Raw genomic sequence first — 72,089 nt, 5'->3', positions numbered from 1 at the left:
TGAGACCAAGACAAAATAACACCTCTCTGCCAATCCACGTGAGAATTATGCTGTGTGAACCACCCATGCCCCAAAATTATGGGTGACAAAGCGGCATGAAACCGGTATAGCACAATCTTCTCACGCTGATTGCCAGAGATTAAGAGGCTTACAGGAGTAGTGCATTGAGTAAACTGTGCCATCTGCTGACCACGGAGAGACCAGACCTCCAGAGTAGTCTTGAGAGGAACAGTGGAAAGCCCCCAGGAGAGAGCTACATCGTGGTCAATGAAGTTGCCCTCTGCCCCCGTGTCGAGAAGAGCGGAGGTGGCAAAATCCTGCCCGGCGAAGGATATGGTGACTGGCATTCCATTGCAGGTGGAAGGGGAGAATTTAGGAGTGGTAGCGCCCACCAGAACTCCCGTAGTCACTGATGGACGAGGGTCCTTTAACGGGCACTTCATTGCCATATGACCTGGCTTGCCACAGTAAAGGCAGAGAGCATTGCGAAGCCGGTGTTCCTTCTCCTTGGCAGATAGACGGAAACTACCCATCTGCATAGGTTCGGGTTCAGACCAAGAAGGGCTGGGAGAAGGCTGTGGCCGGCGAGGAGATACAGATCTTCTGGGCTGACGAAGAGCTCGACATGGGAACGTAAGGATCTGCGGGCTTTGATTCGGTGGGCCAGATTGATAATCGCCTCCAGAGATTAAGGTAATTCATGTGAAGAAATCTCATCCTGAATACCGTTGATAAGTCCATCCACAAAGCGCGCCTGAAGGGCTTCTTCATTCCACCGACAGGTGGCAGCAAGTGTCTTGAAATCAATAGCGTAGTCTGTTACAGACAACCCAGACTGGGAAAAACGAGTCAGGCGGGCAGCGGCGACATCGCTGCGGGCACTACGGTCAAATAATCTCTTCATCTCACCTCGGAAAAGTCAAATCATCCAGCACTGATAGTGAATTTATGACAGAACTGAAAAGGGTGATGGAGGACATACATTCTGCTGAACAGCGGCAGGAGAGTCATTTTGAGAGGATCCTTAAGGTATTTATCTGAATTTAGCATGATCTGTGTCTTGTATATTCAATATCTTCCCTAAACAGTGGCACACACACACACACACACACACACACACACACATTTACTACAGAGTAGTTTCTATTGCATTCCTCTGCTTACCTTCTTCATTTATGTGATGTACACACCCCAATCCTCCCCTGCACAATATATTAAAGGCTTATGTTATGATACAGGCACAACTAGATGCTGAGGAGAAACGGTTCCGGGAAATGCAAGCACAGCAACAGGCCACAACCCAGATGTTCTTCCAGTTAATGGGCAATATTGCAAGTGTTTTGAATCCAGTTCAGCCCCAAACCTCATCAGTATCACCCTGGACCACCACACCTCTACCAACAGCACCACCCAGGGCCTGGTCCGTGCCTCATCAGTATCAGCAGCCACAACCTAGTGTCCAGCCACCTGCAATTCCTTCATATCCACATCACCGAGGGGATGAACATACCAGCACTGCCTCATTCCTACATGACCTAAATAGTCAAGGGGACTATAGCAGCCTCTAGGGTGTCTGGGCAAAAAGTCATTCGCATTGTTTAAATGGCATCATACTGCAATTTACATTTGTTCAGGATTTTGTTAAGGCCTTGTTCTTGGCCTATGTGTGAGCAGAATAGCCTATGCAGATTTTGTTGATGTTTACATTTATTTATTTTACATTTATTTGTTACATTTTTACATTTACAGAGATTTATAATATTCAAGAAACTCTGTACAAATGTTTATTTTTGATTATACAGACTCTTATTTTTTCAGAAGAAAACATTTACGAAATCTATCACACTGTAAAACCTTATAAGTTAAATGAATAGTCGACTCATTTTCAATATTAAAATATGTTATTACCTTTACTAAGAATTGTTGATACATCCCTCTGTCATCTGTGTGCGTGCACGTAAGCACTGGAGCGCGCTGCGACACTTCGATAGCATTTAGCTTAGCCCCATTCATTCAATGGCACCACCCAGAGAAAGTTAGAAGTGACCAAACACACCAACGCCTTTCCCATTTAAGACGAGCAGTTATACGAGCAAGCCCGGTGGTACAAAATAAAACGTAGCCCTTTTCTAAGGGGATTCAAAAGAGGAACTATACTCCACGGCGCAACAGCACTCTTGGGAGCACTTCGACTTGGCGCAGTAACACCCTCCCTCTCCCATTATCAGTGAGAGAAGGGGAGTGGACTTTTCAGGCGAGTTGAAGTACTCCCAAAAGTGCTATAAACTAAAACTGGTTGCAAAGCTGGAGAGTTTTTGACTGAGTTAATAATTTAGCACGAGTATGGCTATATTACCCAACATCAGTTCCCATTGTCTTTTATCAAATGCGAGTCCAGGAATCGTAAATTCAATATGATACAAAAATTAAGAGTTTTTTTTACCGTATTCATCGGATCTTGCTCTTCCAACAAACTCCGCGTGACAAGTGGGTGACATTAGAACAGCGCGAGAGCGATTTGAAATCAAACTCCTCCGTATGATTTCCCGAATATTTCTCGCAGTACTTTGATGTCATGTGCGTTTCGGTTCTTGCATCGCTGCGTGAAGTTGAGCACACCTAAAAACTCGAGACAGCTACCTGTATGAACTCCCGGCAGAGAACGTCCCTGCCTTTGCTTCATCCATTGTTTTTATATGGGAAGAATGTTTTATTTTCAGCGTGAGAAATACGAGGTGTGGCGTGTGAACTGGCTGAAATGCGTTGAGAGCCCTGTTTGCATCTAACGTTCTAGAGATGTTAATACACACAGACAGCAATTAACAAAAGCTGTGCATGCTCTCCTCACGTTGTTCTTGTAAAATAATAATAATAATAAGTAAGGTTAACAAGCATACCGCTTCGGTTCAATGCCGGCTCGGGGGGGATCCTTGCTGTACTGCGCACAGTGTCGTGCATGTGTGGGCGCGCCGCTGGCGCTGTGAGCTAGTAGTGATCGTCCCTAAAGAGATTGTCCAATGAAAGGTCAATACGTCATCATGTGCCTAATTTTATTTACGGCTAAATTATTTTTCTAATTAATTTTACTACTAGTTAGATTGGGCAGGACTTCACAAAAGGGCATTTAATTACAAAAAAATGCCTTGACAAAAAGGGCACTTTGGTCATCCAGGGGTAAAGGGGCAGGTGCTTGGGCACCCCCCCCCTGCACGTGCCTGCATTTATACACAAATCCGGAAACCTCACTAATGTGTAGAAAATACATTCAAATAAAAACGGGGTTTTATTTTATTTAAATCCTTCCTAAACAAGGAATGAATAAAAATAAAAGAATAGAGTTTGATTTTAAAGAAACGTGTATTATATATTATAATAAATGTAGAGTTGATTTGCACAAACAGATAAGTTCCATATGAAATTCTAAAATGATCATTTTTATTAAGCTCCTGTTTATGTTCAGTAATTGCACTTTAATGATAATGAAAATAACCTATTCATATAAAAACATGATAACAAACAGACACACGTTGTTTTTTGTTTAAAGGCAGATGCTGAAAAGTTTGTGTTGTGAACATGAAAATAAATACAGAGTTAACCGTCAGAAAAACATCTGTGTGTGTGTGTTTGAGATTTTTTCTCAAATGACACATTATGTGATGTTAATGTACCCATTGCAGGACTGAGATAGGCTGCTTTACTTGTATATAAGCACAACAATGAGACTTTTAAGGAGAGGTTTGTGAAAACCCTCCAAGTAGTCTGAAATTCAGTGCTTTTGCGCTTACTTCTCTATCAGATCGGAAGTAACGAGTAACTAACTACTTGAGTACTTTTTTCCATCTAATACTTTTTTACTCTTACTCAAGTAAATAATTAGATTTGATACTTTTACTTTTACTTGAGTACATTTTTGTATAAGTACTTGTACTTTTACTTGAGTACAGATTTTGGGTACTCTACCCACCTCTGCGAGTAGGCTTCGTTTCACTTTAGGCGTGTTCTCATGAAAGCAACAATATAAAAGCTTTACGTTAAGTGCAGACCGTTCTAAAACCCTAAAAGACAACATTGAATGTGGCTTAATGCATCAACACAGTAATATTAAAACACCATATTTCAGCAAACCTTTTATTAATAAAAACATTCTGTGTACAGGCAAGCAGAAGATCCCAGAATAAGATCAAAAACCGCTAAAGGGCACGTTTGTTTCCTTTAATGAAAATGAGCACATTCTGGGCTTTTCTGCTTGACCGTTACATGCTTATTAAAAATATTGTGTGTAGTGAATTTATATACCTCTCTTAATGCAATAAACAATGCCCCCATTGTAACATTTGTTGAATGAATTAGACACTAAAGAGAAACCACTAATTTTGTCCCTTAAGAAAATTAACCTTGGTTTTACTACAGTTAAAACCAAAAAAACATGGTTACTGCAGTAAAACCATGGTTACCACAAAATAACCATGGTTTTGACAACAAACCATAATTCACCATGGTTACTGTAGTAAAACCATGGTTTTCCTGATAGCAATCGATACACCAAAAAACCATGGGTACTGCACTTTTACCACAAAAAACCGTGGTTAATTTTCCCAAGGGGTGGCAGCATTTGATGATGTGGGGTGCTTTATTAGATCAGAATTACAGACGTGAAGAGGCTCTTTCTTACTCTGCATAAGTTGCACATTACATAAACATTCTTGCGTTTCACCTCAACGATGGAAAAGTAGTGCATATTATACTTTGTGTTTGCGACTGCTACCTTTGAGTTTTTTGTACTTGTCATCGCGCTGTAGTTGCGGGTGTGGGACTCGGACAGACAGCAGCGCGAGGACCAGGCTGCCTGTGAGTGTCTAGCAGCATCAGCAGCTGCTCGTTGAGAAGAGAGAGCGATACATGCCCTCCCGTCAGTCTCCAACCACGCCAGAAAAGATCGCTAGATTTGTCGCTAAAGGGGTTTAGAAAGTTGCTAAACCTAGTGACAAAGTCACCAAGTGGGCAACACTGCACTGAACTTCTCGGACTGTGCTTGTGTTTGCGCATCAACTCTGCCTGCCTCTGGTTGGCTAACGATGGAAAGTAAGCCAATCATCGTTATGTGGTTGTCCCACCCCCTCTAACACACACACACACCAATCATCATCAGTTATGTGTTTCTCAGCCCCCAACACACTAGAGAAAAACTTTGCCTGTCTGGATGAGAGAACCTACTCTGATGAAAATCGCTTTAGTGAGATTAATTATAGCAGCATTTATTGTCAATAACGGTAATGGCATTAAAACGGGGGAAACAGTAATTTATTTGATTACTCGTTACTGAAAAAAATAACGCCGTTAGTAACGCTGTTTATTTATAACGCCGTTAGTACCATCACTGGTTAAGAATAAGCATAAACTGAATGACTTCATTCTCTAAATTTTAGGACTTTATTCTCGTTAAATAACGCCTTTATTCTCGTTAAATAACACCTTTATTCTCGAAATTATATATATTCTGACTTTTTTCTCATTAAATGATCCTCGTCGGAGCAAAAAAAATGGTTGGGGGGATTAAACTACCATCCGGGCAGAGACTACCCCCACTGAGGGCATACATGGACGACGTCACCAGCCTCCTTCAGACAGCAGCATGCACAGCAAGATTGCTGGAAAGAATGGATGAGTTGATGTCGTGGGCACGAATGAAGATCAAGCCATCAAAGTCACGGAGCCTGTCTCTCAGAAGAGGAGTCAAACGACAGCACCATTTTCGCCGTAGGGGGAGAGAAAATCCCACTCATCTCTGAGCAACCCATAAAAAGCCTGGGGAGGCAGTATACAGCAGAGCTTACTGACAGACAGATGGGAAGAACCGTGACCAAACAGCTCTCAGAAGGATTGGAAAAAATCAGCCAAAGCCAGCTACCGGGAAAGTACAAGGTCTGGTGCTACCAGCACACACTCTACAGGAGGGTGATGTGGCCACTGAAAATGAGTGAAATCCCCTCATCCACCATAAGCAAAATGGATGGAAAAGCCAATGTAGCCATCCGAAAGTGGTTGGGGCTTCCACGGTGCCTCTCAGAAACAGGTCTCTTCGGAAGGAATATCCTGCAGCTGCCATTACAATCAATCAGTCTGGGCTACAAACAGGAGAAGACCAGGCTGGTTCTCGAGTTGAGAGAGTCCGCTGATCAGGCTGTAAGAAACGCAAACCCGAAGGTTCGGACAGGCCGAAGGTGGAACGCCCAATCTGAGGTTGATCAAGCTGTCAGTCGTCTACAACACCAAGAGATTGTTGGCAGAGTCCAGATGGGAAGAGCAGGGTTAGGGTGGGGAGAAGCGCCACGGCTCTGGTCCAAGGCCAACCGCAAAAAGAGGAAAGAGATGGTGGTGGCAGAGGTGACAAAAATGGAGAAGGAGCGCTACAAGATCAAGGCCGTGTCGCAGGGCCAACAGGGAAGGTGGACAACCTGGGAGGGAATTGTCACCCGAAACATCACCTGGGCAGACCTGTGGAAAATCCCACAGGCGAGACTCAGTTTCCTCATCCGCGCAACCTACGACATGCTTCCCTGTCCTCGAAACCTCCACCAGTGGTTTAGGAGCGAGGAAAGCTGTACACTCTGCAATACCCCTTCCGCAAGCCTCCAACACATCTTGTCAGGCTGTAAGATTGCGCTCTCCCAGGGACGCTATAGATGGCGCCACGACCAGGTCCTGAGAAAGCTAGCCGAGGTGATAGAGGGGCGGCGACAGGGCAGCAAAGGGGTACAACCAGCAGAGAACCACAACCACATCACTTTTGTCACGGAAGAAGGGGGAAGAAGAATCCTTAGGCCAAAAGAAATAGTTAGGCCATTTTCCTCTGACCAGGAGTGGAATATGAGAGTGGATCTCGACAGGCAGCTCCGTTTCCCGGTCGAGATTACTGCTACATCTCTCCGCCCCGACATAGTGGTGTGGTCTACCAAGGCAAAAGCCGTGCTCATCATTGAGCTCACAGTACCAGCAGAGGAGGGTATGGAAGCCGCCTATGAGCGTAAGAAGGCCAAGTACTCAGAGTTGACTGCTGAGTGCCGGGAGGGTGGCTGGAAAACCTCCATCTATCCAGTGGAGGTTGGATGCCGAGGCTACGTGGGGCTGTCAACTACACGCCTTCTGAGGGATGTAGGAGTGACCGGAGGGAACCTAAAGAAGGCAACCAAAGAGTTAGCGGAGGAGGCAGAGAAGGGGAACCCCGATAACAGCCGCAGAGGGTGATACCAGTCAGTTGCAGGGGGTGACAGGGAGACGTCCCTGCCACTGCTCCGCCACCAGGAGACGTTCCAGGATTAAAGGGGCGAAACGTCGATGAGTGGTGGTTCCTGGCTGATGACCCTGCAGCTGACCCATGGGCACCGGAGGAGGTGCGACCGGCAGCAATGCCTGGCAGGTGTTCCATCTACCTGTACATTTCACTGACTTTATTCTCGCATTTTAATGACTTTAATCTCGAGATGGTTTTATTTTTTATTTTAGCTTGGCCCTTATCCTCCTTCGTACTGTCAAAGTGATTTGCAGCCGTGTGTTATTAGTTTTGAGTAGTAGTTATATGAAAAGAACAAACCTTGGAATGTCGCCACTAGCAGATCAGAATCAAGTATTGTAGAGAGCTGTCTAATACATGCTGAAAACTATATTGCTCATTGTTTGTTCATGTTGGTTAATGGGTTTAAGGTTACTAATGTTTACTAATAAAATGGTAAGACTTTACAATAAAGCTGTATGTTTAAAAAATGCAGAAATATTTAATTTACTTGACTTTGGACACGATTTTATAGGTTTTCTTCTGATAATCCTGTTAAATATATGTATTCTAACATGATCTCATGAGAATACGTGTGTATTTTACAGTTTGGTTGTACCATACGTCCATTTACTTAACTTTAAACACACTAAAGGGTATAATATCGACGTGTTGACAACACTAATATTTAAATTAATATTATTATTTACAGACATACAAATTTGTACAAAACCGTGGGCAAATTTACTACCCTTTTCGTAAACATCCACTAAATTCAACGGCTATAAAAATGTATCAGATGAATATTTTTTCCACATTTTTTTTACATAAATCTGTTAATCAACATCAGTACTGCTCAAAACTACCAAATCTTCACAAAATTTCCATGATTTTAACTCTTTAATTGCCAAGTTTATAAGTGGTGTCACTGATTTGGGGAAAAACACACACAAAATGACAGATTTTCAATTTAAAAAGTAATTGTAACCTGGATTTTTTTTAACCTTTTTCACAGTCTTGGGCATGTCAAAGATTGGTAAAAACATTGGCTTTGAAGCATTTTTAGTTTTTCTGTAGCATCAGTTTTTATTTTTTTCTCCCTCCTTTTTTGTTAGTGGCTGTTTTTGCCTTATTGACTTCCATAATAACCACATTTTTTGATTGCAGAGCTATGACACCTTTTATCATGCATTTTTTATGTTGGTGTTTTTTCCTTTTGCTAAGAGGTCAAATTTGTAATTTTTACTGTTGATCACCATGTGGCACTTGACACATTAACCCTTGATTAGCCCTGTGCAAAAACAGAGCTTAATTTCTGGCTTGTACGTTGTGTTTTATGGAGTATAACTCCATAATAAAAGCATATTTATGTGTGTGTGTGTGTGTGTGTGTGTGTGTGTGTGCCTGGTAATTATCACATTGTGGGGACCATTTGTCCCCACAAAGAAAGGAATACCAGTATTTTTGTGACTTTGTGGGGACATTTTGATGTCCCCATGAGGAAACAAGCTTATAAATCAAACAAAATTATGTTTCTTGAAAATGTGAAGTAGTAGAAGGGTTTCTGTGATGGTTGGGGTTAGGGAATGGGGTAGGTAAGGGGAATAGAATATACAGTTTGTATGGTATAAAATGCATTACGTCTATGGAATGTCCCCACAAAACATGGAAACCAGAATGTGTGTGTGTGCGCGTGTGAGAGAAATTCCCTGCTGAAAAAAACAGCATACCAGCAAGACCAGCATATGTTGAGAGACAAACAAAAAGAAAACAAATAATGCTTGCCTATGCAATTATATCTTTGTGTAGGCCAGTTGACATTAACAGTGTAAACAATTCAAAAAGGAGTTAAATAGGAGAGGAGAGTGCTGCGAGTCTGACAGGAGGATGGCTGGACCAATCGCGTGCCCCGGGGTTTCCCATTGACAAATGGTCAGCATTTATGAAGATTTCTGATTGGCTCTAAAACAATGTGTAACACCATATTTGGAGAGATAGTGACGTTTCAGGAGGTGACAAGAGGATTTGAGAAAAGCAATGTTCATTTCCAGCTAATTTAGTAAAACTGTTTCAACTTGAATAGTCATTTAAACACCTTTACTCAATTATTTGGACTACGAAACTTTGGGAGATAATTTTTTAATGTCTGTTCTTTGAAATTAGCTAAAAATATTTTTTTTGATAATTTCATTATTTTTCCACAAACATTGCGACTTCCGACTCATTTCGCCAGAGCGGGTCACATATATACATATAAGTACATCAATTATTCTGGTCCCACTTTAGGGTCCAAATCTTTCTATTAACTAACTATTAACTACTTTTGCCGGAAAATACTCCAACTACTGCTTATTAATACTAAAGTAGTTGTTTATTTTAAGTATTGGTAGAAATGGGGAGGGTTAAGGATGTAGAAAAAGGTTTTGCAGAATTAGGCATTAATATGTGCTATAAGTAGGCATTCAGTGTTAGTGTAAGTCTAGTTAAGCAACAACTGAGACTTAGCCTGACAGTTAGCCTGCTCCGGACCAGGCTAGTTTCCAAGCATAAGTTTCCATAGTAACCGGGGTTGAACTAGTTCAAGTTTGTTTTATGAAACAAAATCCACCGGTAATAAGCCAGACTTAACAAAATAAGCTTGGCTAATTCTGTAATCTAGTTTTATGAGACAGCCCTCAGGCCAAGAACTTGACAAAAATAAAAATGCAATAACAAACATAGAACAAGTATAAACAGTTTTATCTGATTTAAATCTGATTGGCTGATAGCCATGATATATCCTACTAGTCTCGTAACAGTAACCGCTTCACCATTTCATATCGTTTATGTATCATTCCTCTACTGGTAATTTTAGAATATACCAGCCGTATGGTCACTCACATATCTGTGAGTCTGAAAAAAACTGCCAACAGAGCGGATAGTCACACGCTCACACATTCAGTTGCACAAACGCTGTTTTTTCTGTGTCTCAATCAGTTCCCTGCTTCCTAGGTCGTGAATCAGAGGATGAATTGATCATCCCTATGCCCTATTTCCTTCGAAGATCACAGCTATTGATGTGTTAACTTTTGAGGGAGTTGAGATTTTGCCTCAATGCGTGGTCGATTAAAATGCACTTGGATAGTGCAAAGAAAACAATTCTCTCTTTATCTGGAGCGAGCGTCCCCACATCGAAGTGCCCTTAAATAGGGAGCAAAAACGCATCTGGACATTGGAATTAAGCCAGTATACAGGGACTCAGGTACTGGTAAGGGCACTGCATGGCTCACTACATCGGAACATCTGAAAAATCATCTCTTTTATGATTTTTTTAAAAAAAACTGGTTAAGTAGAAAACACTTAATTATAATTTTTCATGTAGCACTGACAAGAACAAAGTCAAGTAAAAAAGTGCTTGAGTACAGCGTTAAGATTTAAACGAAAGCTGATCGTGCTGGAACTCACGCGTCCGGATTTTTCAAAGCAAATGTTCAAATAGGGGCTATCTTTACTAATCGATTGAACATTTAAATATTATACATATATATTATCGCCTGAACGAATCTTAAAACTACATTTTGTGACCCAGAAAAATTACTCTCTTACTTTGTGTGATGTTTTATTTCCTGGTGTGGAAACTGCATTTTATATGCTAACATAAGGATTAATAATAAGAAGAACAAACGTGTATGCCTGTAAACAAAAACTTTTATTTTGGGGCTGAATGGCACTTAAAAAAGGCACAAGTCTTACAAAAACTCTTGCAAGAACCTCAATTTGGGCCTATTGACTTCAAACGTGAAACATAACTTCTTTAGACTCGTGGATTTGGCATCATTGCATTTCTAGGTTTCACACACATTAAAAAAGTAATAATACAAAATAATAAAAAAATATATTACAATGTACTTCAGCCTATCGAACTTTTTAAATTTTAACTTAAAATAATTGTGAAACCTGGAAAATGAAGCTCAAAGTGTCCTCTTTCTAATGATACCATAGTTATGCTCATACTCTAAATAGTTTAGTAAAAACAACCCTTTAGTGAAAGTAAGTCTTTTCATGGTTTGGGCCAGAGTGACAATGCTTTTCAACAGGTTAAAACAAGGGAAAACAATTTTTCATTTTGTTCATTAAGAATTCACAAGTGGTAATCACAGCCATGATGATATAGAGCGATATTGCTTAAATATGAACAAGGAATATTAATACATACAAAATACAGTACATACAAACTCCAGCCCAAGGATAGCAGTAACACTCTTCTAGTATAAATGTAAAGTCTCATAACAAAAAGATAAAGCTGTAGATATTATTTTTGACTATAGGGCACAGAGTGAGCAAAAGCCTTTCTGCTGAGTTCTGAACAAAACCTACTATAGATACACTGAAGAGGAAACACAGAAAGCGGGAATCTATTTGAGGAAGTTACACAAATACCATCAGTGTCTTCTTTACTTTACAGTTAATCTCTCTCAATTAATACATTTTACCAAAAATCTGAAGACATTCTTTTGTCATAAATGTATTATAGTAAATTGACAGGGTTTAGTACTTGTGCATGTATGTAAGCAGAACATATGAAATGAGCAACCACAACGCCATTGTTACAAATACAAATTGTGTGTATTCGCTGTGGGTTTTTTTTGTAAAGGAAATTATATTCTTATCTGATGGGATGTGACACGTCAACTTTTAAACTGTGGAGAACACAGAGGTCTTAAGCTCTTGGTTTCATTTAGCATGTTTAAGTTTAAAACCAAATGTTTAAACACGAGGACTGTAGACTGTAACATATCAGATTGTAAATTGTTACGTAATTAATTTCATGGCTACGTCTATAAGATGGGCTTCTGGAAAAATAAATTTGTTTGACTTTTTTACCACCTTTTAAATTTTGTTTTACATAAAACATATCAAACTTTTTATACATAGTTTTTAAAGGTTTCACTAATGTGAAGGTGTAGCTGGACTGAAGGGTTTATATTCTTCATCTGGGTCTTTAGAGGGTTTATTTATTTCTTATAAAGTTATGAAGAGTTTTTTTTTGCTGTGTTTCTCTTCACCACACCCTCCCTTTCACTTCTTCTTTTAAACACCTTCACACATCCTGTTTATACACACATTCCTCCACATGTTTCACACTTATATCAGGGTCCTTAAAGTGTAAGAATATGCAGTTAAAAACAGACAATAAAAAAAGAAATGTTATCGACTTCAAATACATTTATTCCATAATATATATAATATAAATAAATTCTATATCTTTACATATTACTAAATTATTTTTACTTGTGAAGAACCATTTAATCACATTTAGTTTCACTGAAAGACTTGTAGACAACTACAACAAAAAACAGAAACATTCACTGATCCTTCAGAAGGCAAAATACATCAACTCTTTAACAGAATGATCAGTAGAAAAGTATAAAATCGTGTCAATTAGTGATTTTCCTATTTATATGTTTTGATTTGTATAGTCACACCGTGTACAAATAACAAGGTCATATGAGACACAGCCATCTGTTAACAGTATACATACTGGGAACTATATTCTCAGAAGACGAAGTGTCACAAGCCAGGGGCTGGCTGCTAGTTGTTAAGCCACGCCCCTTCTCAACTTCCACCTCGAGGAGGTCCCCAAAACCAACCCAATGACCAGACAACAATGAGGACAGGTAAGTATAAAAAAAATTCTTTATTTATTTAAATATTTAAAATGTATTGGGACTTGGGGAAAGGGAAATTAAAACTAATGTCAGGCTCTGCCCTCCAGGGAGCCACGGCCGAAGTACCCCACGGTTTAGTTTAGTTTGGGTCGTGTCAGCTCACCTTACTTTGGCGTGGTTAGCTTTTCCATCGAGTTTAGTATCATTTCGCAGTGGGAGGGATTATAGGCGTGTCGTTATATTTGCGCTGCCTGCTGTGACATCATACAAGTGAGAGCGTCGTTGTATATTCCAATACAGTTATTTATTTCTCAGTCCACCACAAAATTAAAAATTTACCACCACAAACAGATGTTTGCACATCGCGTTTATCACTATACCTCTGTCTCACATGACAGTTTCTGTACAAACACCCACGGCATGGTTGCATTTAAGCATATATAATCCTGACGTGCTCGTCGCAAATGTTCCGCCACAAATTGCAAGTCTGGAAAAACTGTTATGGTGTCACTGATTCTAAACCTGTGGATGTTTTTCATCGCTAAATGGGAGTTCGGGAACTTATAGCAGAGCAGATGACAACATGTTTGCTCGAGACAGCGCAAGCTAGCATTGAGGTAAAGCTAATATTTTACATTAAAGCGATGACGTGACGATTTTATCAGACCAATCAGTGATCTACAGTGTTTTCGCGTCACGTTTGGTATCAGCTCGGGTCACTTGGAACCCCAACCGAGGTGGTACGAAAAAAAAGTATTGGGTACTACGTACTGCACCCAATGGAAAAGCTCCCAAAAGTAAGATGACCCGACCCAAAATAAACCAAACCCTGGGGTGCTATGCAATGGAAAAGCGCCATTAGTGTTTCCGTCTTGGTAATTGTTTGCTAATTGAGCCTAAGCTGTGCTGACTTGAGTGAACAGTATTGAATGCTTGTAGTGCTTTCCATATGACCAGATAGTGTAAGCACTGAGAAATGTAGTGATGTGTGTAGAGTTTTGAAGTAACAGTTCACCAAATCTGACTCATGTGTTAAAGCAGGAGAGTAGTGTTTATAGTTCAGCAAAATTATTGTGCTTCTTGAAAAATGGCGTTATGGTTTTGAAACTTTAGTTCAAAAGCCTGGTTATAGCCTAGTGTTTTAGCAATCGAGAAAAACTGTAAAGAATTTGTTAAAGGTCCCGTTCTTTCTGTGTTTTTGAAGATTTGATTGTGTTTACAGTGCCAAATATAACGTCTTCATGTTTCACGTATAAAAAATGCGGTATTTTTCACACAATTTATTTATCTGTCTAGCGCTGTTTTCACTGTCCTCAAGACAGGCTGATGTCTTCCTTGTTCTATGAAGTCACTCCTTCAGAAATACGTATCGATTTTGATTGTGTAGTTTGTTTAGTGTGTTGAGATTTGATAGCAGCTTAGCTTGCCGTTAGCTTAGCCGGCAACTGACGTATTCCTGTGGGTGGAGTTTAGTCAAAAAACTAGTGACGTCATTAAAGCAGGAAAGTAGAGGGCTGTAGTCCAAACCAGCTGTTCACTGTAAGCTTTGAAAGGGGAATTCTGTTAAAGAAAATATATCGTCTGGCAGTGAACTTTGAGCTTTATCATTTTACAGATATTATTTATGCTATTATAGCAACATTACACACTAACTAGGGTTTAAAAAATGGGATCAGAAAGAACGTGACCTTTAAGAGATTTATTAATTAGACACACACTTTTTAGTCTAATTAATATTTCTCATGATTGCATTAATAAAAGTACATTTCTGTATATTCTTTGTAGAAAAGGTTAAAGGTTGTATTCATGCAACTGAACAAATGACCTTGTGTATCGTATCTCCGTGAAAGCCAGTCATTGTTTTCAGTTTGATCTCAGGTAAAGTTGGATGAAGTGGTGTCTGGTCTCTTAGGTTGTTGTTTGCACACTGTTGAATAAATTGTATGGTCTGTTACAGCTGTGACTTCAGGCTGAAGGTGTTGCCCCACTGTGTGGTAGATTGTGGTTGTTTGTTTATCTTCTTTTGTCTCTTGTGTCTGGTGAAGAATCTGATAAAAGAATTTCATATTTATTAAATGCTTTCCTGAAATACTGACAGTGGCGGCTGGTGACTTCTCTTCTGAGGGGCACGAATTTAAAATATGTTTTCATTGTGTCATGTGAACCATGTGCATCATGCTTCTTGTCAAAATAAGTGCCTGCTAGACACACGATGAAAGGGTTTATGATAAAAGAGACACTCATGTTTACAAAATACACGCAAGACACTTACTTAACACTAAACTCTGATTACACAAGAAATTAAGCGAGTATCTGGCAAACACCAGCGTCTCTTTTATCACAAACCTCTTCGAAGCGTCTACAGCAGACAAGTATTTTGACATCACGCGTGATGCACATACGTTTACATGACACGCAGAACACATATTTCGAATTGACAAGCCACACAGGACGGGCTAAATACATTGTGACAAGCTTTGCATCGTGCACCCTTGAAAAAAAAGTCACCGGCCGCCACTGTTAGCCGATCATTTATTCTTATGCTGGGGACACACTTAACAACTTGCTAAAAACATTGTAAGATTGGAGTCAAAGTAAAGAACGATTCATAAATGATTTTTATCTGGGATTGTAAACACAGACTGAGCAAAACCAGAAAAGTTTTAGATCAACTTAAAATGATCTTTGATAATCTACACCAGGGCTATTCAATTCCGGTGCTGGAGGGCCAATGTCCTACAGGGTTTAGCTCTAACTCTAAACCAACACACTTGAATAAGCTACAGGATTATTAATGGCAGGCAGGTGTGTTCGATTAGGGTTGGAACAAAACTCTGTAGGACACCGGCTCTCCAGAACTGGAACTGAATAGCCCTGATCTACACTGATAATTTATCAAATACTGTCCTTTAAATGTTTAAAACTTCACTGGAATTTGAAGGGCGGTTTCCCAGACAGGGATTAGACTAGTCCTGGACTAAAATAAATATAAGAACTGTCCAAACTGAAAACAGCTTACACTGACATTCCTTAAAATACATCACTGTCCTTTGTTTTGCCTCAAAATTACACAAGTAATGTTTTTAGTAAGGCATGTTTGTTAAAACTAGCTATATTTCCGAATTAAACTAAGGCCTATCCTGGTTTAAGATAATCTCTGGAAACCACCCCTAAGAGTATTTTTAGGGCCAATCCCATTTCTCTGTCTTACCCCTTCCCCTACCACTTCGTCTTACCCCTAGCCCTTGTCCCTCAAAACCAAGTGTTAAGCGCTAGGGGTGAAAACATACCCCTATGAAATGAGACACCGCTTAATATTTACGGTTACGTCATCAGTGAATCAGCCGCCGAGTTTCTTCTGGCGTCCCTGTGTGATACAGGACGGTATACGTAAAGCACGTACCGATGTCTCCAAAGCAAGTAGTGTTATGCACTGATATCAAATGAAATTCGCTGCTAACGTTAATGGAATTTAGTTAAAACTGTAGACAAGCATGCAGTCCATTTATGGCTAGTTAGAGAAATACGGGAATGTTGTGCAAATCAGCAAATACGGGAATGTTGTGCAAATCAGCAACGTAATGTTAGCGTAGCAAACTAGCGAAATTTTAAAACATTTAAATTAAGAACATAATTCAAATATATATGAACAGGACTGTGTAGAGCACAAAACAAGACGTTAGTAATTTTTAAATTAATTATTAAGCCGAAAATACTTACATTTATGGGACTCTCTGGACGCTCTGGCCATTTTTGCCGGTTGCACAGTGTATTCTGGGTACCCCTTGGTTTCAAGTAAGCTCGCGGAAATTCTTGGTTTTAAGGGGTATCTACCACTTGCCCTTAGCCCTACCCCTTGATCAAAACGAGAATTGGGATAGCCCTTACTCTCACGTGAACGTGCAAAACTAAGGGGTAGGGGTAAGGGGAAGGGGTAAGACAGAGAAATGGGATTGGCCCTTAATCTTAATGAGCAAAAGTTTACAAAGAATTATTCTTACCTGATCTGGAACATCATATGGATTAAACTCACTTCTAATCGTTTCCATTGGTTGGCTCTGAAAAAAAGAGCAGTTCCCTTTCAATACGGTTCACTTCGCATTGCGTCAGTTGCTGACGCTATGGGGGAAACTCCTGTTTACTCCGCGATTGAAGCCTATTGGTTAACGTCTGTACAAAGTACAGACCAATGACGTTTGAACGTCAAGCGTCAAGAGCTCATTAATTTTCTCCTTCAGCGCGAACCTCTCGCTGCTCCGAAGAAGAAGAAGCCTTACCTCACCGTCGACAAAAGCCCTGCAGCGGAGTCCAGGCCTAGCGTCTTCCCCTGCCGTTTTCCAACTGAGAACCGAAGATAGCAAAATCCAGGTCTAGCGTCTTCCCCTGCCGCCTTCCAGCCGAGAACCGAAGATAGCCTTCGCTTGCCGTGGTACGAGCCCTGTGCAGCGGACACTTGCCTGACGAGGTCTCCCCTGCGGCCGCCCGGTAAGATCAATATTTTTAATATAAAGCTATAAGCTAAAAGAGCAGGCGCTGTTGTAATAGCGTCCAGCACAGCGGCTTGAGTGAGCCTCTCTGCTATGAATTTCCTGAGCGTGTCACCGGTCTGGCACCTCCCACGCCAGGACCATGCTTATATTCTTCGGTTGTCCTATCCATGTTTCGTGCTCCCCCTGCTGTTCCTCTCTCGCCGGGATGAACACACGGCGAGCCATAATGCATAGACAAGCACACACGGACAAACCCCCTTTGTGTTCTGTCACAACGCAACTGTTCATGCTTTACACTCACGGAGTCCTCGAGTGATACCGTTCATACGACGCATGGCTGTTCTATCTGTGTTGCTGCTCCCCTCTGCCGTTCCTCTCTTGTTGAGATGAACAAGCGGGGGAATCGTAGAACTAAATAGATGCATACGACAAGCAAACACAGGCGGGTCTGCCCCTGTTCCCTGTCATAGCACAGCCACTCGTGCTTTACGCTCGCGGAGTCCCTCGCTCCTTTCCCCGCAGTGGTGAGGTCTCTTAGCGGCTTCTTAGAGTTAGCACGCGGTCTTACAGCTCGCTGCCTCTAAATGCAGCTGTCTAGCAGAGGTGTAAAAAGTACTTAAAAATGTTACTCAAGTGAAAGTACAAGTACTGGGTGTAAATTTTACTCAATTAAAAGTAAAAGTATCTGGCCAGAATCATACTTGAGTAGAAGTAAAAAAGTACCACATTAAAATTGTACTTGAGTATTAAAAATGTAAAAGTAACAGGAAGAATGAAAACTAGAGATTCATGTTTAAGCTTTTAATCTCAAAAAATATGAAGTGAATGAACCACATGCAAGGTTTTATCCTTTGCAACTGTTTGTATTTAACTCATTCACCGCCAGCCTTTTTGAGAAAAGTTGCCCACCTGCATTTTTGTGATTTTAACAAAATTTTCACAAAATTCCTTGCAGGAAAAATTATTTTCTATAAATATATAAACATACAAATTATATCAAATTAAAGAACACACCCTCTGCTTTCAAACAAGCAATAAACAAACAAACAAACAAACAAAATGGGGAAAAAACGTTTCATTATATATTTACTTTTTCTACTTAATTTAACCACTGAAATATGGATATTTCTCTTCAAAAATACAACATTTTGAGCAAAAAGCTTAAAAAATGTGTTTTTGTAAAGGAATTTATGTTAGAGATCAGACTCAGAATGACTATCAAACATAAAGAGAGTTAAAATAAAACGTTATATTTTTTTAACTTCCGTTTTTGATAAGTTCGTTTTGGCGCCATCTGGTGGATAAAAGCGGTATTACACTTTCACTTTGAAATTCGTCCAGAAAGGCATACTTATTAGTTAAATATAAACTCATAAATGACGAGATAACTCGTCAATGGCGGTGAATGAGTTAATTGTATTTCATTATCAAACTATAAGACTAAAACCTAATTTCCAACATGATCTCACAAAGTTCTGTGGTATAGAATTTTTTGCTCATTCATCCGTGTCATTGTCACGGATCTCCGCATATTTCCGTTGCTGTACCATGGACTTTCTTTTCTGTGTCAGTTTCACGTATTGGTTACTCAATAGTTTTTCCTTTTTTTAAACCATTTTTGGAAACGGAAAAGAAAGTCCGTAGTACAGACTACAGACAGAATGCGGAGATCTGTGACAATGACACAAATAAATGAGCAAAACATTCTGTGACTATAACACGGAAATTCGTGAGACCAGGTTGCTAATTTCAGTATGCAACATGCTACTCAAAATTGTTTAAACCTCGAAATTTAACTTTCAAGCTCTATCAAGCCTCTCACAGGCAGCCGATGCAGGAAGAGGTGTATTAGACCTTGTGCACATTGTCAGTTCAAATCCAATTTTGGTGCATATCCGATAGGAATCCAATCACATTTAGAACGTGTGAACGGCTAAAAACAACATGAAATCTGTTTTATTTCTAATCCGTTTCAGGCTACATCCAGAGGTGGTTTGAAATCCTTTTCAAATCGCATTTCCAGAAATCCATTTCAGTCTGACCGCCCTGATCGCACTTGTGTAGCTTTTTGGTAACGTCATGCTGTCACGCCACCTAAAACACGTTAGACGTCGAGGCAGATTGTTGTGCCAGCGAGACGTCATTGCCATAGAAACCAGTGGCGGAGTGGCAATCGGGAGAGCCGGGACTTTTCCCGGTGGGACGGTAGTGTTTTGAGGCTGCAAGAGCCGGTCTGATAATAGCCGTGCTTTCAGTCTTTAGTCATGCACTCCCGCCACACTAAAAACTATTTATCATATATTTAATATCCTGCAGCGCTCAAAATGTACCGTATCTGGCCGCACCGTTCTCTCTATCAAGCCCGTCTCCCCTGGAGTTCTAGTCGAACGTGCCGCTTATCAGTCAATCAAAAAAAAAGAAAGAGGCCACATAACAGCCAATCGGAAAATAGCACTGTTGTATCTGGGTAAGATTTAGCGCAACAACCAATAAAAAAGCCTCACACACCCACAGAGGAATGGAGCTCCGAGCATCACTTTAAGCAGCACAGAGTAAGTCTGATCTCCTGTTTTAATGTTACAACAAATGCACAACTTTGACACAAACAATGACAACTTGACTGCTGTTAGAGAATGTTTCCCAGAAAATCAGCATCAGTTTTTCATGAGTGTATGTAACTTAGCCAACAGTTTAACAGCCTGTTCACTGACAACACCTGCTCAGAACATGCAAGTTAGTCTAATCTAAATATTTTCGTTATCACACGATGACTGACATTTTGTCACATTAAACATCTCTTTCCAAACAGGCTTAATAATTTTATAAGCAACTGCTTTGCAACCAAATTAAGCTTTAGCTTACCTAAAACTAGGGAACTTTTGTTGACTTTAAGATCTTTTAAATAATAATTATTACACTTGGTACATGTTGTTGTGCAGTCATTTTATTGTAATTTTAGATTTCGGCATTTGCTTATTTACAGGGAACCATTTTCTTTTTTTTTCTTTTTTTTTGACCACAGAGGGCTGGTGGTCTATAAAAATTTCCCGTTAGATTTTTGGGTCCCACTCCGGAAAACGCCTACAGGACGCACAGATCAGATCTAGATTTTTGGGTCCCACTCCGCCCCTGATAGAAACAGTGCAGATAATCCGGAAAACGGCTACAGGACGCACAGATCAGATCTGAATAGTTGTGATACACAATGTGGACAGTGAGTCTGTCAAATTGGATATGCACCAAAATCAGATTTGGACTGCCAGTGTGAACAAGGTATTAGTCTTGATAGAGAGGCTGCAAACAGCAGGGAACGTGTCTCACTTCATGTGTTGTCGGTTTCAAAGAAGCAAAAAAATCTTCATTATCAGATGAACTGTTGGCCAATTCCTTAGTGTGGTCCAAAGACTCCAGAATAAATAACATTTAAATTAAACTGGCCATCAGCGCAATTTAATTTGTTTGGTAGAGCAAGGGAAAATAGATCTCTAAAATAGAAGTACTTTTTGACTGTAAATAAAATTGTAAGGAGTAAAAAGTACTTTTTTTCTTTAAAAAATGTAATTAAGTAAAAGTAAAAGTAAAAGTATTGATTTATAATTGTACTCAAGTAAAGTAAAAATCCCACTATAGTGGCGAACGGTATTGAATTCCTCTAAGAGCAATTTCCGTGCTTACTATACTGTGTATTGACACCCCACGGCTGTACGGTGTCTCTAAACCCTTTTTCGCCTTACTGACAAGCAGTCAGTAATACGCACACACGGCCCGCTGCCCATAATTGTATCAACGCTTGCGGAAAAAACCCCGGTTTGGCCATATACTGTGTATTGACACCCCACAGCTGTACGGTGTCTCTAACACCTTTCTGCCAAATTCACTCGCAGCCCACCTCAGTTTCTCCGCTACGATACTGACGGCGCAAACGAGCACGGTCTTACGGCTGTTATTCTCTCTTCCTAGAGAGATGGCAGCCTCAGACTTTTTCGTGGCTCCAAGCGTTTAAATCGCGCCCTCTCCGGACGGCCACTCAAAGGCTTACAGCCAATCGGTTTATGACGTTTTTCGGCCATATAGCTGATTTATATCAGCAGATCCGAAGACGCTCACACCTCCGCTCCGCTCCAATACTGGGAGATATTAAGGGCAATATCAACCTCAAGTGAGCTTGCTACCTGCCACAATAAGTTTCGTTTATGACGCTCGAAAAGCGAGCTCAAAGCACAGTCAGACGCGCGGCATCTCGTTTAAGACGGGCTCACGTACCCCTCTAACGAGCCCCAGAAAGCTGAATATCGTGGCATTCTGTTCATAAGACCACTTCAGTTTGACTGATTAAAGGTCCCGCCCCGAGCTGACGGCCTGGAAGCTCATGCTTTAAGTTACACACGGCTGCATGAAGTGCTATCATTATGAGTTCGCCAGCATCTGCTGTGGGTTGAACACGCTTTACGACGGCAATCAGCCTTCGCTTGTGGAATGCCTGTTTGTCTCATATCAATCACCTTGTACTGTACATACGGTCCATTAAGGGGATGAGATATGTATTTTAGCACTGCAGCACTCTCGACTGTGTTATTGTCATAATGCGGTCGGGCAAACTACGGTGGTTCCATTATTTACCGAACCAGACTGAGATCTCGCCCCTGTACAAGCTGACGAGTCATCTGCTTTATAAACTCATTGCATCGCTTTATAAGCTATGTTCAATCAGAGTGATATGCATCTCGTGCTTAAACTACCAAGATGCAGACATATTAACCTGTTACGATGGGCGTGCGGAGATTGTGACCTACATTACGTGCCTTATGACACGTTGACACGAGCTGCTCGGACCCCTTTCGCGAGGCGTCCTTATGCAAAGTCTGATCTATTCTGCCTAGTGACAGCGAAAAGTCTAAACCCCCCGCGGGGTGGGTGGAACACTTTTCTCCTCAATACAGAGGCTTGTGCACGGCTGCTCTCTTCCCCTACCTATCTATGTGGCGGTGATAACAGCAAACCACGCTCTTACGATCGACCATTCACTTTATTCATAAGCCTGTCATTTCTCAGATGCGGACGGTGCCAGAGGCGCAGCGCTCTGGAACTGTCCAAGGTCCTGTATAACAGATACGTCTGACGTACATCAGACGATCAGCTGTTCATCTGCGTCACAGATCACTCACTAGCGCACCTGTCAATACAGGTTATTTATGGATCATTGACGTTATCACCTCCCGTGACAATGATGCTCACTCGTGGTTAGTCTACTCCATGTATGGATTAGCTCCTCGGACATGGTCTTAGAGGTTTCTCATTTGACATTTGTGACACGGCCGGCTGCTCCCCGCCGTCCACGTTGTCAGTTTACAGCTTCGACATCCCTGCTTCGCACACTACTGAGGTTTGTTGCATTAAAGGTGCGCCCGTAAGCTCACCTGTATGCACGATATGGGTTTTAATTATATGCGTCCACTGTGCGCTTATAAGCTCACATATGCACGCTATAACATTTCGGCATACACTAAAGATGCGCTCAGAAAAGCTCATCTGTATACATGGCTGTGTTATGCTTTGTGACACATACATACATTGTTGTTCATCTGTGTACAATCACGGTGCGTTGGGGGCCCACCGTTACGTTCATCAATCATATCTGTACACATTCACGGCACGTTCTGTGCACTGATTTATCTATACGCATTCACGGTGCACTGAAGGGTTCACCCCTGTGCGCACAATTTATTATCAGAACACAAGATGGCGCGCTCGAGAATCTTGCCGGCCTGTGCATTATAACACTCTGATTCATCTATATGCATTCACGATGTACTCAAGTGTTCACCTGTGCCCGTGCAATTTATAGTCAATACACATTTACGGCGCGCTTGGAAAGCTCAGCGATCTGTGCACTTTAATACTACCTATATGCATCCCGATGCGCTCGAGGGCGCACCTGGGTTCACACTATTGTGGTATCTGTATAATCCCACGCTACGAACCGTTCTGCCGCATATTATAGTCAGATCGGCCGTTCGTGAGCTTCGCAGATCACTCACTATGTATGTCTGTTGCTTACAGTGGTTATTTACATGGATCGTTGAAACCATCGCACTGGCTCACGCCCCTCTATGAGCTATGTCCTATAGGTTAGAGCCCACTCTGTGCGAGTTTGGCTTCATCATGGACTTGGTCTACAGGGGTATTTATATTTGATATCTGCTACGCGGCCGGCTGGTCTTCGCCGTCTACGTTTGTCAGATTGTACAGCTTAGACGTCCCTGCCCTACGAGCGCAGGTTCTCTCGGCTCAATCATGCACGCTCATGCGTTTTATGTGTACACCACGGTGCGCTCAGCGAGCTCACCAACGTGACTCTGAATTTTCTTATCTCGCACACCCGCGGCACGCTCGGTAACTTGCCATCTTGTGCTATGTTATGTGCCCCCGGTGCATTTAAAACCCCACCGTATGCACGTCAACATTTTATATGGTGCTTACACTTTTGCTTTAAAGCTGTGAATATGCCGGGTATAGGGCACTTCAGTACGTTGTGTATGCACGGCGTGATGGGATTACGTTCCCCCATAGCGTCAGCAACTGACGCAATGCGAAGTGAACCGTATTGAAAGGGAACGCTTAGGTTACTCACGTTACCCCGGTTCCCTGAAATAACGGGAACGAAGCATTGCGTCTCTTGCCGTGCTACAAACGTCTACGCAGCGAGTGTTATTCGGCTGCGCGCTTCAGTCGAATAATAATGAGCTCTTGACGCTTGACGTTCAAACGTCATTGGTCTGTACTTTGTACAGACGTTAACCAATAGGCTTCAATCGCGGAGTAAACAGGAGTTTCCCGCATAGCGTCAGCAACTGACGCAATGCTTCGTTCCCGTTATTTCAGGGAACCAGGGTTACGTGAGTAACCTAAGCGTTATGTTTGAGCTGTGAATCTGCTGTTTTTTTTCACACCACAGCCAATCTGATTGATTATTTTGTTTGCTAAAGTATCAGATTATCTTCTCAGAGTAAACATTAATTTACTATTTTGCATTATCATCATCTTTGCTGGGGCCAGAAAGTGGATCTTATTTAGATGATTTATCACATTATTAACTACTGAAGATATAAAGCAATAGTTCATCTAAAAATGAAAAGTAACCCATGATTAACTGATCCACAAGTCATCAGAGATACATGTCAACACAAGATAATGCAGTTGATAAGTAGACTATACTTTATTGTCCTTTTCATGAAATTTGTTTTGGACTGAAAGCTGCAATACACAGTCATACACACAACACACTATAGCAATAAATAAAAATAGAAAAATGAACTACAAAACAACATACAACAAAATAAAACACACCTAAGCTAACTGCATAATTATTTCAAAGAGTAAATAAGGTTGCATAAGAACTACATTTATATATGCATTTGGCAAGATGATATATTTTGATTAATTATTTTTAAAAAATTATACCATGGAACTCAGTGAGTACCGTAAACTGTGTGGTTTATCAAAATATCCGATTTATCAAAATATCTTTACTGCAAAAAATTATGTGTTAATTGTTTACACATTGTGTGTGTCATGCCATTTTAGCCGTTATTTCATGTTAAAATTAATGAAAGGGCCAACACAAGTTGTGTTAAAAACAGTGACGGGAGTAACACATTACAAAGTAATTCCGTTAATGTAATTCCACTACTTTTAGCGGTAACAAGCATGTAACAAAGTATTTTTTTAAATCAAGTAATGCAGTTACAATTAGTGAAATTTAAATTAGTTGGTTACTCGCGTTACTCTATTTTTGCCTCAAAGAATCTTTACACATCCTTTACTTCTCTGAAAGAAAATCTATTGTTTCTGCCTTATATCATATCATATTAGCAGCAAACCAATGTCTCCATTAAGCCCTTTATATAAAAAAGTTGTAAATGCACAAAGTCTTTCTGTAGCTCAACTGATAGTGTAACCATTAACAATGTCTGCAGCAAAGTCGTGGTTTCATCTTTTAGGCAACACAATCATTATATTGTTATCAAGTATTGCTGTTACTATTGTATTGTTATCAAGTTGATGAGATGCATGCGTTTGCCAAATGCCTAAATATAAATGTGTATATTGAAAAGAATGGGTGGTAAATAGAAAGTTTATAGTTGTGTATGATTTGTAGTGAGTGCTTCAATGTTAAATGTATAGAATAATATATACCTTTATTTCTTTTCCAGCAGTAGAAAGAGCCAGAAATAATCACCAAAACCACCACCACAACTACACAGACCACCATCCAGATGATATGTTTTTCTGGTCCTGTATTCTCTGGATGAGCTGTAACAACAGTCAATTCAAACGAGTGGTACTTAAAAGTTTAGTAAACCTTAGGACGAGAATTCTGCTGGATTTCTGCTATTGTTGCATCTTTATTAAAAGCATTGCGCTGTGTATGTTTGTGTGCGTAGTCTAGGAGCAATCATTTACCTTTACAAAGCTGTTTAATGTCTATTCTGTCTGTTTTCCAGCTGATAGGGTTGCTATGGTTACAGATGATGGTTTCATTACTACAGATCAGGATGAGAGTGAACTTCTCATGTGATGTCACTTTCTCTGGAGGGCACTTATCATTATTATAAGTGGAGTGAAGTGTGAGGTCATGAGCTCTACATGTGACGTTTACAGTACAGGAGTCACTGCTCGGGTTAAAGATGACAGTCAGCTCAGGAGTCTTCACTGCATCTGAAACACACATGCAAGAATATAAACCCACAAAGATGCACAACACAGAATGAACTAATGAACTGCAGAAATAGCAACCTTTTGTATCCACTAACAGAAATACACTGTTAAAATTTATGTCACGTGAAATCAGAATTTGATGTGGAAAGAAGTGGTATGAAGTGAAGCTATGTTTACATTATATATAGTGTAGTACAATTCAATTGTTATTAAATGAATTAAATTAAGCTGAAGTTTAAACATCACCACACAACAATAACCAAAAGTGATGATAAAAACTATTTGTATTGTATTGTATATTTGGTGCTGAATACTAAATGCTGTGAGACTGCAAACCCCCCAACAAATCTACATTTCATGTCATTAATCAGCTCTCACACTCACCTATAACAGATACTCTGTGTACTGCAACATCTCTATTTATTTTTCCAGTTATTCTTGCCGTATAAACTCCACTGTCTGTCTTCTTCATGTTCTTCAGTGTTAGAGAGAAACGTGTAGTATTAAACTCCACTCTGTCCTTAAAGGCATTGTAATAATATACTGCTTTAAATTTATTATAATATTTCACTAAAGTGTCTGATTTTTCATTCTGCCAGAATATCTCTTCAAACTCATCAGGTAGTTTATCTCTCTGTATATTCAGTTGAACAGAAGCTTCTGTCTCCACAAACACAGTGTCTTCAGCTCTGGACCCTGAGGTGAGAAAGAATCACAGATTAGTAATTGCTGGTTATATTTTTCATAAACCCATTTATCATCAATAACATTCAGCATTGTCATGTTTATAGGTGTATGAACATGCATAATCATGTTTTTATTTAATTTTCAAAAAACAAACTAAAGTCTCAAATTTTTGCATTTTTAGTCAAGTCCCGAGTCAAGACAGGCAAGTCCAAGTCAAGTTGCAAGTCATCAATTTTAAGATTCAAGTCTTAAGTTAGTGCTCTTTGCCCAAATTAGTGTATCAGTATTAATGATCATATCAAATTAATATTAATTTATACATACTTGCACGCAGCAACACAAGTTGGTGGCTCAGATATCAGAGAATTGGAATTAATTTGATGTTGCCGAGGTAATATCTGCGGGTTATTTACTAAAAATGCATAAATTAAATAACACGGGCGCAAATGTTAAGTATTCCATAATGACCAATAATTTACTAAGAGCAGCGCAAATTAGTTCAGGGTCACAAATAAGCAGAGCTGATGCTCCTGTGGGTGTTAAATCCCAGCTTACAAGCCAAAGTACACTGAAAAGAACTAGTAGACAAAAAATGAAGGGTTACAAGAGGTTTAGAAACACCTGCTGTTGTGTGTCTTCTCCTAGTGACTCCTCTTTTATTTTCTTTAGCAAATAAAAAATAACATGGCTTGGTAAACAATATTTTTGAATAATATGATCCTCGAACATTCCAAATAAACTGTTACATGTTAAAAAATCCTAATAAAGTTTACTATTATTCTTAATCAATTGTAAATTGTTGTAATATGCGTATGACTTGTGAATGTAATGCTCGGTCAACTTAAATAAACCAGGCTTGATAACGCAGTCTGCATTTGCGACCTTCGTAGGCTGCAGCTTTCGGTTTGAGAAACGGTCCATATCACGTCAACCTGAGCTGACTGCACGGCAGGCAAGATCGACCGCCAGGCCAGACCGGTAAACGTCCCAGTGCTCCAGATGGCCAGTCTGCCCCTGAATAGACTTCTCTCATTGTCTTTTGTGGGGTATCTCTTCTTCTGTCACTACCCTCAGGGTGCAGCTAGCTACAGACGCCATCAACGCCATCTAGTACCATCGAGGATTTTGAAGTCTCGGCCCAAGATTCAGTTTTTCTGCATATGTAATTGAATGTGTGGCGTGAGTGCATGTAAAAACAGGCAAAACCGTGTGTCACACAGCAAAAGTTTGAGAGTTGGCAGCTTTGTTTGTATCAGGAAGGCATGTAGAATATGTTTAACTTTGCTGTAATTTTTGAATGATTTTCATTCCTATGTCTATGACAACATATCAAGTGACGTGACACTGGCTGTATATGATTGCCGAAAAAAAAGCGACATATTCAATATTCAGATTCTCAAAATGTGTAAACAAATGTTTAAGTGTTGATGAATGTTATTTAAATGTTAAGTTTATAATGTGCAGCTTATTGCTAAATTGAGGGGCTATGCTCTGCAGACTGGATTTACAAGGCTTAAATTTGTTAGTTTATCCTGAAAGAAATGAAAGTGACATGAAAGTGAAAAAGTGAGAAAAATGTATTATACTTAACTCTTTCCCTCCCATTGACAAGTTATATCATCAATTGAGAGAAAACATTTGCATAAAAAACGTGTTTCTGAAAAATGTTTATGTTAACTCTTTCACCGCCAGCGTTTTTTAAAAAAGTTGCCAGCCAGCGCCAGCGTTTTTAATGATTTTCACAAAAGTTTAATGCCTTTCAGAAAATGTTCTTCTTCAAATATATAAAGATACAATATATCAAATGAAAGAACAGACCCTCTGCTTTCAAAAAAAAAAAAAAGGTTTCATCCTACCTTGAGTAGTTCTTTTGTAATCAGCTTTTGAATATGGGTAGGTTTCTGCAAAAACACCACATTTTGAGCAAAAAGCAGAGATAATTCCATTTTTGTGACGGACTTTTCATAGAGATCCCATTCAGAGCGATCTTTAAAAAAGACACGGACATGCAGCAGCTTGCCAGAGGGCAATACTTCCGGTTTTAAAAAGTTGCGGAAGGAATAATAGCGGTATTGCGGAAAGACGGAAATACTCGTCATTGGCGGGGAAGCGTTTTCTGTTGATTGATGAGATATCTCGTCAATGGCGGGGAAAGAGTTAATCTGCAATACCGCGATTATCCACTTACATGATTTATGAAAAACTGAAGCCAAAACGTTATTTACAAATTTTAAACTCTGTGTATGTTTTGATAATCATTCTGAATCAATCTCTAACAAAATTTCTTCACACCAATGCAATTATTTCAGCCTTTTGATTAAAAAAATATTTTTAAAGAAAAATACCCATATTTAAGAGTTTATAAGCAGAGAAAAATATATAGATAGGTTTTCACCATTTTGTTTTTTGTTTGTTTATTGTTTATTTGAAAGCAGAGGGTCTGTTTTTTCATTTGATATATTTGTATGTTTATATATTTTTTAGAAGAAAATTTTCCTGAAAGGCATTTTGTGAAACTTTTGTGAAAATCACCAAAAATGCTGGTGGGTAACTTTTCAAAAAAACGGCTGGTGGGGATTGAGTTAATAGTTACATACACAACGATCTTTTGGTGAAAGAAATTTTAAAGGATCATATTGCCACTTGCCTAATGTGTAATTTTTAGCTGCCAGTTTGTAAGGATTTATCTAATAATTCTGTTGCACCAAACTTTAAACCTTGTTTTTAAAAAGGAGGTTAACATGTAACCCATCATTTTGATCATGGATTTAAGTTGTATTTAAGATTAACTTTTGTCCAGTTGCACCCTAATTTTAAACCCAGATTTAAATCTCGATTATGGATTCATTTAATAGAGGTTTAAATAAAATGAAATGCACATGCAATTAAAAATGTGACTGACTGAACCAAGCAGTAGAGGTCTAACAAAAACAGGCCTCAGTGAGGTGATTAAAAATACAAATTAAAGCACATCACGCTGTCAAGTGCGAAGCTTGCAGGACTCTGATCTGATTATGAAGTCTTTCCGAGTCACAGGGCTCAAGTCCAAGTCAAGTTTGAAGTCATTGCTGTCAAAGTCTTAGTTGAGTCTTAAGTCTTTAATTATGTAGAGTCACAAGTCATCAAATTTGGGTCTCCAGTCCAAGTTGAGTCACAAGTCGACTCTCTAACCACTAGGCTATAACTGACATGATGACATGGGACGCAATCTGAACACACACCCATACTTGTGAAAAGGGAAAGTTTTGTGTTTGCATTGAAGACATTTGAAGTGTTTGCACACTGTCTGGTTGAGAGTGGAGAGAAGTTCATAAAGAGCTTAGGGCATATAAGAGTGCGCATCCAGCTTTGTGCCAAGGAAAACCCTTGAGAGTAGAGGTTTGCGCTCTTGTATGTATGCAAGAGGTTTGCAGGTAGAGGTTTGTGCTCTTGTATCTTAACACGGTAGTAACTTCTTAGAGGGGCCTGCGGGGTATGTAGTTAAAGGTGCAATTTGTAAGATATTTGCAGTAAAATGTCCAAAAACCACTAGGCCAGTGTTATATATTTTGTCCAGCTGATTACTATCAATATCTGTAATGTTTTCAACTACTTGTAAATCGTGAGAAAATTTCCATTCAAAACATTGACAGAGTTTGGAACAAAACGAGAGAAAGAATGAGGATCAATTTGTTGTCGCATTATCTGGATAAAAAGAGCTTTACGACAACATTTAACTAGTCCGAGTTTCTGATCCTGCTTGTGTTTTACGCAAATGGTGAGTTGTTTTGATTCATAACCCTTCAAAAACTGTATGCTATTATATTGATCACAACATTAGTTGTAGATTGTAATCAGCGCGTCTTCCCGCGGACGATATGGACATCAAGAGGTATTGTACAGCAATATAAATGGTCATTTTAAGACACTTCACAATAAGATTTGTACTGTCAATACATTATGTGAAAAATCATTGTAGATTGTAAGTTGAAAACTTAATTCTGTGCTGTGTTTACCATCAAATTGGACTAATACTGTAAACTTTGGACTAATACTATGACTAACAATTTCGTTTTGAACATCACATATTAACTTCAATAATGAAATAAGCAATGTCATCAAACGCAACATTTATAAGACTTGATTACCTTATCCATCAATGTGATTTCTCGTTCGCATCTGATTGATGGCCATCAGCGGTTGAGTTAAAGACTACAAATCCCATAATTCCACGCTGCTTCAGCGTTTCATTAAACAACACCATTGTTATTGATTTGATCTGGCGCCATCTAGCGCGCAGATAATACAAATTGCATCTTTAAAACGGCTCATTCTATGGTAATAAAAACATAACGGTTCATTACTGTATATAACATCTTTTTACACCACTGATAATATAGTTTTGTATATGTGACCCTGGACCACCTCAATGTTTCCAATACATTGATTTATCTGTGGCGGCCTGGTATGCCCGGGCATGTGTTCTGTAGTCATAACTTTGTGTAACAACAACAGTGTATTCTCTCATATTTCTGAATTTGCACTGAATTATCTGCACTATATGTGATATAGTGCAGATAATTCACTATATCACATATTTACGTAAAAAGATGATCACTATAACTAATGCTTCTAACCTTAAGCAGATTGTAACACAACCCACAAGAATTTCTCTGAATGGTAAATTCAAATCAACATGCATTGACCACATTTTTACAAATGTGTATGAGTTGTGTTCACATGTCATCTCAGTAGGAGTAGGATGCAGTGATCATAATTTAATCATCACAACAAAGAAAACTAAATTGCCTAAATCTGGTGCAAGGATTGTCTATCGAAGGTCTTACAAAACGTTTGATTCTAATGCGTTCGTGGAAGATGTTGAAAGGTCCACTTGGTCTGCGGTTTGTGACGAGGAGGATGTTAATGCTTCTTTACATATTTTCATGGATAGGTTTGTGAAAATAGTTGACAAACATGCACCAATTAGAAAAAGGTCGATAAAAGGCAATAATGCTCCTTGGTTAGATGCCGAGCTAAAATCTATTATGAGGGAAAGGGGTAATGCCAAAGCTGAAATTCTAAAATCTAAAAGTGATATGGATGAAAGGTATTATTGTATGTTGAGAAATAAAGTGACAAAGCTAAATAGACTAAAAAAGAAAATATATTTTAGTCAAAAGATTAGTAACTCATCAAATAATAGCAAGCAATTGTGGAAAGTGATAAATGAAATAATGTGTAAAAAGCCAAAGTGTTCTAATAAGTATTTGGAAACAGCAGCAGAAATAATCACTAAACCTTTGGATATAGCAAATCATTTGAATGACTTTTTTATAAAGAAAACAGAAATTTTAAGATCTAGTATGTTATCATACCCTGAGGATTCACCGTAGTAATAATACACACCCGTCGCTATGGGCGGGCCTTAGGGGGCCGGGCCCGCCCTCAAGGATGCTTGTGCCCCCCCCAGTATTTAAAAAAATACTGTCATTTTAAATTATTAATGTTGCTAATTTTGTGTTGCATTAATGTTGTATTCTTTATAATTAAAACATTAAAAATACAAAAAACAATTGTGTGATTTTGTTTGATTAATGGGAATCTAGCTAGACTGCAACAGCCTATCACGAGGCTACGTACGACACGTAGCCTACGTCAGTGTAGCCGCTCAACAGTTACCGCACTTTTTTTAAACTGGATGAGTTTTCGCTTAGCTATACTGCTTTAAGATGGATATTATCCGCAAATGGTTAAAAGCCCAACAACAGTCTCCAAAAGATGCGCAGCAGTCAGACAGAAAGAAACTCTGGTGGCCTTGCAACCAATTTGGCGAGCTGCTCCATTGGTTTTACTTTGTTATCTGACGACGACACCAACGTAACCGCTAAAATGTACATTTATAATTGACTGACATGTTTGTCTCAACGAAAATGAACCTTCCGACAACCGCACAATGTCGCAAGCGCTCTTGGTAAACAGATGAGAGGTTTGAAAAGGACATTGACGCACACAGGCGAGAGAGTTCGGGTCTTCTCGGGTCCGTTCAGAAAAAACACATTCATTTTTAAATTACCCGAGACCCGATGCCGCTATTGTTGTACCCGACCCGTGTCCGAGGCACATGTGAAACTTTTAGACCCGAACCCGATCGGGTCTCGGGTCGGACCTCGGGTTTTCGGATCTAAGTGGACCCGTGAAGACCTCTACCGTGGAGCCCGACCCCGGGCCTAACAGACTACTACATTCAGAAGATATGGACTTGTTCACTGCGGTGATTCAGCTTGCTTCTGAAAAGGACCTCACTCACAAGTTTAATTCCGAGTGGACACTTTATTAATGAGGAGCTTCTGCTCGGAGAAACGCCGCCTGCCGCTGTACTGACAGGAGGGAAGGGAGAGACGACAGCGCTGCCTCCACAGTACCGTAGGTTCAAAGTCTGCGTGAGTGTGTGTGTGTGTACGTGTCTCATGGTAATGCATATCCCTCTGTTGACTGCTTTAAAATGCAATGTTTGAGAGATGTCTCTGGGGTTACATGTAATATGTTGTATAGATTTATGGATATTCATAAAATTGTTTCTATATGTAATGTGGTGTGTAGGCTATTAGGCTATCTGGTCATATTGCTGATGGTTGTTTAACGTGATGATTACGTGCTGCGCGAATAGAGTATATATTATTATAAGTATACGTACTGTAGGCTAATAATAAGTGTGCCCTCCCATGCATTTCATATGCCCCCCTTAAGACTGAGGTCTGGCGACGGGTCTGTAGTAATGTGAAGAACATTATGAGGAATAAATCTTGTTCATTGACATTTGGTACAGTTAGAGAGGAAACTGTTGAAAGGATGTTGTTCTCTCTCCCAGAGGAAAAAACTGCAGGTACAGATCACTTGGATGGCAAAATTTTTAAAACTGTTGCTAACATCTTATGCAAGCCTATTAGTCATATTTTTAATAGATCTGTGATAAGTGGGGTGTTTCCGGAAATTTGGAAGCAGTCCAAAATTATACCTTTAGTGAAAGATGATAGATTGGGTCTCACTGAATCAAACTGTAGACCAATCAGCATTCTACCTATATTGAGCAAAATATTTGAAAAGTTACTTTTTAATCAAATGATGCAGTACTTTGTACCAAATGATTTGCTCTCCAATTCACAACATGCTTATAAGCCAGGACACTCCACTAACACTGCATTGGTAGAAATGATAGACCAGTGGTTAACTTTTATGGATGACAAAAAGCTTGTGGGTGCAGTGCTGCTGGATTTCACAGCAGCCTTTGATGTTATTGACCATGGCATTTTACTGTCTAAGCTTAAGTGCTATGGGTTTTTACATCTATCTGTATCATTGATAAGCAGTTATCTCTCTGGTAGAAGTCAGCAGGTATTTTTCAATGGGAGCTTTTCTGATTGTAAACAGTTGTCATGTGGTATTCCTCAGGGCAGCTGTTTGGGTCCATTGTTGTTTTCTGTGTTTGTTAATGATCTGTCCCATGCTGTGTCAAGAGCAAATGTTGTACTCTATGCAGATGATGCTACAATGTTTTATGCATCGCCCACAATAACGGACATAAATTGCACCTTGCAGAGTGAACTTAATGCCATTACAAATTGGGTGAAACTTAATAAATTAGCTCTCAATATATCTAAAACTAAATGTATAGTCTTTGGTACGAAACATATGCTTGGCATGCCTTGTAATTTAAATGTATTTATTGATACATCTGTGGTAGAGCAAGTGAGTCAGACTAAACTCTTGGGTGTGAAGCTCGATAGTCAGCTCTCTTGGGTTGATCAGATTGACCATATTGTGTCTAAAATGGCCAAATGCATTGCTGTTTCCCGGAGATGTTCAGTATATTGTCCAACATTAGTTAAGAAAACAGTTGTCCAGGCTTTAGTTCTGTCACATCTGCAGTACTGCCCAGTAATTTGGTCCAGTGCTGGACAGGAACATCTGAAAAAATTACAAATCGTTCAGAACAGAGCTGCAAGGGTAGCCCTTGGTTGCTCTTTTCGCACTAGTGTGGATAAAATGCATACCTGTTTGGGCTGGCTAAAGGTGAAGGACAAACTTAATATAAGTCTTCTATGTTACATGCAAAATGACCTGGTTTTGTGGTATATATATATATATATATATATATATATATATATATATATATATATATATTTTTTTTTTTTTATATATATATATGTGAAGAGTTGGTTCTAAAACGCAATAAACGCCATTTTTGAAAAAAATGAGTTACTGCCAAAATCAGTATTATATCAGGTCAGTATTTAAAAGTAAATAATTAATTTTACGCAAAATCCAATATCCGCCGTGTTATTCTGTCATCTTTTCTCCCTTTTTCCCAAAATGCACTAAAAAACGCCACTCCTCCTTTTTTACAGAACGCAATAAATCCGTTGATAGGTTTTATCCACAGTGTCTGAAGGTTTGTTATTATTGGTTATTTCTCTCTGCAGAAGACTGCATTTTTGTTTATGATAAGACTATAATGGAATGCGTGATGCGCTGTCCTAGTATCTACATGAATTAACCCAATTTCAAAATGGATATTTGAAACTCCCTGAACTCTGTCCTAGTTCAGTTTGCAGACATTTCTCATTGTGAATGTGAATGTTCATTTAAACCCCCATTTTAAAGAGCTGAACGACATATTGTGTAAGCGCCGGATGCACTAGAACTTTTATTCTGCTAAATGATTTCTGCTTCAGCGTGGATAGTGACAAGCTCCCTGATCTCTGCTTCAGTCCAGTTTGCCGACCTTTAACGTTGTGAATGTTAATCTTTATTTAAATCCCTCCTTTTAAAGAGATGAACCATAACTTTATGTAGCTCACTACCACATGCCCCCCACGCAGGCCCGGCGCCACGAGGGGGCAAAAGGGGGCATTGCCCCCTCAGATCTGATTTGTGCCCCCTCTGTTTTATTTTTGTATTCATGGTTACAAATAAAATGTTCATCCTTTTGAGTTAAATAATAATTTAACCTTATCCCCATACGGGATTTTGAATGTTCAGTGACGTGACATTACTGCCAGATTCAAACGTCTTTCGCGTTGGTTGACGCTGAGCCAGACGGAAGAGCTCAGCGCTGTCATACTATATCAACACAATAGTGTTTTCAACCTTATAATGTTCATTTTAGATTTCAGGCATTTAAATACACATAAGCACTGGTAAAACAATAGTTTGTAAAATACACCCTGATTTCTGTGGAAGCAGCAATAAAAATCTATTCAAATAAGAATTTGCAAATAATAAATAAAAATTATTTTCAAATAATAATATTTTGCCGACGCGTGTTATTCATATCAAACAAACACAGTGGAAGCAACTATAAAGTTTACTCTATTATTATAAAGGTTATAATTATACCTGTTTGAAAGACGAGGCGCACCTGTCAATCAGCTATAACATAACAGAACGCGGCCAGAGACAAACGTGCAGGAAATAATAGGCTATATGGAATAATTTGTGCATCTTTGAATAACTGTAAGAATACATTTCCTTTAAAGGGATACTTCACCGATTTAGCATTCAGCTTTGTATCTGTAGAAACCTGGCAGTATTACTGAATGACCATGTTTCCCTCCCTCATTTCCCCCTGAGAGGAGAGATATCTGCATTTTGGTTCTGCAAAAAAGTCCTCCGATGATGTAATATGACGATTTTTGCATCATCGGAGGACTTTTTCGCAGAACCAAAATGCAGATATCTCTCCTCTCTGGGGGAAATGATGGAGGGAAACATGGTCATTCAGTTATACTGCCGGGTTTCTACAGATACAAAGCTGAATGCTAAATCGGTGAAGTATCCCTTTAAATATCATTTTTGTCATATAAAGCTTAATTTGACAAAAATATAATAATGTTTTATCCACTTTTATTTAAACTTGCGGTTAACAGTGTTTGGCGCATTTAGCCTACCTCAGAGTTTATTTCAGTAATATTGCTGTTTTTCCGGTAATAATAATACAATTTACATGTCAATCCTGCTTCTTTCTCTTTTTATTTATTTTATTATGCTGTTATGTTAAGTTATAGCCTATGTGGATATTTATATGAGACGTCCATTGCCGTTATATAAATTCTCTCGTCTAATATTCAAATCATATGCGGAATAATCAAAGTTTTGAGAAATAATAGGTGGGATATTTATTGCAGACGTTTATTGTCGTCGAATACTCTCGTCTATATGGAAATCACATAGGACATTGGCTATATGATGTGGTATACTGCACAGTTACCCTGCTAATTTTAATTTATATGTGGAGATAAATAAACCTTTGCAAATCTGCTGATTTGATCCATTCATGTCCTGACCACCAGGCTAGAGATTTTAAACATTCTTAATCCACACTTACTAGCAGGGCTTCCCATTAACACCCGCCAAATGCGGGTAGATTTCGGCTGTGGCGGGTAAGACAGCCAATCCCACTAGCCACTTTGGCAGGTTGAATATAATTTTTTATGTGTGCATGGAAGTGACTGAAGAGATATAAATTGCGTGCGGAGAGAAATTCATAGCGCATACCTGAATGCACACGAAATCAAAGGAAACCCGCCAGCTAAGAGGTTCGAGCATCATTTTAATGTAGGCTACTTGGACAACAATAATTCCCTCTCGACATTTGTCATTAAAAGTCTTAAATCACTTTTAACAGAAACCATGATCAAGCATATAAAATACAATCTGCATAGACAAGTTGAGAGTAAAAATCATATACTTTTCTTGATAGTATTTACTGCTGTTAATAAATATTTAAAGTGGTTGTCGAGGGGTTTTGTGTTTATTTTTTCAGTTAGTCTTCTACACCCCTGCTCCACTTTTAATATATTCATTCAAAGCTAACCTATTTATGCCTTACTAGTAAGGGTGTCACGATTTCGATTTTAAATCGAAATCGATCGAAATTAAGTCAAAGCTTCGAACTGCGAATTAAAAAATGGGATCGTCGATGCTGCCACGCCCCCATTTCACGTCTGTCTGGTCGGCTTGCCAAGCGAGGAAAAAAACTCTCAGAGATGCCTTTAAAAACATCTGTCCAGCAGAAAGCGATCATATTTTAAACACGAGGGATGTATTGCTACAAATCCTTGAAATGCATATCATAAACAGGATTACCAGTGATCTGACTTTGGACAGAGCGCAGCTCACTGCACGTGCGCGATAGTGAGGGAGGCGCAAAGATGCAGCGGGTTATATTTTAAACAAAAGAATAGTTTCCCTCAGCTTGCATGAAACGCATAAAACTGAACAAATACATAAGGATTACTACTTTAGTTTATGTTCAGACTTCGGACAGATGCGAGAGCGTGTGTACGTGAGACAGAGAGAAGCGCAGCTGCTTATATGCTGGATTTATTTCAGATGCTATGAGTCCAAGACACACGCATTAAGTCCATGTGTGCATTAAGTCCATGTTAGAGATGCGCGGATGGACTATTATTTCATTCGCAACCGCATAACAAAACTCATCATCCGTCCACCATCCATCCGACCAGTTTTCAAAACCGCACCCGCCCGCCATCCGCTGACTGGGCGATGCAAGACGCTGCTGATGACAGCCGCGAGACTAGAAAGCTCTAGAATATCAGCAGTGAACTCCGTCTCCGATTTACGCACAGGGACAAAAATAAATAAATAAATAGCCCAAATGAAACGCACAAATTTCATAGCCTGCACTCCTGATTTACCACTTTGTAAAACTTATTCCAGGCAACCCTTTTCTGACCTTCTATTTCCTTTGTTTTTAATTCTCATTTTTTGAGTTTGTCACGTACCCTTCGCCGGCGTTGATAAGAGCTGTGTCAAAATGCATCCTCATTTCTCCGTGCTGTTAATGATAGAACGAATGGATCCTTAAAAGCTGAGGATATCCCAAACAATTAAAAGCTTTATTAAATAAAAGTGTGTATTTATTAGAAAACTTTTTCTTGTCACTGTTTTAGTATTATAAGTTATGTTTTGTGTTAATATTATTCTGTTTATGTTGCGTATATTTCTAGGTTGATTATTTTATATGCTGTTGAATAGATTAATCTACATCAATGTGTCATAGGTTCTAAAATAAATAAAAATTTTTCTGATTACATATTTATTTTAATAAGTCAGAAATGTCTCCGCTGTTTTCTGCTGACAGGCGCGGTGGGCGCCACTGGGGGCGTGTGCAGCAGGTGACGCAAATTGTGGGTCCTCCGAAGGCTAGACCGTCTCATTTCAGTTATCTTCTTGAACTTCTGTGGCTGCCACCATAGATATGTATAAATGGCTGCCACTATGAAAGGCAGAGAGGTCGCATGCTTAGAAGGACACAGCTAATAACAAGCAGTCGACCGAATTTAAAAATATAATTTTTCGTCACGTCATCCGCCCGATCCATGTAACTGCCAACCTCATGTGTGTGCAAGAAAAAATCCTCTCTCTACAAGCTCTCGCGTTAAGTGAAGCCCACAAACCCCCATGCGAGTTGTGCAATGTGCATGTTAATGTTAAAGTATTATAATAATAATAATAATAAATAATGGCATATCATTTTTTTCTAAATTATATGCCATATAAAAAATATGTAAAAATCGAGAATCGGATCGAATCGTGACCTTTGAAGCGAAAATGTAGTCGAATCGAGGATTTGGAGAATCGTGACACCCCTACTTACTAGCATGTTTTTTATGCACCTAAATATATGATATCATCTATACTAATATACCTGGTATATACCAGCAAATAAATGTAGTCTTAATTTGGGTGGGCACACTGCATTTGAAATTCAATCTGCATCTAATATAGCTAAACCAAGTAAAATTAAATTAAATTAAAGTCATGTTATGATTAAGTCAAGTTTAATAATAAAAAAATTATTTTACCAGCAACAAAATTGTGGACAGTGAAAATGCTGAGTGGCTAGTAGCTTTGGAAAACAACTAGCCACTTTGGCTGGTGGGCAAAAAAGTTAATGTCAAGCCCTGCTTACTAGTCTATCAAATAATATCTCATGCTCTATCATCATTAGTGAGTTTCTGGTTACCTGTGCTGTGCAGTTGCATATGGAGTGTTTTATTGACTGCTGCATTTAAAAATATGTCTTTTCAAAGCGAGATCTCAGTGTATCATTGATGGTATAAAGTTAAGCCCCCTCAACAATTTCACATGCCCCCTCAGTCATTTCATCCTGCAGCCGGGCCTGCCCCTACGCCATTGTTTCTTTCCAGGTATCTTACGGTAATGTTACTGGGTCCTCTTTCCTGGAACAATCCCAGAACATCTACGGGACATGTTTGTGTTCACACTAGGGCTGGTAATTTAACGCGTTAATTAGATTAATTAATTATGAGAAAAAAAACACGTTAATATTTTTAACGCATTTAACGCACTGCGCCACGCCCCACGCCCCAGACCTGTACGTACAACGTGCAATAAACTGTGGTGGCGAGGCAATCAAGCATGATGGCCAACGACGACGACACAAATCTGCCTGGCTTTCTAAATGGAAAATTTAAATTCAAAACTCTTTCCAATGGAGACATCGATAAAACCAAAGTCCTTTGCGTTCTCTGCAATAAGGAATTTGCATACCATCGAAGCAGTTCTAGCATGAAATACCACCTGAACTCAAAACATATTGTGAGTTCTGCAGCTAGCACTACCCCGGATGCTCCAGGGAAGTTTCGCCAAACCACGCTGACTGAGAATCGCCGCAAATTAAGTAAGTCGTCCTCAGAAACACTTACAAATGCAATATCTAAATAAATTGCAATGGACTGTAGGCCTGTTAATATTGTGGAAGACAAGGGGTTAATGGATGCTTTTCGTATTGCGTCTTCCGATACAAGCTACACACTACCGGCAAGACGTACCGTACTTATGAGAATAAATCAGCTGTATGACACCGAAAAACTATCAAAAGAGGAAAAATTGTCTCAAGCACAATATGTTGCTCTGACAGGAGATCACTGGACTTCAGTGAGTAATCACAACTATTTAGGTGTTACTACGCGCTTCATTGATTGTAACTGGACACTTCAGTCATTCACGCTAACGGTACTTAAAACTGAGACACGACATTATTCTGATGCATGTGCCGAACAGTTCTTAACAGTGGCAGACAAGTGGAACATTACAGAAAAAGTGACCACCATTGGAACGGACAGTGCTCGAAATATGATTGCAGCAGCAAGAAAACTTCCGTTTGATCACATCCCCTGTGCCGCGCACATATTGCAGAGGACCATTACCGTTTGCCTCGCGGACAGTGGGTTTGTTGATGCATTGACAAAGTGTCGCAAAATTGTAGGACACTTTAAGCACAGCCCTGCTAACACAGAGGAGCTACATCAGCAACAAACTGCAATCGGACAACAAAGAGAGCAACTGATACAGGACGTTTCGACGAGGTGGAACTCCTCGCTCGATATGATCACACGTCTCTTACGGAATGAAGAAGCTGTTAAGGCAACTTTAGCCCAACAGAAACACAAGTTAGTCATGCTGACTGCTGCTGAATGGGACAAATTGCACAAGCTGGAGACGCTTCTTGAACCATGCAAGTAAGTCTGTCACACATCCATCCCATTTATAGTTGCAGCTGTATTTGTTAAACAGCTAAAATGTCTACAGCTATTACTGAGACAGATAAATATGTTTGTTAAACAAAACTTTTTAAAAAATCCATAAAATGACTTTAAAAGTATTTTAAAATCCACCATGTGTTAAATATGCTTATTTTAGCCTATGTACTGAAATTTATTGTTATTGACCTTGTTATCTTCCACCTCAGGTATGTGACTGAACTCCTTGGGGGTGAAACCTATGTTTCATGCTCTGTGGTGCTGCCTGCATTCTGCCACCTTAACCATGTAATGAGGGTCTCTGATGATGATCCAGCATATGTGGCAAGGTTCAAGACTGCCTTTAAGAAAGACCTTGCTGAATGCCAAGCTGTCATGAACAATGAATGGCTGAAACTTTCATCAGCTCTTGACCCACGTTTTAAGGACCTAAAGTGCATGGCAAGAGGAGAGAGAGAACAGGTGTGGTCCAGTTTTGAAAAAATACAACAAGAGGCAGAACCCAGCACACATACTCCACAACCCAGTGAAGAACATGAGCCAGCTAAGAAAAGGAAAATCCTTCTGCTGGGTTCAGAGTCAGACTCGGAATCAGAAGAAGAAAATCATGTTAGCAATGCAATACAAAACTACAGAGCTCAACCCATTATTGAGATGGATAAGTGTCCTTTAGAGTGGTGGTCAGTTAATGCAGAGGCCCATATTAAACTGTCTGCCTTAGCTCGCAAATATTTGGCCACGCCTGCAACCACTGTACCATGCGAAAGACTTTTTTCACTGGCGGGCAACATTGTGCAAAAGAAGAGGGCATCTTTAAACTCAGAAAATGTAAACAAATTAGTTTGTCTAAGCAACTGGTTGAAGGAGAAATAAGAAATTAAGAGACAGGCTAAAAAAGACGGTTAAGGCCATTGTCGCCTAAGTGCTAGATAGGCTTGTGTTTATTAAAAATGTTACAGCCCTTGTAGCCTGAGTAGGCTTATGTTCAATATTAAAAAAATGTTACAGCCATTTTAGTTTGAGTTGATAGGCTTGTGTTAAAAAATGTAAACATTATGGCTATTGTAGCCTAAGTGATAGGCTTGTGTATTAAAAAAAAAAATGTTACAGCCATTGTAGCCTGGGTAATAGGCTTGTGTTCAATAATTAAAAAAATGTTATGGCCATTGTAACCTAAATGATAGGTTTGTGTTAAATAAAAAACCCTGCTTTTTGTTAATGGATCAGTCTTCATTAAACACAATTATTTTAAATGACATTTTGGGGTAAATTCTCAATGAATATTTACGTGCAATGAAATGTGATTAATTAGATTAATTAATTGCCACATCATGTAATTAATTAGATTAAAATTTTTAATCGTTTACCAGCCCTAGTTCACACAAATGCCTGTCTGCCAATTTTACGGATATTTTCTGGGATCAAAGTGCTGTGTGAATAAGTTTATACTATACTTGATTACACGAACACTGATGCAAGCACTTGTTCAACACAGTTTGGTGGTAAGCAAGTGGGTGACTGTTACCTTAAGATAACTCTAACAATAAAATGTCTAATTTTCAAGACATTTGCATTATTTCCTCCTATAGCGCTCATTTTAAATATAACTGAGGATGCAAAGAAGAATTTACACTGTTTATAATGCACAGCCAGACACATTCAGGAATGCAACAACATATAAGACCAGATGTTTTATGTGATTACATAAAGTACTGTATGCTTTTTGATTGTCTATCCAATATATATGATTGTTCATGTTTGCCATAGGCACCTAAATTTAAATATAAAAATGTGATTGTATGATTAATTAAAAATGTGGATGTTTCAATTTAGGTGATCCTTAAGCAACAAAGAGGAACCTTGGAAAGGAAGAAGTGGTGTCCAGATGTTAAAAAGGCGATGTTGACATCGTTCGCGACCGGAAACAAAGGCAACAAAGAGGAGCCTCTAAAAGGCAGGGGTCGGCAACAGGCAATATTTTCTGGCCAGCCGGGTTATTTTGGAAGTCCATTTTTTATCAAACTATTTTTATTTTACAATAACAGTTTACAAATATGGCCACTATCATTCTTTCATTTATTTTTTCAAATTAAAACCAAAAAGAAAATAAAGAAAATCGACTTGTTTTTCTATTATTTATTTCCTGAATTAAAATGAAAAAACAAATAGGCCTAACGACTCGTTTTCCAATTTCCTGATTTCCTGATGTGCGATCAGATCAAAAATAGAAAAAAAGGAATGAAACGGGTTAAGACAAATTTTAATTTAACACCTTAGCAGACATATTCACCTTATTTGTCACGACAACAAGGGCGGCGCCATTTCGCTCATTTTGTCAACATTCTTCCGGCCGCATAGACGATGAGCAGCTGAGGCAGTGACTGAAGGCGACACGTTAAGCTTAAAAAGCTCACTCGAGCGCCTTTTTGTTTCTTTCTTACCAATTTTTAAGCCAACTGAGGAACACCCTTATCCCAAGTAATGGTTCGACTACGATGTTCCGGTAACTTTAAACCACGCCGGGTGTTGAAAAGGTGGCCAGTTTCAGGTAAGCTATCTTAGCTAACTTTGTGCTCGTTCGCCTAAAGTCCGTTCTACAAATACACTTAAGATCAGTAACGTTAGTTTATAAAATGCAACTATTTGAATGGTTTTAATTGTCCACCTATATTTAGGGGTCAAGCCCAGAATGGGGGAAGACCCCTATTGTATCTGTTAGTTTTCTTTTTCTTTTTTTTCTTTTTCTTCCTCCGCCATTGCGGTCTATGGCAGCCTATAGCAGCGTACATATGAAAGTTGAAATTTGTACACTGATAGAGGACTGTCCAAAAAGTCTCCACAGCAAATTTGGAGTCTTAATCTCTAACCCGCTAGCGCCACCAACAGTCCAAAGTTGTACTTATGTTTTTGCTTATAACTTCTGATCCATAAGTCATATAAACAAAATTCTTGTTTCCTCTGATTCCTTGGCTCAAGACGATTCGATTGGACCCTATTACGTCATTTTCCGTCATGAAAAATTTTCCGCCATTTTGAATTATTCATAAAACCTACTTTTGCGAACTTGTCCTAGAGCTTTTGCCCAATTGCCACGAAAAATGGTATGTAGCATCTAGAGACACTCAGGGCAAAAAGTTATTAAAAGAATTTTGATAAACCATTTTGTTTTCGTATAGCGCGTCAACAAATTTTACGTAGAGCGCAAAAAAAACGGTTTTAGTGTGTATCTTCGCCAATCTTATGTCTATTGACGCCACACTTGGTAGTTGTGATGCCAGTCAGGATCTGAGGGGGCATGCAGAGTTTCGTCGCAGCGCCACCTAGTGGTCATACTTATGCTTTACATGCCTATAACTTTGGCTCAGATTGGTGTTTTTTCACGGGACTTGTTCCCTATCAAAAGCTTTACTCGATGCTGCGCTGCTAAGCGCTATGGGGAAACGTCTTTATCGTTGACCAGCTGAATATAGTGTGCAAACACGTCAATGAAATTGACCCGGAGGTATATAGCCTCGGTTGATGACGACATCACAGCGTACCCCATGCGAGGCTATAAAATAGATGAGCAACAGCTGTGTCATCAGGTCTTTTTATTTTCAGACCAACTCTGAATGAGTGTGTGCTACACTGAAATGCAAATCTCTCTCTTACCTTTTGAACTTCACTTGAGATCTTTGTTAGGAGTTAGATTCCAACAAGATAGAGTGCAGACTTTCTCTCTTTCCGATTTTAAAGGAGTTTAAGTTAAAGGAAAATATGAGTAAGAAGAGTCACGAGCAGTCTAAGTCGTGTTTGTTTTCGCTTTATGGCGAAGGACGACACACACACTTAACTGTTTTGTGTGTTTGGGGGAGGAGCATGCGGTCATGGCTTTGTACAGTCTGATAAGTGCGAGCATTGTGAATCATTCACAATATAAATGATTCGTGCTCGCCGTGATTATTTCTGACCGCAACCTTAAATTAAGTTATATTTCTTCACGTGATTCCGAAGCGCACTCCGGTGTTTCTTCGGGTTATGTGGGGGTAATTATAATAATGACGTTGATGATATCTCTCTCGGTTCTGCGGAGTTTCATAAACCAGCCTCCGAGCGTTTCTCGCGCGATGAAAGTCGGTCGAGGAGCTTCTCGAGGTGGTAACACGCGCCAGGTTGCAAATTGATTGGCCTTGCGAGCCAGAGAACCCCAAACAAAGCAAACTAGCGGATAGGTTTCTATAGTGACAAAGGGAGAGGACGAAACATGAGCCCCTCTCTTTCTTTGAGAATCTCCATTGTGAATTAAATAAATCATGGGAAAGACCATACTCATTGCGTGCTTCATGCCCACGGCGTCAATTTACGACTATCGTGGGTACGAAGACGCGCGGATATACCGAAATGCCACAGGTGGAAGAGACGCACGCGAGTTATCTCTCGCCTGGCTCGGTATCCTCATTAAAGAAGCCTACCCTGCCCACGAAACCGTGTAAAATACTTCAGCTCTCGTGGGCAAAGCTTATCAAGCCGCAGGTCAGGCTGGTGCTGCGCTGCATACTATGGCAATATTACAGGCATACCAGACTGATCTGTTAAAGGTTTTGAGTGCAGGCGAGACGATAGACAAAGAGACATTTGACGAGTTGCGTATGACTACAGATCTGTCTCTTCGTGTCATTAAATAAACGGCTCGCGCTATCGGCCGTACTATGTCTGCTCTGGTTAACACAGAGAGGCATTTATGGCTAAATCTGTCAGGCATAAATGAGAAGGATAAAACTTTTCTTTTAAATGCCCCTGTTTCCCCATTGGGTTTATTTGGTGACACGGTTGACTCCGTTGTCACGAAATTCACTGAAGTTAAAAGCATGAGGGAATATTCCACTTTTTACAGTAGGGCTCGCCGGGGGGCGGGGCATATCATGTTACATCAGATCGCTCCGTCCCGTTGCCTTTACGAAGCCTCTCCACCTCCGCCGCCTCTGGGCTTGCGGGGGGGGGGGGCGGTTTCCAGCATAATGTTAAAGGCCCTCTGTCTTCAATGTTAAAGGCCCCCCGTGCAGGGTTTTTTAGCATTCCCCTAAGAGGAAATAATAAAATTAATACCATTATCAGAGAGTCTGGCAGCGTGGAAACTACTGCCAGCCGTTTCTGCTTGGGTAATAAGCACAGTACACTTAGGATACAGAATCCAGTTTATTCGTCGTCCTCCGCGCTTCAACGGCGTGATATTCACTTCCGTGAGACCGGAGCGAACACAAATACTGTTGCAAGAGATTCAATCTCTGTTGATGAAAGGGGCCATAGAACACGTTCCCCTCCCAGAGAGAGAGTCAGGTTATTACAGCAGATACTTCCTGGTTCCCAAAAAGGATGGGGGGTTGCGTCCAATCTTAGATCTTCGAGCTTTAAACAAAGCAGTGAGAGCTCTCAAGTTCAAGATGCTAACGGTCAAGACGGTTGTGGCACAAATTCAACATTACGATTGGTTTGTCACAATCGACTTAAAGGTCGCATATTTTCACATAGAAATATTGCCACAACACAGGAAGTTCCTGAGGTTCGCTTTTGCAGGCGAAGCATACCAGTTTCGAGTTCTTCCATTCGGCCTAGCCTTTTCACCCCGCACATACACAAAATGCATGGATGCAGGACTGGCTCCATTGAGACTCCGGGGCATCCGCATTTTAAATTACATGGATGATTGGCTAATACTAGCAAAATCGCGATAGGTGGCGCTCCAACACAAAAACATTGTGTTAGCACATCTACTTTTTCTAGGGTTGAGACTCAACGCCAAGAAAAGCGTTCTTTTTCATACCCAGAGAATGACTTATTTAGGGATAGTCTGGGATTCGATTACGATGCGGGCACATTTGTCTCCCGCACGAATCGAGGCCATTCAGCATACCCTGAGCAGAGTCAGGCTAGGCCAGGATCTCACTGTGAAATAATATCAGAGGATATTAGGGTTTATGGCATCAGCATCCACGGTGATTCCTTTGGGGCTGTTGCATATGACGCCGTTTCAGAGCCGGAGGGTTTCATCCAAGGGCCAACCCTCAAAGGCTGATTAAAGTGATGCGCCACGGGCTTCATACACTACCTATGTGGATAAGACCCCGGTTTGTTGCCTTGGGTCCCACGCTATGAGCGACTTGTCATCGCAAACTGCTAATGACAGACACCTCCCTGACGGGCTGGGGTGCGACCTTAGATGGTCGTCCAGCTCAAGGGGAATGGGAGGGTCATCAGCTCGGTTGGCACATCAATTGCCTAGAGCTGACGGCTGTATTTCTGGCCCTGAAATATTTTCTCCGCCAAATGAGAAGCTGTCATGTCCTAGTGCGGATGGACAACACAGCGACAGTCTCATACTTAAGTCACCAGGGAGGTCGGCGCTCGCGCAATCTGAACAAGATAGCGAGGCAGATTTTTCTCTGGGCTCAGGACAAGTTCCTGTCACTCAGAACAGTGTACATCCCAGAAAACCTATATGTAGGAGCAGATTTACTGTCCAGGCAGACATTATCGACTGGGGATTGGAAACCCCACCCAGACATAGTGTCTCAGATATGGACCTGATTTTACAGAGAGAAAGTGGACCTCTTGGCCTCTTTTCAGATAGCGCAATGTCTCCTTTACTTCTCTCTGAGTTCCCCAGCCCCCCTGGGTCTGGACGCAATGGCGCACACATGGCCGGACAAACGCCTTTATGCGTTTCCTCCAGTGGCGCTGCTCCCGCAGGTTCTAGCCAGAGTTCGCCAGCAAGGCTCTTGCCTCTTTCTGATAGCACCGTGTTGGCTGAACAGAGTATGGTTTTTATAGGGATAATATCTCTCCTCAACGGCTCGCCATGGGCAAGTCTGGAGAGGAGGGGCGTTCTGTCTCATGATAATGCATCTCAGGCCCGACCTGTGGAATCTCCATGTTTGGCTCCTAAGGGTACCAACTGAGGGACACAGGTTTGTCGCCTGATGTTACTGACACTATTTTGAGTGCTAGGGTTCCTTCCACTAGAAAGAATTATGCCTTTAAATAGGGTGTCTTTGAAGCATGGTGCATGACACATAATGCAGATCCTGTTAACTGCCAGTTTGCTACAGTTCTGAGTTTTCTGCAGGAAAAGCTGTCAGCAGCTTAGGCCCATCCACTCTCAGGTTTTATGTGGCCGCTTTTTCGGCTTGCCACGCTTTGGTGGACGGGGCGCCGCTCGGGAGGCATCCAACGATTGAGGCCTACAGCAAGAACTAAGATTCCTTCGTGGGACCTAGCTATAGTCCTTGAGGGTCTGGTTCAGACCTCCTTTTGAACCTCTAGAGTCAGCGTCTGATAGACTTCTGACACTAAAGATGGTTGTTCTAATGGCGTTAACTTCTTTAAAAAGAATTGGGGATATGCAGGCTCTGGCGATCTCGCCATCCTGTCTAGATTTTTGCCCCAGGAATGGTGAAGTTGATTTTACATCCTTATCTTGATTACCTGCGTAAGGTTCCCTTTTCGACTGCACATCCGGTCATTCTTGAGACTTTCTGCCCTCCGCCGTTCACCACGCCGGAGCAGGAGTTATACCACAGATTGTGTCCAGTCCGTGCTCTTCAGACTTATGTCCACCGCACTAGCCAGTGGCGTAAGTCAGAGCAGTTGTTTGTCTGTTTTGGGGGCCGCAACAGAGGTGCTGCAGCCACCAGGCAGTCCTTATCACATTGGGTTAGGGATGCCATTGCTCTTGCCTTTGAGGCGCGCTGTCAAGTCTCGCCAGCAGGTCTGAGAGCTCACTCCACCAGGGGAGTAGCCTCTTCTACTGCTTTAGTAAAAGGGGCCTCCTTGCAGAGCGTTTGTGATGCGGCAGGCTGGTCCTCTCCGCATACATTCATAAGATTTTATAGCTTGGATGCTCATGTCACTCCAGGATCTTCTGTCCTCGAGTCAACATCTCAAGCTGATGTCTATGCCATTTGTCCATAAGAGGGGTATCCCCCACTGCTACTTTTAGTAAGGGGTGCCTCCTTACAGAGCGTTTGTGATGCGGCGGCCTGGTCCTCTCCGCATACATTCATAAGATTTTATAGCTTGGATGCTCATGTCACTCCAGGGTCTCATGTCCTCGAGTCAACATCTCAAGCTGCTGTCTAAACCATTTTTCCATAAAGGGGTATTCCCCACTGCTATTTATTAGGAAGGGGTGCCTTCTTATAGATGTTTGTGAGGCGGCAGGAGCATCCTTTCCGCACACATCCACTATTTTTTAGCTTGGTTGTTTATGTCTGAGATTTCTTTGCGGTCCTTGTGCACACACTTACACATCCGTAAGGGGTCCAGACATCTCCAAGCACGGCAGCGTGGGTATTGTCGTTCCCCATAGCGCTTAGCAGCGCAGCATCGAGTAAAGCTTTTGATAGGGAACGGAGGGGTTACTTGACTGTAACCTTGTTCCCTGAAAAAGCGGAACGAGATGCTGCGCTGTCTTGCCGTACAGTAGATGTCCCAGGACTGGTCTTCAAACAAAAGATCTGATGACACAGCTGTTGCTCATCTATTTTATAGCCTCGCATGGGGTACGCTGTGATGTCGTCATCAACCGAGGCTATATACCTCCGGGTCAATTTCATTGACGTGTTTGCACACTATATTCAGCTGGTCAACGATAAAGACGTTTCCCCATAGCGCTTAGCAGCGCAGCATCTCGTTCCGCTTTTTCAGGGAACAAGGTTACAGTCAAGTAACCCCTCCGTTTCCCTGAAGGCCAGAATAGTTACCGAGTCCAACGATACCAAACATGCTAGATTTCGCCTTACGGTTAGCCCTGCGCAGCAAAACAGCACTTAAAAAACATGCGCAAATATCTCCGCGAGCGTAATTCTGATCGACTGGAAAACACCATAGGAAGAAACTAACCTTACCTTCTGAACAAAAAGTTCTATTGGCGTTATATTAAAATTTTCATCAGAAATGGCCGAAAATTGTAAAAAACGAAAAATTACCTTTACATTTTGTGTTTTTTACACATAAATGGTTATAACTTCGTAAAGCAAAGAGATTTTTTCACCATATTTGATACGCTGATGTACGACCACAGTCTGAGGCTACAAAAAAAAATTGTATGCTTGCACCACTAGTTGGCCTTATAATTGAACAAAACCTTTGAAATCAAGCCACCCTATGGTCATACAACTGTTTCTTCACTAAACTAAAGTGTATAGTCATAAAACTAGCTAGATGTAACACAGTTATGACCTGCGGTTGCATGCACAATTTTGTCATTGCGCCACATAGTGGTTTTGAGATAGAAATATGGTACTTTTGCCTAAAACTACTCCAACAGTACATCTAAAATCTTTGGTCATCATGTATTATTCCTTTCATGGCTTGGAGTATAATCTTTGGTGCATGCCAATTAACTCCTTTGCAACCAATTAGGATACCTAATCAACCCTTTTTACAAGAGCTATATCTCTGCATCAGAACATCGTAGAGACATGGGGGTGGTCTCTTTTGACTCATTAACACCACTGTAACATTTTGTGAGCTGAGAATTGCCACTGCAAGCACCACTCACATTTTCTTCAGTGTTCTAGTTGTCAATGCTCCTCGAGAAGAGAGGGAGAGATTACACTGAATGAAAACACAGCTTTTTTGCTGATAACTGTTATGTTATTTAGTCTGAAATCAAGAGATTTTCCTAGGTTCTTTAAACTGCTCATTTGAATTCAACTTTACTTTCTTCTGTGCCCTTTTTGGCTTGACCCCGGCATTGCTGCTTGCAGCAGTATTTTTATATTTACGATAGTACAACGAGATATTATAGTACATTTCATTCTTACAGTAGCCCACGTGATTCCTACAAGTTACTGAGATTTCAGATGCTAGAATGTCAGTTCATTTCTCATTCAGATATTGATAATGACCTATTAAACAACGTATTATTTAACACAGAAGTTAAAGGTTGTGGGTATAATGTTACTGTCTCTTTTTAATGAATCTCTCTTTTACACACTGTTCTGTTTAAGTATGGGTACCATTTATATATTAATTCTCATGATGCAAGTTTATTTTAAATACTAACATAAAAATGTTTATGGTTATATTGTTTTCACAGATGCATTGATCTGTAGTGATGCAGTGGACAACTGTGAGGATGATACAAACAACATGTTCCTAAACTGTGATGCAGAAACACAATCGGAGGATCCATCCGTCTCTGACCACAACTACACTTTAAAATCACAACTCAACCTGAAGCAACCTACATCTGATATGGGAAAACAATGGTGCAGTTTCCCTGACAGGGCTTATGCTGGTCCCAAGCTAAAATGCATATTTGAGCTACAATAATTTAAAAACACCTTTTACTGACATACCTCAACATATATGAGTGCCATTGTTTTGTCACAAGATGCGCACCAGTCTTGTTTTTTTGTAGGGTTTGTTTGTAAAAACTAAAATGTCCTAATATAATTAAATCCTAATCCTGTAAACCCTGTCTGAGAAACTGCTTCAATGTGTTGAGCTGGCACAAATGTACATATCTCTGCTGAGAAACAATCATCTTTGGTTCAGCTTTACAGAGGGTTGATATTGCATCCCTTACACAGTCGCCAAGCACTTTACCAGTACATACACCAACAGCTTCCAGAAAAACACTTGGGATCAGCTCCTGATTAATCCGATAAAGCTGTGTCTTAATTTATTGCAGGGTGGTCTTGCTTTACCTGTTGTAAAGTTAAATTAAACCTTTATATGTGATCAGATGTCATGCAGTGATATTAAACATTTACAGTGTGATCAGATGTTGTGCAATTATATTAAACCTTTACAATGTGATCAGATGTTGTGCAATTATATTAAAACTTTACAAGTGATCAGATGTTGTGCAATTATATTAAACCTTTACAATGTGATCAGATGTTGTGCATTTATATTAAACCTTTACAATGTGATCAGCTGTTACCTGTCATGCAGTTATATTAAACATTTACTATATGATCAGATGTAACCTGCCATGCAGTTATATAAACCTTAACAGTGTGATCAGATATTATCTGTAAGGAATTTCTTAAACCATATGTGAGCTTTGTAGATTCCACTTAAAAGGATTTAAGTCTGCTGATTTGAAGGAATAAGTGTTGGCAAGTTTGCAAATGAATTCTATCATGGTACCACATAAAAACGAAATAGTTATTGGACTGGCTAAGGTGCACATTTGCTTTAAAAAAGACGAAATCACTGTGTAAATATTGGTAGACATACTTTTAATAATTTTCAATGCTGCTCCATCAACTCCTGACAGGACGATGTAATTAAATATGCCAGGTTACTTGCCGCGGCCGCTTCATATCGTCTAACCACGAGACGATTGCTGGGACAATATAACACTATCCGAGCGTCGTATGAAGTTTTAACCGAGCTCCTAATTTAAAACATTTACAGCAGTGGCGATATTTGTCATTTCGCTAAAGTTATAGTGAACTACAAACAATCTTCTAACCACCAAACTAACCACCGAATGCACTGTGCCATATTAGCAGCGGAAGTCGGTTGACAAAATGCGGAAGAACGAAGAATTAAAAAGGGGCGTGCCGGAATAAGGTGAATACCAATGAAATTATTTTAAACAGATCAGGTACTATTGTGGTAACAGATTACAGACGTTTTAATAAGGGTTTGAATAGCAACCATGCTCTCAGTCTCATTCGCTTACAGTCCGACTTTTGAACTTTTTTCTTTATAATTTATTTCGGGTATAACTCACTGATAAATTATATGTATTACCTGATAAAAAAAATACTTGCACTAATGCTGCACAAAACTCTTCCACTAGCCTGCTCGAGAAAAGCCGCAGCTGCACAGTGATTTCCCCGCTGCATACTGTATGAAACACCCAAAAGGATTCATGCGGCGTATGATGAAATTTTAAAGTATAAAGACCGTAGCGGTCGGAACTGTGTGGTACCTATACTTTGGACAGAGCGTGTGGTCTGACTGACAATAGCCCATCTTTTGACAGCGTATCCGCACTTCATTCTGACCACCTGCACAGCTTTAATGAGCTGTTTGGTACTGAAACCATTGTCAGCCAACAACATTTTTTTGTGCAAGGATGTTTGAAATAGTTTGGCAGAAAATAGCCTACTTCATTTGTCAGTAGAGCAATATGGTTTCCGTTTATGTTGGTTATATATTTGAGTGAAAGGCTTTGTCCTATTTCATTTATGTTATTTATATTTCATTATTTTTTCTGTGACATATTTTCTCTGCTGACAATACAAGGATGAAAAATATAGTGGGACGAACGCAATTTATAATTGTTATAGGCTACTTAATCTCTCTCTTTACGTTAGAGACATTTGAATTTGAGATTCTGAAAATGAGATCTAAGTTTTGCAGACCCGTCAGGTCGGGAAATAAAGCAGGTGAACACAGAGTGTATTTTAAGCAGTCGCTGAATAGAACCTTGTGGGAGCTGGACAAAAAAACAGTCCCGCGCAGAACCTCCTTTAAACTTAGGTGTGTATGTGTGTGTCCCGAATAAATGATAATCAAAAAAAGAATAAAGTTCAAAAGCCTGACTGTTAGAGTCTTTCATGAGAGCATAAATGCCTGTAATATGTTTACACTATAGTACTTGATCTGCTCAAAATGATTTCATTGATATATGCCTATAAAGGTGTTAAATTATTTAAAATTACAATATTTTTTGATCTCAGCACACAATCAGAAAACCCGTCGTTATTATTATTTTTTTTATTTTAGTTCAGAAATAAATAATGGAAAAACAAGTCGTTTTTTTTTTTTTTAATAAAAAAAAACGATTTGTTGCTTGACAAAAGATCAGAAAGCCTATACTAGGCTAATTCAAAATAAGACAAAAAAATAAGTGTGGCAACAGCAGCTGGCCCGCCATCTACTGGCTAAAAAAATACTGGCCCGCGGCCAAAGTTACTTGCCGACCCCTGCTTTAAGGTTTAAAGGCGCTGCTTGCAGAGACAAGTGTAAGGAAAAAAGACAGAAGACCTGACAAAAATCTTTTATGATTAAATTTTTTTGTTATGTACATGCACTTTAATATTTACAATATATTTCTAAGATACATAAATATGTGACCTTGTATATGAAATCCAGGCTACTGTCTTAACATCTAATGACATCTAAGGTTTGAATTCACTGATTTAACATTGAGTTCAGTCTTTGGCATGGCCTTACTCAGTCAGTATTGAAGATTATATCATGATTATATTTTCAGAGAATGTTTTCTGTATTGTGTAGGATGATTTTATGTAGAAACCAGTAAGTCACAAAGAAATTCTATTAGACAGGCCATGTCTTATTTGTACAACATATGTGAATAATCTTCAGACTAAAACTTCAGAAATCCAAACTGTTATATTTTAGCATTTCAAATGCAGCCACCCTTTACCTAGAATTTAAAATATATAACCCTGGGTTTTTTTCAGTAATATTTTGAGATCTCACCCTGAGATATTTTTAAACAATGTTAAAGAAATTTCCATGTATTATGGGCTTGAATCACTTGTTTATTTTATAATTTTGTCCAAGTAATTTGAAAAAAAAAGTTTAAAATTTTAGTTTTCTATTGAAAATGAAATACATTTATATGTTGCCACTATATTTTTGTCCACAAACGTAATTGAATCATCTACATTGTTGAACTACTTTGAAGAGTATAAAAAATATTTTAGTTATGTGCATCAAACTATTTTAGTTACGTGCTTTAGTAGTATAGCAGTGTATAATAGTTACAGAATATGTAATTTATGTTTATGTGTGACATCTAAATGTTCTATTACTGATATATCCAAGTTGTTTGTGTGTTATATTTGTAAAATGAATAAATTTGCAACGGTTATTGACAGTGGTGTACTTGTTTTTAGTTGTTATTGCACAGAAGCACATTATTCTGAATAAGTGTGAATGAATAAAGGTTTAAATTAATAAATAAAGATCTGATAAAGCTCGTGCAGAGCGGCTGAAATTGCACCATTTAAACATCGGCCCGAGGGCATTTGCGACGAGATGCCGACATCTAGACGACATCTTCCCAATTAGCAAATGCTCCCTGAGCAACATCTTGCCGATGGAACTTTAAAAGTCGGGACAACGTCGGCCAGGTGTACAGTGCACAGCATAAATGAGTACACCCCCTTTGGAAATTAAGATTTTTCTCCATTTGTCAATAAATATGAGACCAACTTGCTGACCATCTTTTGTATACAAAAAATAACTAATTTACATCAAATGAGGTGATGCAAAAATGAGTACACACCGATGAATATGTTAGCAAAAAATTAAATAAAGTGTAATTAACAGGAATTTACTAGGAAATGATGAATATAATTAATCATCACACAGGTGGCCACAGGATTACTGGCAATTGAGAGTGGTTTTTAAGAGAGAAAATCCACTCTCATGTAATGGTGACAGAATAGCACCACATTGTAAAGAAATGTCTCAAGACATGAAAAATAAAATAGTTTCTTTGCACAAAATTGTCAAGGTTTCAAGATAATTAGTTAAGCATTGCTTATAAGTTTGAATACTGTCGCGAAAGGGATCCAAAAAAAAAAAAAAAATGAATGGATTTGTGGGAAGCTCTCTGTGATGTCCACTGAAGTTAACACCTCGTCAAGAGTGTTTTGGGATGAGAGATGTTGAAAAAAATCATCATGCAAATTCAGCACAGTTGGCTAAAACATTAGAAAGTCAAATCTTGGTTGTTTCCCGTGACACCACACGACGGACGCACAGTGCAAAGGAGAGGCATGCATGGCTGTCATCCACAGAGAAATCCACTGGTAAAGCCAATGCACAAAAAGCCTTTTGCTAGAGCTCATATTGAGAAAGGGAAAGGCTATTGGGTCTCTAACTCTCTATACTTTGGAGTAATGAGACAAAGATTAATCTTTGTGGCTCTGGGGTGCTCCAAACTGTATGGTGTTGCAAAGGTGAGGAGTGCAATAAGAAAATGCATGGTACCAAAAGTAAAGCATGGTGGTGGCAGTGTTCTTCTGTGGGCTTCATGAGTGCTGCAGGTGTCAGGGAGTTGAATTTTATAGACGGCATCACATCATGAATACACAGATGTACTGTGAAATACCCAAAGAGAAGATGCTACCATCACCCTGTGCCGTTGGTCATCAGGCAATCTTTTAACATGACTGTGACCCAAAACACACATCTAAGGTCACTAATTCATTTTAGAAGCAGCACAGGGTAAAAGTAATTCAGACCTCAATCCAGGTTAAGGTATGGGGAGTTCTGAAAAGACAAGCAGAACGTCATTCTCCATCCAGGATCTGAAAGAGGTTATTGGTCAAGAATGAAGAATAAATTTTTTTTACTGTACTGTATCAACATGTTTATTCAATGTCTAGAAGAATTAGTGCTGTTTTTAAAAAAGAATGGAGGCCATGCATAATATTAGATTGTTTTTTTAAAGAATTTTTGTAGGGTGTACTCATTTTTGCATCAACTTATTTGATTTAAATGTGTTATTTTTCGTATCCTTAAGATGGTCAGTGACTTTAACTCTTATGTTAAGAAACACAATTTTTTTATAAAACTGGTGTGTAAAAATACAGCAAATTGGTCTCATATTTACTAACAAATGGAGAAAAATCTTAATTTTCAAAGGGGGTGTACTCATTTATGCTGTGCACTGTATGTGGATCTATCTATCTATCTATCTATCTATCTATCTATCTATCTATCTATCTATCTATCTATCTATATTTATTTATTTATTTATATGTTGGGAACATACATTATAATACAAAAGTAGCTAGTAGCCTATACATACAAAATGTAAAGGAATGAAAATGTGTGTTTTTTATGAAAAGCATAATTACTTTTCGATCGAATCCAATGTCGGATCAAAGACTATTAATTAACCATGCACTGTATAAAAATGTTTGCTGCCTTAATTTTTTGTTGTTGAATCAATTCAGATAAACAAGTCATTTTAACTTACTATTATTATCTTGGCAAGTGGTCAGTTGCTACATCTTATAAAATGAAGTTCACTTCTTTCAAACTATATTTTGTAAGAAACTCATAGTCAAGATAAATAATAGTAGGCAAGGCAAGGCAAGTTTATTTGTATAGCACATTTCATACACAGAGGTCATTCAAAGTGCTTTACTTTAGCTGTGAAGTGGAAGGATGTGGTTCACACATAACTTCTCTTATCAGCACTTAGCCTAAGTTAAAATGACTTGGTAAATTGTTGAGTTGATTTAATAAAAAAATGAAGGCAGCAATCAATTTTTTACAGTGTGTCTTTGTGTAAATTCAGGTAAGCCAAAACGCTTGAATTATTGCTTTGTTGGCAACATAAGATTAATACGGGATGTAATTATATAAACAATCAAATTCTACTGCTATTACATCAGAACAAAATGACATTAAGCAAACAGCTGTGGCTATGAATACTCGGATTACTCTTTTTTAAGACAGTGGTCAGTTTAACAAATAGCTTTCAGTATAGACTAGTTAAGACCATGTTATAAGGTACATGAAACATCCTATAGTCACCATTGTAAAGATTATCAATAATAATTCATCAAAAATATAATGATAGTTTATTACCTGGGTTGAAAGTAAGAAGTATGAAGGACATTAATAAATGCCATACTGCCATTGCTAAAAGAATACAAATGTTACTGTGAAATGGCTGATGGACAGTTGTGTGATGCCGAACTTCCTGTTAAAATATTTAAAGAGGAAATGGTGTCAGAATGTGACTCCCCAACAATCTCACCACAGACTTGGCTCAGCAAGAAGCCTCGGCTTGGTCAGGTGGCCTTTTGTGGATGTGAGGTTTCCATGTCTTCCCTGTGTCAGTGTGGATACTGTAAGCCATTTGTCCTCTTTAAATAATTATATAATCAGACCTTAACCTTTTTTTACTTAATTTCCAAATTCATAGATAAATAAATAGTAAATGTGCGTTTTATCAAGCTGTATACTTTTATATTAAATTCTCCAAATTAAGTTTTTAATGACATGTGTAGTATCATATATTAAAATAAAGGAGATACAGTGTAGTTGCAGTCAAACATTTTAAACAAGTAAGAGAAGAGAAGTCATGTGTGATTCACATCCTTCCGCTTCACAGCTACACAAACTTCACCAACAAACTATTTTAACACCTTCTGAAAACTGCACAGCCTTATAACAATGCTTTTGACATATGATATGACACTATAGATATAATACAGGCTTAAAAAGAGAAAATACTTTCATGGAAACTGTGTGTCGCATGGTCGGTGAGTCTTAAGGGGAAACAGTTTAAAAACAGAATTTAAAAAAACTTTCCTCCTGAGTCAGTTAAAGAAAAGATAACCTGATATTTACTCAACTGTTTCTGTGTCTGTGAATAGTAAAGTACTAAACAGAATTAATGATGGATGATGAAAAATAAAAACAAAAGCAAAAACTACACTGGAATGCACAGAAACCAAACTGAATCCTTTATCACACATATCTTATAAGAACAGATGACCCTAAATATAACAATTCTGGCATTGAACCAATGATTTTGCACCCACTTATTTTTTCTCTTATTTAGCACCTTTTTGTTTGTTCACTTGTCAGAACGCCCTCAGAGAACTATACTGAGAACTACACTCTCTGAAGACGAAGCACTGCCGCATGGGCGGAGCGATCCGCTCGCAGCACACGAGAAGCCCCTGGTGAGGAGCAGAGAGTTCGGTCAGAGTTGTGCAAATCACTCCGCCCATGCGGCAGCGCCTCGCCCCCAGAGAACACAGCTCCCAGCACGCACACTGCCAAAAGATCGCTGTGTCTCACATCACCCTGCCACCCGCACACGGCCCGACCACACAAATCACAACACACAAACAGGAAAATGATCGCGTTATTTTGTCACTTATTGGGAGCAGTATACTAGCTGGAGCCATGCATTTCCAGTCTTTGTGCTAAGCTAAGCTAGCGGGGGCTGCGTCAGACAGAGTTACAGCACGCACGGAGATGAGAGAGGTATGTATGGACTTATCTAACTCTGGGGGATACGGTGAATAAGCTAAATTCCCAAAATGTGGGCGTGTTCCTTTAAAGGAACAGTATGTAGGATTGTGGCCAAAACTGGTATTGCAATCACAAAACTTGTGGCTAAAACTGGTACTGCAATCACACAACTGGTGGCCAATACACAAAATGACAACATAAACATCAGTTGAGGGCTGCAACCAGGGGCGTTGCTAGACATAAAGCTCTACTGGGGCACGGGCCCCCCATTTTTTTTTTTTACTTTTTCTTGAAAGCCTGCGGTGTGCAAGATACAATTTCCTTTGCTTAACCCACTATTCCAACATTGCAACAAGTACTGGGAAAGACAAACATTTATTTAAAAATATTTAAGTATCATCTTCATATATATACATATATACAACATGTTTAAAGGCATAAAATGTTTGGAAATAATGTATAGAACAGTATAACACAGTTTTTGTATGTGAACAATGCAATTTTATAGACTATTGACAGAGGTTTTCCAGAGATTTTCCCTCTAATGTTTAAGCCCTGACAGGGTAAGATGTTATGTGTCTTTACTCCCTTAAAGGCAAGGTAGGCAGGAATTATCTAAAAAACTTTTTTACAAGTTCGTCTAAACTGTCTTTATATACAAATGCATAATCAAAATGTAAGTACTCTAAAAAAGAGAGTATAAAACTCGAGTGTCCGTAGACCTCCCACGACTGTGTCAAACACAGCTAATTATTTCCATCCGGGACGAAACATATGATTAGCTTGCTCAAATATCACTCTCTCTCGCGACCATGGCTCCACCCGTTGCTATGGGATCTGCCCAGACATGCGCACACCCGATTGATTTGAACGTGCACGAGGCAATAGGAAGAGCAATAGTACAGCAGAGAAATAGCACTAACAACTCACAGAAACTGCATTCACATCTTACAGTACCTGCATATCCAGTCAGCGAAGGCAAAAAAGGAATAAATGAAGCAATCAAACGAGAGGAAATATCGCGTGGCTTTTCCTCGAGTCGATGATGCGGTAGCGGTATTGTCTGCGGAGTGTAGTCCTCGTCAGAGTCAACAATGCTTTCATCACAGAAACTCTTCCATGCAAAACACTGGCTTAATAGTGAGTACTAAAAGCCATCCGTTTATAAAAGCCCTCTGTTTATATTCCTAGTGATAAAGTTAGGTGTATTATTACATGTGATTGTGACTTGATGTTATTACATGCACCGCGCTCCTTCCTCTCCGCTTGTCTGAGGTAATTCGCGCGTTCATGTGTTTTGGGGGCGTGGCTTAAGAAGAAACCCAGAAGGGAGGGGGTGGAGTGAATGGAAAAGTTAGCTGTGTTTAAAACAGTGCTGAGAGGTATACAGACACTCGACCCCCATACTCTCTTCTTCAGAGTACCCACACTTCACTTATGCATTGATATACAAAGTCAGTTTAAACAAATTTGTAAAAAAGTTTTTTTAGATAATTCCTGCCTATTCTGCCTTTAAATTCATCATCTCTCATTTTTGCTTCCCTTTTCCTGCTTTGCACAAAACATTTCTGATGTCCATCACATGCGTCAATGATCGGGTGAAAATAAGATTTTCATTATTATTTAGAAACTTACTTTAGTCTCGTTATGTTTTCATAAACCAACTCAATCGCGTGTACTTTGTATGCGGCTGCGCACGGCAAAACAGTCGCGTGCATGCCTCAATTCATGTCCGCGTCCGCAAACCCATTCGTGGAAATTAATGGGTGCGCGGACATGAATTGAGGCGTGCACACGTCAGTGCGACTGCTGGGTCGCTTTTTCAAACGTGAATTGGGTAACTACATTGCATATAGATCCGTTTTGCAGCGATTGTCTTTGTAAAGGAATAAACTAGTTAACTGCTAAAATGTAAACTTGAGATTTACACAGGGGCACAAAAGATTTACACTGGGGCACGTGCCCCAGTAAAAGGGGTCTAGCGACGCCCCTGGCTGCAACTCCACTTTTAAAATGACAATATCCTGGCCAGACCACTGTTGTCAGTCATATAAGTATTTGAAATGAAAATTATTTCTTAATGTCTAGTGACATATCAGGCCCATTTTATGATTAATTGATATAAATTTCTTACATACTGTTCCTTTAAATCTTAAATATGGAGTTCATATAATTTAAACTCCATTTTGTGTTTTCACTTTTTTTGCCTTCTGCACTCCTGCAACACAACAGGGCAAACAAAGCCTTTAGGCTTGAAAAGCAATTGTTTAATTAAATGCACCAGAATACAAGAAATTGTAAAAAGCGATGCATCCAATGCCCAACAGCTGAACCGCTAATATTTGATGTAATTGGTGAAATAATATAAGTGGGTCATGACACATTTTTTTGAGATGTTAACAGATATATAAATATATGTTGCAAATTGCTTAAAACAGTCATAACCGTCACAAATTGTATTACAAAGTGAAAAGTGTATTATTTCAGCGCTATTTTGGGACCATTTTGTTTTTTGGTGTGTTTATTTGCTGCCATGGCTGCAGATTACGAATGCACGTCACTAGTTTTTCAGCATTATTCGTAAGAAAGGACTAAAGTCTAATCTAATGTGCCATGATTATCATGAGCCATCTTAGTATTTATGCATGCTAAGTATCACTCGCACACTGAAAAAAGTGCACAACGCATGTCATTACTCTTAAGAAGTTTTTATATTTGATCTAACTAAAAAAAATACATTTTCTGTCCAGCCATCAGTTTTATGTAAAAAATTGTTTGATTTAAATTAAAAGTAAGTCCTGTTGGTGTAAAGTAAATACATTTCTGTAAATTAAATTAAAAATATTAGTTTCCATTGTCACGTGACTTCTAACGTTATCATGGTCGTGCGTGAGGACGTTCAGCTGAAGTTCAGCTTTCTGCCATCTTGTTATACACTGCACCGATGGATGAACTTCGCGTGGTACAATGGGATTCAAGAAAATTGGTAAGTAATGTTAAACATACCCTTCATACATATAAACATTTTGGCATATTATTAACATTATACAAGTGTGATTGTACTGTTGTTTTACTTTGTGGTGTACCGGTCGGATCGCAGTTGATTGAGCATGACGGTTCGGCTCACATGCGATTCGCGGATTAATGCGCAAATTAAAATAGGAAACGTTTAATCATTTGCACGTGTTTTAAAGGCTTGCAGATGTTAATATCAAAGTGATTTTAAGCAATTTCACCGCAAAAAGGCGCTAAAGTGAGCAGTTTCTATAGGCATGCGGATGAATGTGTCTCTATGCCCTTCAAAGATCAGAACTCTTGATGTGTAAACTTTAGCGACAGTTTTGCTACTTTGTCTCATACTGTAGTCGATTAAAATGCATTTGGCCAATAGAGCAATGCGACTGTTTATGCTGCATCTCCTTCCGGAAGCGCTGTTTGAAATTCGCGCTCTGTCTCTGTGTATGCACTCAAAACTGCAAACATGGAGAGACGAGCAAACATAAAATCTTTCGGTTCTTGACAGGGTCCATACAAACAAAATGATCTCCACAGTATTCTTTTTTTAAATAAAAACTTTTGTTTATGTCACAAGATGTAGTTGTTGCAGGCCCCGCCTCCGGAGACCCTTCAGACAGATTACTGTAAAACACTGTAAAAACAGGATAAAATGAAAAGACCGGGAGAGTCACGTCTGCTCGTTCACAGCTCCTCTGCTTGTATATTTATTCAGTGCACAATCAATTTCAAACATCAACTTCATGTACATATAATTGTTTTAAAGTTTTCTTTCCCTTTCATCACATTAATGTCACTGTCATCACAATAAATCATGTTACCATTGTTCTTATCTTCAATTTACTCTTTTTGTTGACACCAGAATACTCCATAGACATTTTATACACATCCATGCTTATCTTTATAAAGAACATGAAACTTAGAATTATATTTACTAAAACACACATATATATGTATATATATAGTATAAAAGTGTATATCTTTTTAACCACTGTCCTTTTTAACATATTATATATTGTGAATATATTGTATATTGTAAATAATAACACTGTTTACCATTTTTCTTCAACTCACAGGCGAGTATTTATAATAGGGAAACACATACAGTGTGTTTTTTTCTAATCCCCATCAGTGCACGGTCACGTGACCACCAAGCGCGCCAAACGCGAAACAGAACGAGCTTCTCAGAGACAGTTAACACTCTCTTTTTTTTACACATTAACTTGAACGATTAAACATTGTATAACCAACACACACTTAATAAATCTATATGGTTAGATATAAAGATCACTGGAGCATATTTAAGTAACTCATGTTAAAGAGAGAACACACATTAGGAAAAACAAACATCATAAGATCACATTTAACAATCCTCATTCATCATGCATCTTAGGAGTGCAATCACTGTTTTATACTTCATGTTTTCCTTTATAGTTTCTTTTGTAAAGTGCTTTTACCTGTAAAAACAAGATAAAATGAAAAGTCCGGGAGAGTCACGTCTGCTCGTTCACAGCTCCTCTGCTTGTATGAGGAAGCATGCGCAGTTCATCAGTCCATACGCGACTCCCGGGCAGAATGTCAAAATAAGAGTCCTTTTTGTTTTTTTTCGGTTTATATATACCAATATACATTTGTTAAGCTGCATTTTGCATAAAAAAATAAATTAATCTTTGGACTTATAACCATACACAAATTCCAGAGAAAAACAATAAACACAATTGTATACATACTTTGTGTGTATCACACTCTCCCTGACAAAATAAGAAAGGCTCCAGTGATCAACCTCTTTCCTCCTATATGTACAATCAACACACAGGTAAAGTGAAATTGTATGGTAAGTATGTGTGAGGAGTGTATGAATTGGTATAACCAATTTGTGGTACGCAACTATTCAAACCCCAAACAGGTATGTGTGTGATTGGGTAAGTTGTCACTGCATTAAGTGTTGGGTATGGCTGTAGCACAGGCTGACCAAAGGTATCATAAGTGTAAATCTGTCTTGGCCTTTTCTCCCTCGTAGACCTCCTTACTCCAGCTTCACTCCTTTCACTTGGACTTGCTACTCTCTCTGGCTCGACAAAAGCAGCTACTTCCCTCTCCTCATCCACATCATCTTCCACAGGTGGTACCAGGTAAGTATTTGGTTCTTTTTCTGACAGATCTTCCTGTACCCTTAATTCCTCCCTTCTGTGTATTTGATTGTATTCTTCCTCTACAGGTACTCGCTCAGGTAAGTGGCTAGTCCCTGGTTCTGTCCAGCTAACTGGGGTTCTCAACCAGTATCCTCCGCCGCTGTTTTCTTCATCTGAGTCTGCCATGTCACTGTCTCTGATGCTTTCTTTGTTAATTGTCTGACTTGTCTTTTTCTGTTTTCCAGGTTTCGGCGATTGGGTTGTCATTGTAGGAGCTTCCACAGGTAAGTCATTGACCAGCAGTAGTAGGTTACGGTGCAATGTCCTGGTTTTACTACTGTCTCCATTCTCAGGATAAACTACATAGACTGGGTTTTCAGAGACTTGACTCTTCACCACGTAGACCACTTTCTCCCAGTAGGACCGTAACTTCCCTGGCGCCCCTCGTTCTCCAAGGTTTCGAACAAGCACTCTGTCTCCTGCTTTCAGTACCACTCCTCTGGCTTTACGGTCGTATTGAGCTTTCCCTCTCGCACTTGATTGACGACTGTTTCCTTCAGCAATCTTGTATGCCTCTGCCATTCGTGCTGCCCACTGATTTGCATACCCCTTTGGTGTCACTCCATCTGCTGGCTCCACCAAGCCAAAGATCAGGTCAACTGGAAGGTGAGGATGCCGCCCATACAACAGGTAAAAGGGAGAGTACCCAGTAGGCTCGTGCAGTTGTAGGCATGCACAATTTGAGGTAAATGCTCTTTCCACTTTTCTTTTTCTTTTTCTGCCAGTGTCCTCAACATCTGCAGTAGAGTTCGATTTAACCTCTCCACTGGGTTTCCTTGGGGGTGGTATGGTGACGTTCGAGAGTGGCTGATCCCCGCAAACTGTTGGAGGGTGCGAAACAGTTCGTTCTCAAACTCACGGCCCTGGTCGTGATGTAACTTGGCCGGATATCCGAACCGTGGGATGTAATCTTGGAACAAGCGTTCAGCTGCAGTCCGCCCTGACTTGTTCTTGGTTGGGTACGCTTGGGCAAACCTTGTGAAATGGTCCATGACAACCAGGATATATTCATATCCTCCACGGCTCGGCTCAAGGTGCAGGTAGTCAATGCAGACCATCTCCATTGGTGAGTGTGTTGTGATGCTACCCATGGGTGCTCGAACATGTACTGTTGGTTTTTTTTGTTTGATACATGGGCACTTTCTGGTTACATATTCCTCCACTTCAACTTTCATGTATGGCCAGTAGAACCGTTCTCTTGCCAGGTTCAGCACTCGCTCTGTACCCACATGTCCCATTTTGTCATGGATGTGCTCAAGTGCCAGCTTTTTGTACTTACTCGGCAAGACAAGCTGTTTTCTCTCCCTTGTTTTTCGATATAGGAGTCCTCCCTCAAGATGTAGCTTGTTCCACTCATACATCAGCTTTCTGCTGGTTCCTATCAAACCTCCCCTCGCTTCATCTGTGGGAGTGACACCATCCTCCTTCCAAGATTACAGAATCTTCTTTTTGGGCTTGTATTAGTTCATCTAGTTCTATGGTCTGCAACCAGGTGGTAGGTTGATGTGGTTCATCCTCTGCAGTAGACATATACAGGGCAGCAACCCAGGCCACGTCCTTCATCTTTGACACATTACTGCCCTCCCATGCTGCTTGTATTGCCCTCGCGGGTAGCTCCTCCGTGCACTTTGATGCATATACTTCGATGTCCAGAGGAAGACGAGACAAGGTATCTGCATCAATGTTGACTTTCCCTGGCCGGTACTTCACGTCGAAGCGAAAGTCAGACAGCTCCCCGACCCACCGATGGCCTACTGCGTTGAGTTTTGCTGTACTCATCACGTATGTCAGGGGGTTGTTGTCAGTGTATACTGTGAAGTGTGGGGCGTAGAACAGGTAGTCCCGAAACTTCTCACACACTGCCCACTTCAATGCAAGAAATTCAAGTTTACCGCTGTGTAATCGGTAATTTCTCTCTGTCGTTGTCAATGTTCTGGACCCATATCCTATTACTCTCAACTTCCCGTCTTGTCGCTGATAGAGGATGGCCCCTAGGCCCCTTTCAGATGCGTCAGTATGGAGCGTGAAGGGTAAGTTGAAGTCTGGATATGCCAGTATTGGTGGGCTTGCTAGCATTCCAATTAGTTCTTCCAGGATTTGTTGGTGGTCCCTGGTCCATTCTACTGGAGATCTGGAGAGAATTTGTGGACCTTTAACTCTTTTCTTGGTGTGAGATTCTTGTGTTTTTCCAGGCTTGGCCTGCAACAGCTCGTACAAGGGTTTTGCTACACGGGAGAAGTCTTGAATGAAGGCACAGTAGTAGCTGAGGAACCCGAGCAGTCTCCTTACATCACCCACTGTCTGAGGAGTTCTGGTTGTTAAGGATCTGACGGCCTCCAGGTCCTTAGGATCTATCCGTACCCCTTCGGCTGACACCAGCCGTCCAACATACCGGACTTCACTCCGGAACAGTTCACACTTTTCCGGTTTCAGTTTTACACCATGATGTTGGAGGGCCTTCAACACTCTACGGATACTCTCAACATGTTCTTCAAAGGACCTTGCATAGCATAAGACGTCATCTAAGTATGGGATACAACACTCATCCCTGAGTGAATCGAGCATTTCCTCCATACTGCGTTGGAAGGCAGCAGGTGCATTCGACAATCCAAAGGGGATCCGGACCCACTCATGTAGCCCCCAGGGTGTTATGAATGCTGTCATGTGTCTGGATCCTTCTGCAATGTACCCCTGGTGGTATGCTTTGCCTTGGTCTAGAATGCTGAACCACGAATAGCCCCCAAGGGTGTCTATCAGATCCTGAATCCTAGGCAATGGATGGCGGTCAGGGATGGTTTTCTTGTTTAGAAGATGGTAATCTACTCAAAGCCTCAGCTTGCCATCTTTCTTGCGGACACAGACTACTGGAGCGGCGTATGGCGACTTTGATTTAACGATCCATCCTTTTGCTAAAAGATCTTGTATGTAGCTCTTCACCTCACTAAACAAAGGTTTTGGTACTGAGGAATATGCTCTTTGAACTGGGATGTCATCCTTGAGTGTGATTGACATCTGTAAGCTGGGTATGCATCCAATGTTTTTGTCATCTCTGCTAAAAGCACCAGACTCCTCATACAACATTCTTTGAACTACCTTTCGTTGACCTTCTTCCAGGTGGTCCAGGTTGACAGGTGGGTGCCACAATGATTTTACCTCATCTTCTCGAGTGGTTGCAGTTTGGATCGTTGTTGTCTGCCTCGGCTCACTTGGTTTTCCAGACTCCGCTAATATCTTCTCAATCCTTTGTAAAGTTCCAATCACTGTGCCACGGGGCAGGGTCACATCTACCACTGTGTTATTTCCAATGGGTATGGAAACATAAGGGTCACTTTGGACTTGTATTTCTAAGAGTCCCTCTCCAATATCCAACAGTCTTAAATGATCACTATTTTCATGAGGCTCAAACAAGACCAGAGATTGAGACTGTGCCATCTTTAAAGGGATTCTGCATTTCACCCAAGCCACCTGTCCTGCCCGGATAGCTATTGCTCTTGGACCAACCTTCAAGTGCCCGTCTCCATCATCCTCTTCAGCAGCTTGGATCGCCTTGACTAAAGTTTGTGCCTTTTTACAAGGGATGTCAATTGCTCCAGCCAGTAGTGAGGTAAGGGTTGGCATAAGTTGATCAGGCTGCCCCTGGATTAATTCTTCAATTAAGTTGAAACCCAGCAGTGGTCTCTCAATTGGCATTCTACTCACCAGGAATGGGACATTGATAGATAAACTTGGGTCCTCATTTCCTAGCAGGTTGACTGTGATGACTACCCAACCGTCGAATGGGATAACATCTCCATTTACAGCATAGACTTTCAGATCATCTTGACATCCGAGCAGCTCCCGAAGCGGCCTCACCTCAACACTTGGCAGATATTTCTCTCTCCACAACCGGTCCACCATGCTGACTTGGGCGCCGGTGTCGAGTAATGCCTTTACTGTCAAGCCATTTAAGTTGCACTGGGTCAGTGCCTTGCTTCCAATCAGTTTGATTTTGTTGTCATTTTTGGTCTTATAGGAACTCAGAATGCTTTCTCCCTGACTTGTGGACTTCATCTCATTTATTGATTTGTTTGTTTGTCTTTGATGTAGGCATTCTTGTCTTAACACTTCACCGCTGGACCTGGCCAGCTTCAGGGGAGTAATGTCTGGCTGGGGCATTTGCTGTGCGGTCACTGGTCGCCCCTTTACAGTGGCCGGTTCCCGTTTCTCTGCCGCTGAGGTCGTCGTAGGCACCCCACTGCCCGGTGTCCATCTTCTCCACAGATAAAGCAGTGTGTACAGTCCTGTCGCCCTTCGTCTGCACATCGTGGGCAACATCGCAAACATAGAATGTTGTATGGCATCTACCATGCTAGTTAGAGCATCAATCCTGGCAGTAAGATGTTTAATTGGATCATCCTGGCCTTTTGGTGTAGCTTTTGGACTTTTCACATCTCTGTCTGTTTCACCGTTTACTTGAGCACTGCTAGCCATGGATTGTTTGACTTTGGACGGTGGGCCCAGTCGCCGCAGCCTTTCATTCTCATCACTTGTGATCTTCATAACGTGCCTGAGTATAGCATCATCAGTTACATCACTATCGGCTAACAAGGGTCTCAGCTCACTACGTATGTCTTTACACCGGTGGCTTAGTCCCTGGTAGACGGTGTGTAAAAACACATCCTGTACAGTAGCGGCACTATACTTCCTGTCTGAGTCGGCTTGTTTTGCAGCAAAGAGTATTTTTTGTTTTAACCCCATGACTCGGTATAGGAATTGCTGAGGGGTCTCGTGTTCACTCTGCTTGGTGCACATTAGTTCTTGGAACAGCTCTGTACTATTTCGGTCCCCCAAGTGTGATTGTAAGAACCCCTTTAGCTCAGCTACGGTCATGTCATCTTTATTCATCAGCAATGCCTGGCTTGATAATTCGCAGCACACCTCGGACCACATCTGCATTGCTGAAGTTCTCTTTTAGGTCGCTGTCTATTTGTCTGCACACATTGTTAAACGTGATGTCTGATGAGTGATCTCCAATCTAGCCTCCATGTATTTTAAACTCACGGGACTGGATATACTGAAAGCCCCCCATAGGGAATGCATAGTCAGGAGCTACACGTTTGGGTTGTTCATTCTGGCTCATGTGTGTGTTACTGGCACCCCCCTGTGCTAAAGTGTGAGTCAAACTAACGTTCTGGGTTGGTGTCATGTACTGGTGAATTTTTCTGCCAATTGCTTCATACTCTGCTAGCATTTTGTGTATTTCTGTGTTTGTTTCAGATGCAGCCCCCTTAACATCCCCTGAGTCAGGTGCAACAGGTGGTGGTTTCTGAAATGTATCATGAGTGGTAGGTGGATGTAATACATGTGTAGGGTGAGTGTTTGTATCAATCTCAGATGTAAGTGTGCAAATCTGTTTTGCAGATTTTACCATCTCTTGTAATGACAACAGTTCCCTCATACCTTGGTCCTCAGTCTTTAGCAAAAGTTCACTTGACATAAAAGCGTTAATATGGTCAAAGCAAACTCCACTGTTCTCCAAATCCAGTTCACTGGCGTCATGTTTAGGTGTTGATTTAAGTACCTTAGGGATGCGGAACAGTTCGTCAGCAGATAATGAAATTAACTCTCTTTTGATGTCCCACACCAGCCGTTTCCTTACATGATCTGCCATTTTGTCACCCTCTGTTGTCCCTTTTGTGGTAGCCTCAACCTCAGGATAAAGGTAGCACTCACAGATTGCCTAGTACAGCCCTCTTGTCTCGTTGCTCCATGGATGTAGCAGCCGCCTGCCTCTAGCCCCAACGCCGCCTGGTCCCTATGGTTCTGGAATCTTTGGATCCGCCTCCTGGTGTCACATGGAGAGGATCCCGGACGAGCCCCCAAGAATCTGTTGCAGGCCCCGCCTCCGGAGACCCGTCAGACAGATTACTGTAAAACACTGTAAAAACAGGATAAAATGAAAAGACCGGGAGAGTCACGTCTGCTCGTTCACAGCTCCTCTGCTTGTATTTTTATTCAGTGCACAATCAATTTCAAACATCAACTTCATGTACATATAATTGTTTTAAAATTTTCGTTCCCTTTCATCACATTAATGTCACTGTCATCACAATAAATCATGTTACCATTGTTCTTATCTTCAATTTACTCTTTTTGTTGACACCAGAATACTCCATAGACATTTTATACACATCCATGCTTATCTTTATAAAGAACATGAAACTTAGAATTATATTTACTAAAACACACATATATATGTATATATATAGTATAAAAGTGTATATCTTTTTAACCACTGTCCTTTTTAACATATTATATATTGTGAATATATTGTATATTGTAAATAATAACACTGTTTACCATTTTTCTTCAACTCACAGGCGAGTATTTATAATAGGGAAACACATACAGTGTGTTTTTTTCTAATCCCCCATCAGTGCACGGTCACGTGACCACCAAGCGCGCCAAACGCGAAACAGAACGAGCTTCTCAGAGACAGTTAACACTCTCTTTTTTTTACACATTAACTTGAACGATTAAACATTGTATAACCAACACACACTTAATAAATCTATATGGTTAGATATAAAGATCACTGGAGCATATTTAAGTAACTCATGTTAAAGAGAGAACACACATTAGGAAAAACAAACATCATAAGATCACATTTAACAATCCTCATTCATCATGCATCTTAGGAGTGCAATCACTGTTTTATACTTCATGTTTTCCTTTATAGTTTCTTTTGTAAAGTGCTTTTACCTGTAAAATAGGAGAAAATGAAAAGACCGGGAGAGTCACGTCTGCTTGTTCACATCTCCTCTGCTTGTATGAGGAAGCATGCGCAGTTCATCAGTCCATACGCGACTCCCGGGCAGAATGTCAAAATAAGAGTCCTTTTTGTTTTTTTTCGGTTTATATATACCAATATACATTTGTTAAGCTGCATTTTGCATAAAAAAAATAATCTTTGGACTTATAACCATACACAAATTCCAGAGAAAAACAATAAACACAATTGTATACATACTTTGTGTGTATCACATAGTGAACATGTAAATGTCTAGCAATTATCTATTATTTGTTCAGGCCAATCATATCCCATCCCTGGAGAGACATCAGCAAACATTATGACAAAGACGTTTGCCTTAGCAGACAAGAGATTGTGGAAAACCAACCTACTGTTCAAGAACTGCAAGAAAGATTGCCAGCTCTGTTTCTACAAGAGGAGGTAAAAGCATTAATTTTAATATAAAATGTTAAAATGTGACTTTGAATTTACCATAGTTTTTTACCATAGGATGTAGTGTTTTTGAAAATGTCTTAGATGCTCTAATTATATATTCATATATAATAAGTTTTTAAACACAAGGCTTCCTGGTTTCCCATGACAACCAAAACGGAGCTTATTAGAGGCAGGTGACACCATTTAGCGTGGCGATCATGATTGGATAATGCAGCGGGGGAGAGACACATAAATAGTACGTCCAAAAACACTGAAGGGGCGGTCGATTTCGGGCAAGTCAACTTCCGCC

The 72,089-nt window shown here is 39.9% G+C and overlaps 3 protein-coding genes across 3 annotated transcripts; 1 reads left to right on the top strand and 2 right to left on the bottom strand.

Moving 5' to 3' along the window:
- Positions 1-21,458: 21,458 nt before the first annotated feature.
- Positions 21,459-58,077, bottom strand: LOC129443307 (CD48 antigen-like). Its single transcript, XM_073857992.1, has 5 exons — positions 57,968-58,077; positions 26,511-26,822; positions 25,872-26,126; positions 25,605-25,721; positions 21,459-21,535 (listed from the first exon to the last, which is right to left on the bottom strand). Exons 1-5 carry the CDS (start codon positions 58,017-58,019, stop codon positions 21,459-21,461), a joined length of 813 nt encoding a protein of 270 aa, XP_073714093.1. The 5' UTR covers positions 58,020-58,077.
- LOC129420973 (E3 SUMO-protein ligase ZBED1-like) lies at positions 40,213-42,602 on the top strand. The gene is made up of 2 exons (XM_055176178.2): positions 40,213-41,362; positions 41,593-42,602. Exons 1-2 carry the CDS (start codon positions 40,572-40,574, stop codon positions 42,254-42,256), a joined length of 1,455 nt encoding a protein of 484 aa, XP_055032153.2. The 5' UTR covers positions 40,213-40,571; the 3' UTR covers positions 42,257-42,602.
- A 4,883-nt stretch (positions 58,078-62,960) lies between the features above and the next one.
- LOC141367280 (uncharacterized) lies at positions 62,961-65,997 on the bottom strand. The gene is made up of 2 exons (XM_073872310.1): positions 63,841-65,997; positions 62,961-63,017 (listed from the first exon to the last, which is right to left on the bottom strand). The coding sequence occupies exon 1, from the start codon at positions 65,095-65,097 to the stop codon at positions 64,189-64,191; it is 909 nt and encodes a 302-aa protein (XP_073728411.1). The 5' UTR covers positions 65,098-65,997; the 3' UTR covers positions 62,961-63,017; positions 63,841-64,188.
- Positions 65,998-72,089: the final 6,092 nt, after the last annotated feature.

This window comes from Misgurnus anguillicaudatus, chromosome 2 (genome assembly GCF_027580225.2).
Source record: "Misgurnus anguillicaudatus chromosome 2, ASM2758022v2, whole genome shotgun sequence".
Lineage (NCBI taxonomy): Eukaryota > Metazoa > Chordata > Actinopteri > Cypriniformes > Cobitidae > Misgurnus > Misgurnus anguillicaudatus.
Note: the sequence above shows the minus strand (reverse complement) of the source record. Positions and strands in the feature narration are given on the sequence as shown.

Bases quoted from the DNA above. Each gene is read 5' to 3' on its own strand.
- LOC129443307 (XM_073857992.1), bottom strand. From the start codon at position 58,019: ATGGCAGTATGGCATTTATTAATGTCCTTCATACTTCTTACTTTCAAC. The intron at 26,127-26,510 runs GTGAGTGTGAGA...TGTGTGTTTCAG, and splicing joins ACACAGAGTATCTGTTATAG to ATGCAGTGAAGACTCCTGAG. The intron at 21,536-25,604 runs GTATATATTATT...AATATCTCCCAG, and splicing joins CTGCTGGAAAAGAAATAAAG to TATTGGAGCGGAGCGGAGGT.
- LOC141367280 (XM_073872310.1), bottom strand. From the start codon at position 65,097: ATGGCAGAGGCATACAAGATTGCTGAAGGAAACAGTCGTCAATCAAGT.
- LOC129420973 (XM_055176178.2), top strand. From the start codon at position 40,572: ATGGACTGTAGGCCTGTTAATATTGTGGAAGACAAGGGGTTAATGGAT. The intron at 41,363-41,592 runs GTAAGTCTGTCA...CTTCCACCTCAG, and splicing joins ACGCTTCTTGAACCATGCAA to GTATGTGACTGAACTCCTTG.